At 36.3% G+C, this 60,948-nt stretch overlaps 4 protein-coding genes across 4 annotated transcripts; 3 read left to right on the forward strand and 1 right to left on the reverse strand.

The window, feature by feature from the left end:
• The first annotated feature begins 22,555 nt into the window (after positions 1-22,555).
• LOC136215022 (uncharacterized) lies at positions 22,556-23,640 on the forward strand. The gene has a single exon (XM_066002910.1). The coding sequence runs from the start codon at positions 22,692-22,694 to the stop codon at positions 23,475-23,477; it is 786 nt and encodes a 261-aa protein (XP_065858982.1). The 5' UTR covers positions 22,556-22,691; the 3' UTR covers positions 23,478-23,640.
• A 3,741-nt stretch (positions 23,641-27,381) lies between these two features.
• On the forward strand, positions 27,382-38,288 carry LOC136210939 (serine/threonine-protein kinase BLUS1-like). The gene is made up of 21 exons (XM_066002411.1): positions 27,382-27,705; positions 30,372-30,626; positions 30,745-30,869; positions 31,000-31,044; positions 31,809-31,890; positions 32,017-32,085; positions 32,258-32,428; positions 32,516-32,581; positions 33,348-33,416; positions 33,527-33,598; positions 33,723-34,069; positions 34,730-34,863; positions 34,988-35,082; positions 35,153-35,191; positions 35,273-35,329; positions 35,644-35,745; positions 35,876-35,927; positions 36,010-36,071; positions 37,314-37,378; positions 37,451-37,502; positions 37,620-38,288. Exons 1-21 carry the CDS (start codon positions 27,532-27,534, stop codon positions 37,683-37,685), a joined length of 2,199 nt encoding a protein of 732 aa, XP_065858483.1. The 5' UTR covers positions 27,382-27,531; the 3' UTR covers positions 37,686-38,288.
• A 14,984-nt stretch (positions 38,289-53,272) lies between these two features.
• Positions 53,273-55,583, forward strand: LOC136210940 (4-hydroxyphenylpyruvate dioxygenase). Its single transcript, XM_066002412.1, has 2 exons — positions 53,273-54,467; positions 54,786-55,583. Exons 1-2 carry the CDS (start codon positions 53,320-53,322, stop codon positions 54,961-54,963), a joined length of 1,326 nt encoding a protein of 441 aa, XP_065858484.1. The 5' UTR covers positions 53,273-53,319; the 3' UTR covers positions 54,964-55,583.
• Positions 55,584-56,981: 1,398 nt separating this feature from the next.
• LOC136210941 (probable 6-phosphogluconolactonase 4, chloroplastic) lies at positions 56,982-60,564 on the reverse strand. The gene is made up of 3 exons (XM_066002414.1): positions 60,155-60,564; positions 59,936-60,071; positions 56,982-57,596 (listed from the first exon to the last, which is right to left on the reverse strand). The coding sequence occupies exons 1-3, from the start codon at positions 60,517-60,519 to the stop codon at positions 57,132-57,134; spliced, it is 966 nt and encodes a 321-aa protein (XP_065858486.1). The 5' UTR covers positions 60,520-60,564; the 3' UTR covers positions 56,982-57,131.
• Between the last annotated feature and the right edge of the window lie 384 nt (positions 60,565-60,948).

Below are 60,948 nucleotides of genomic sequence, written 5' to 3' on the forward strand. Positions count from 1 at the left end.
TGCGAATTCTAAATCACCTCGCCATTTTAGATTCTTATCGCCCATTTCTGCCTCTAACACCACCTTCCCACTTGTTTGGGAGGATTGACCCCCAAAACCAGTTACATCCATGAAGGTGTGTTCCACCCGCTCGTCGTTGATTCCCAACTTGTTGAATGCTGTCCGGGTAATGACATTGCAAGAACTGCCTGTGTCGATAAGGACCCGTTTGACGTCCCATCCTTCAATGGCCATCGTGATCACCAGGGCATCCGCATATGGCTCTGTGATTCTCGCAAATGAGTAATTGAGGGCATCCCCCCTATGTGTATTGCTCTTTCGCCATTCACGGCGAGTTCTTTTTGTTGGAGGCTCGTAGATTCCGCCTGCTATCACGTTTATCACCCCTTTCTTCTGCTTCTTTTCTGGCCGTGTTTCTCCCTCATGCGGGAGCGTTGTTTTCTCATCAGCTGTATCTTTTCTTACAAATTGACTCAGCTTGCCTCTCTCGATCAGTTTTTCTATTTCCTTCTTCAGTTCGTAGCAATCATCTGTGTCATGGCCATTCAACCTGTGGAACCTGCAATATTTGTTAGGATGTCGCCCCAAACTGGTTCGACCTTTTACCTCGGGGAACCGCACATCCTTCTTCAGGGGGCTCTTTTCGATCCAAAGTAACACCTCCTGGCGAGTCGTGTTTAGTGGCGTGTGATATCCTCCACCTTGAAAGGGACGATCGCCTCTTCGAACAAGATTACTTTTGGACTGGGTCTGACGCCGACTGTCCGAAGTGGTTCTAGCGGCATCTCTTTCTCGCCGAGTTTGGGCCCTATGTTCCCTGTTGACATCATCCACTTCCATGAATTCCTTTGCTATCTTCATGAGCTCGGCTACAGTGCGTGGTTTGTTACGGATGATTTCTTCCCGCATGCTCCAATCTGTGGTTCCATCCGCCATGATGTTGCGAATACTCACGATATCTGGGTTCTGCAATCGCACCAGGATATCGTTAAAGGCGACAACAAATTCCCTTAGGGAATTATAGTTCCTCTGTTTGATCTCCTTCAGCTGCCTATCTGTCACATCTGCTGCTTTACAGCCCACGAACTTCGCACAGAAATCCCGACTATATTGTTGCCAATTGTGAATAGATTCTGCCGGTAAAGATCGAAACCAATCAGATGCCGCACCGCCCAAAGTTGTCGAGAATAACCTGCAAATTATGCTTTCGCTTGCCCCTGCAACATCCATTAACTCTCTGTAGTTCCTGACATGAGCCTCAGGGTCAGAATTTGGATCCCCATAGTATTTTGGTATGGCAGGCGCCTTGATTCTATGATCTGGAATGAATTCCCGCAACGAAGGGGCAAAAGGTGAATCGCTCTGGATTCTGCTCTCGGCCTAGGCGAGTACCCCATTCGCTCCATCATGCTTCGTAATTGATCTTCTAAGTTAATATCGGGTATTCGCCGGACTTCTTCCATCCGCTGCTGGTGAATTCTGGGTGGCATCCATCCGCCCATCGGTGTTGAGACGTGTGCCTGTTGGGGGACTAACCGCTGTCCCGTTATAGGATCAAAGTTCCATGTGTGCTCTCGCCCAAGAGTCATCAACTCCGAATGTCTGTGAGGAAAAGGTTCCACTTGCTGTAGCGGAAGAGTGCCTTGCACTCCTGGCAACGGTTGGGATGGCTGCCAGGTCGGATGTATCATCGTAATGAGATCTGGGTGCGAGTAGTTGTTCGGGTGGCTGTGTGGGTTTGTGCGACTACTCTGGCCCACTTGATTTGGCGCCTGAGATGGCTGCGGGAGGGGCGACATGACAGGGATAGTCGGTGATTGTGTTGAGATAACCACAGGTTCTTGAGGAGCAGCCGCCACGGCGGTATTGTGTTCGGCGAGGGCCGTTAGTAAATTAATCATTCGATCTCCAGCCGCCTGGCTCATGTTCGAAGCCAAGACTTGTCCAGCCATCTGTACGAAATCACTATTGGACATTTCCATCTCAGTTTGCACTTGGACCTCCAATAACGGACTCAATTGTCCCGAAGGACCCGATGAGCTAGGCACCACAGGCTGTGTACTTGCAGGTTGCGAATTCGCAATCCGTGGTCCCCTGGAGTTCATACTGGTTGATCTAGTGGTAACGTCGGTCGTTCGTGATGGTTCTGACATGTTCTTCATGTACCTTTAACCAAATGTTGGTAAAAAAGGTCCACCTTCACCGCACCAATGATAACTTGCTGGATCCGCTTTGATATCCTTTGCCGGAGTTACCTGCAAAACAAAACCGGAGACAGGATCTCCGGGAAAACTCTCCGACGATCAAGTCAGTTTTTGTAAGGATGAGTCTATAATTTAGCAATAGCTTTGTGGGAAAAAATGTGAACGTACCTCCCCCCTTATTCTTAAGGCCTTTTATAGGTGTTTTTTGGGTAACCGCCGAGGGCGGTTACTCCTTAGTGGGCCACGTTCTGAGGGCGGTTACCCCTTTTTAGGCCATGTCCCTTTCATGGCTTTCATGGCAACGAACGTGGTTTTGAGTGGGAGTCCTGACGCTCCGTCTAGGAATTCGGGGCGGTTTACTCGCTGCGCCCGCTTCCTTCATTCGGGTCCCGTCCAATCTTAGCCCATGGGGCTTTAATATGGGCTGGGCTTGCGAAATGAATGTAACCCGTTTTGGGCTTCGCGGGTTATCAATATTATTTAGAGTTTAGGATTTATGAATTGGAATTTAAATTTTTTAAATTAGGATGTAGAAGCATATTTTATTTGTTATATATAAAAATAATAACATATTCAGTATTAAGTTTGATAATCTGATATAGTAGTAATTTTATAATTAATTATGATATTCATGTAGGAGGTCCAAAGTATCCATTTTAAAGTATCTGGATAGTCCCTTAACTTTTATATAATTTTTTGAATTCTGATTGAATCTCTAACCCTTAACTCTTTATCCTTTTTCGGTTCTTTAAACAGTCCAATTTCGATAACCATGCATTTTATCATTGTCAAATTTATTAGTTATAAATGTATAAATAGATTAATAATGTTGAAACACCTTTCCACATGATTTTGATTTGACAAAATTATTTAAGTTAATCCCATGATTAAGACAATTAAATTTAAGATCTTTAATTTAATTGTATTAATGTGTTTGTTTAATGTTGAATATATTTATAAATGAGAACAGAAATAAAAAGTTAGATAGAACAAAATCAGCATGAGACACAACACAAGTTGAGTAAAAATATAACTTAGCCTTATAGAAGAAAAGTCATCTTCAGAACAAATGCTTGAAGACGAAGCTGACCGAAGACACTAAGTAGAATGTTACTTAGTCTCCGATAAAGATAAAGAGCAAAGGCAACATCAATAAAGTCAAGCTGAGTGTTCGTTAGGTCAGCTCGAATAATCCGTTTACTAAAAGACAAGATCCGGCAAAGACCTGCGCCAAATCAGAAGCCTTAGAATTACGCCCAGAGTCATTTTCAAGATACATGGGTCGACTGGCTTTTGGCTAAAAGACGAAACAGGCGCTAGAAGACGAACCTAGAGGAAGAAGAAAAGTCTGACGCCTGCTATTTTCAGACGACGGGATTGACCTGCAAATTTGTATGCTGACCAGTGAATGACGCAAGAAGACCGTTTGAATTCAACGGATAGATCTGAATTCAAATGATTGATGCATCAGATTTCACTATAAAAGGACAAGTTCATTACTTGGATCCTTGGCCGAAATATAGAAAGAAAAAAGCATACATACAAGCACATACAAACAAGAAAAGCTCCTTTGGTTTCATTATCCGGAACCACAAAGGCTCAGTGCTGATGTCGGGTGGAGGTCCGCTAGGCTCATCAATTTCGGTTCTGCACTCGAAATTACAGGCAATTCTATCTGGTCTACAATATTCTAGAATTTTAAACATCCAATCTCTCATCTTGGCAACTGATTCGGCTGAAGCGGCAAAGCTTATTGAAGATATGATGAGGACATCTTGTCCCTGGCCGTGGGGCGTGAGAGAGGACACGTGGAGCGTGAATCCAGGGCCGAGAGAAAGGAGGAAACCACGCGAGAAGGGGGTCACGCGGGCAGTCCACGTGGGGCGTGTTGTCCAGCACGCGGGGCGTGGATCGAACCTTCAAAGTGAACTAGTTCCAAGAGCTCATGTACATGGGGCGTGCCTCCTAATACGCGGGGCGTGCCTCCTCATACGCGGGGCGTGTCTCCTCAGACGCGGGGCGTGCAAGACCACTTTCAGAGCATTCAAACTCAGAGACGCTTTCACGCGGGGCGTAGTACGTGACACGCGGGGCGTGTTTCAACTGAAGAATACTTCCTCCCCAAGTTCTCCATACTTGGGATCACTCCCTATTTACAACTCTACCGCTCCTTATTTACAAGCATGCCACCCCTTTACCATTAACCCTACTTTACCCTTTATATTTGTATTGTAATTAGTATATAGTTTACCCTTTTTATAATTTGGCAATTAGGTTTTTGAGATGCTATAAATTCATCTCTTTCTCTTTGTAATAGGTTAACTTTTTATCAATCAACTAAAATTCTTCTTCAAGAAGCTTTTGTTAAGGTTTTCACCTTCAACAATGGGGGATTTTATATTCGTATGGATTTAGTCCATAAATTAGGATCCACTCCTTCTAGTTTAGCTAGATAAGTTGTTAGCCTTTGTGAGTTTACGGTTTAAAACTCTCAGATAGAATTAATCTGTATCATTTGGTATCAGAGATGATCGTTTTCCTTGAACAGAGACTTCTTTCGACTATGGTTCAACCACGTTTATCCCAAAGGTATGAAGATCCTTTCATCAAAGGGTTGGAAAGGATCGCAGCCGTCTTGAGGAGGCAACAAGCGAGTTGCAAGGAGGAGTTTCGGGTGATACACGAGATAGCAAGGAAGTTTGAGGCCTCTTTAGAGAGTCACAAGCTAGGAGACCGAAATGATCCCAAACCCGCGGTGGAAGTTCCTCATAATGATCCATCATCACCCTTTTCTCCATCACATATTGTAAAGGTAACTCCCAAACTTTCAATTTCTAATGTTGAAGTTATGGGTAGTCCTATTGTTAGGAAGGAATTGGACGTTGGTGAAGTTGTTTGTGATAACAAGGTGGATTTAAATTCTTCTTGTGATTCTATCGATAATGAAATTGTGGAGGAGGATTTAGATTCATTTGTGGATGAGGAGGAATGGATGTTTGTAGGTGATGATGTTGGGGAAACCCATGTTGCAAGGGATGCTCCCCATGTGTTTGATAAAATACCCCTTAGGCATAATCTTGTTTGTATGGTTGAGGAAAGTGGGGGTATTATCCTTGAGGAAGGGGAGAGTGACCTTGGGCCTATTAAGCTCCTTGAGGTTCATAAAGAAGTTAGTCTATGTGCGGAGGTTGATGGCTATGGGGATGGGAGAGATGTTGGTGGTTCTACCATGTTGGGTGGTAGTATGTCTTTTGAGTCAAGCGGCTTAGCACGTGGGATAGTCGGCTTGAGCTATAGAGAGAAGCACGTGGAAACGATAGGTCATGGGAAAAGACGGATTGTGGATGAAGGTGGAATTGAATTTGAATACAACCATAAAGAAGAGGAGTTAGTAGAGGAGATTGATGAAGAAGAGAACCAATCCGAGAATGAGCTAGTAAGACATGGGGAATGTGATTATTGTGAAGGCGAATTCGAGGATGGGGTTGAAGAGAGAGAGCACGCTTCCGAAGATGAAATATGTGATAATGGTGAACTTTGTCATAGTGCACATGAGCTTGATTATGATGAAGATGGTAGAGTTTACCATGAGGAGGATGAATGTCAACGGATTGAGTGGAACCAATATGGGACCGCGCATGAGGAAGACGAAGATGGGGTCTACTATGATGAAAGTGGGTGTCGGTGTGTTGAGTGGGATCGACACGGGGCTCCGTATGAAGATGATGAGTGTGGATTCTATTGTGATGATGAGTTGGAGGATGTTGACCGGTCTTATAACGAAGATATTTATGAGCATGATGGAGGTAGGGTCCATTATGGCGATGGGTTGAGAAATGAAGAGTGGAGCCGAAATAAAGATGGTTGTGATGATGAAGAAAATCGGTTCCAAGATGAGGATGAGTCGAGAAGTGTTGAGTATGAAGGCACCTATGAAGTTGATGATGATGACAATGAGCACAATGTGTATTTGGTGACTAGGGTGCCAATGCCTAGTGAAGAGGAGCCTAGCCAACATCATCGATTATTTAGAACTCGATGCTTAGTTCGTGGGAAGAAGTGTGAGATGGTGATCGACGGAGGAAGCCAAGTGAATATCATTAGTCGGTCCGCCACGAGCAAGTTTGGGTTGGTTCCCGAGCCACATCCTAGACCTTACCGCCTTGGTTGGGTCAACGAGGTGGAGAAGCTTCAAGTTAGTCATTGGTGTAAGGTTCCTTTCACTATTGGAGCTTATGGGGATGAAGCTATGTGTGATGTTGTAAAGATGGGTGCTTGTGATGTGCTACTTGGTAGGCCATGACAATTTGATTGTGATGCCTCACATGCGGGAAGAAGCAACACCTACACCATACGCAAAGGTGGAATCTGATACGTCCTTATACCTTTGAAGAGTTCTCCTAGTAAGAAAATGGAGACCACTTTGGGAGATTGTCCAACTCGAGAGTTGAACGTGAATGGGTGCATTGGTGGAACGGTTGAGACCTTGAATCACATTGACTTGGGTTCCATGGTTCAGCTAGCTAGCCACTCTCCTAGTGAAGTCAAATCCCAAGAGGAGAATGAGGTTGAGAAGGGGAGTAGCAAAGTTGGAAGTGAGGAAGTAGAGCCGATGCTCAAGGGTGACAAGAACGTGTCTAACGAGCCACCTATAGGGCTTCCTAAAGGGCTGCCACCTTTGAGAAGGCTACCACGAGACATAACATGGGATCCGGGAGATAGTGCACCTAGCTCTACCTATGGTGAGTTGAGCCCTAGAGAGGAAGAGGAAGGTTGCTCTATGAAGCCTATTGATAGCACCGAGATGCCTAGCACATGCTACATGCAAAATAATCGAGTCACTCATTGGGTAAAATCTAAACTTACTCTTTTGTTTTTTGTTGAAGTATTTGTGTTGGAAGCTTGGTTGTGTATGTTGAGGGAGGATCTTTCCTATGATGAGCCTATGAGAGATGATCTTATTTTGGGAAGTGTGAGCTTCATATTGAGGGAGCCCATGAGAAGTGATCTTGTTGTGAGGAATGTGGACTCTATGTTGAGTGAGAGCCTTCACTATGATCAGCCTATGAGAGGCAAGCTTGTTGTGAAGAATATGAGCTTTATATTGAGGGAGGACCTTCCCTATGATGGAACCATGAAGGGTGATTTTGTTGTGGGCTTTGATGATTGTTCATTAAAGGGGAATGGCTTCCCGGGGAACATAGAAAGGATGGAAGGAGATCAAGACTTGGTAAACTCGGAACTCATTATTTTGCGCTTTATTGCTATGTATATGTGGGGGTATATGTGGTGCTTGTTGAAGAAGCATCAACCCTATGTGGAGTCAATGAGAAGCGATATTGTGATGACGAGAGTGGGGTTTGTGAAGTCTTTGATGAATGGGGAGAGCCGCCCGAGAGATGTTGAGAAGGTAGAAGAAATTCAAGACTTGGGGATTAAGGGCTAAGTTAGTAATGTGGCAAGTCTTGAAGTTCCGGGATTGTTAACCCAAGGTGAGGATGGAGCTAATCTACATGTTCTTGAGTTCGCTTTGAAGTGGGTTGACAAGTGTCGCCGGGATATTCCGTTTGATGTGGGCCATGGGCAAGAAGATATTGAGCATGGTAGCCGGGTTAGTGGCATGGATGAAAGCGGAGGTCGGGCCTATTCAAGTCAAAATCGTATTTGGGTTGTGAAGAGTACTCTAGGGATCACTCCACTTTGGGTTGATATAAGGTGTCGGGACTTGTTATGTGAGGTTGGCTATATGCGAGTGGAGGTTGAGCCTAGCATCCGGGTTAATGGCGTGAGGTTCATTGAGATCTGGGCATATTCGACTCAAGATCATGTTGGGGTTTTGAGAATACTTATGAGATTGATTCTAGTTGGGTTGAAATGTGTCGTCGGGATATTCCATTCGAAGTAGGCCATGGGTGGAAGAAGGTTGTGTTGATTCCTCAAGTACGTGATGGGGAGATCAAGAGGATCCATGGGTGTTCCGTGCAACCAGATGAGGAGCGTTGGAAGATCATCCAAACAGTTATGGGGAAGATACCACGTGACATTGTATGGGATCCGGGAGGTCGTATGCTATGTCTTCCTCATAGTTGCTTGAGCTTAAAGAAAACGGATGAAGGGTATGTTGTGATGCCTCTAGGAAGAAAGGAGATTCTTAGCACACGCACATTAGGAATGAACTGAGCCTCTCACTTGGTAAATTCGGAACTTGTTATTTTGTTCTTGATTGAGGTGCATGTGTTGGGATATATGTTATGTTTATTGAGGGGACATCAATCCTATGAGGAGTCAATGAGGAGTGATGTGATGATGAATAGAGTGAGCTCCAAAGAGTATTTGGTGAACGGGAATGGTCGTCTGGGTGATGTGGAGAGGATGGAAGAAACTCAAGAATGGCGGGAAAGTAGCCAAGTTAGTGGAGAGGCAACTCGAGACGCCGCGAGATTGTTAACCCAAGACAAAGGAGGGATCAATACAAGTGCTCTTGGGATCACTACGAAGTGGGATGGCAAGTGTCGTCGGGACATCCCCTTTGATGTCGGCTATGAGCGGATTGAAGTTGCGATTAGTGTCCATGTTCGTGAAGTGGAGAAAGAGGAGATCCGGGGTTGGTCGGTTAGACATATCGTGGGAGTGTGGAGGAGCTTCCAAGACATTGGGATGGATTGGTTTGATCAACTTCGTCGAGATATTCCGTTCGATGTCGGTCAGATATTGAGGCGAGTCTTATGGGGGATGAGCACTGAGGGCAAGACACGAATTGAGGTGTGGAAAGAGTGCATAACGAGAGGAAGAAGCCGACAATATATGGAGTGGCTAACCCCTACCGAGCACACGTCTTATTTTATAGTTGAGTTGGGGTCCAACTCTTTTGAAGAAGAGGAGAATGATGAGGACATCTTGTCCCTGGCCGCGGGGCGTGAGAGAGGACACGCGGAGCGTGAATCCGAGGCCGAGAGAAAGGAGGAAACCACGCGAGACGCGGGGCGTGTTGTCCAGCACACGGGGCGTGGATCGAACCTTCAAAGAGAACCAGTTCCAGGAGCTCATGTACACGGGGCGTGCCTCCTAATACGCGGGGCGTGCCTCCTCATACGCGGGGCGTGTCTCCTCAGACGCGGGGCGTGCAAGACCACTTTCGGAGCATTCAAACTCAGAGACGCTTTCACGCGGGGCGTAGTACGTGACACGCGGGGCGTGTTTCAGTTGAAGAATACTTCCTCCCCAAGTTCTCCATACTTGGGATCACTCCCTATTTACAACTCTACCACTCCTTATTTACAAGCATGCCACCCCTTTACCATTAACCCTACTTTACCCTTTATATTTGTATTGTAATTAGTAGATAGTTTACCTTTTTTATAATTTGGCAATTAGGTTTTTGAGATGCTATAAATTCATCTCTTTCTCTTTGTAATAGGTTAACTTTTTATCAATCAACTAAAATTCTTCTTCAAGAAGCGTTTGTTAAGGTTTTCACCTTCAACAATGGCGGATTTTATATTCCTATGGATTTAGTCCATAAATTAGGATTCACTCCTTCTAGTTTAGCTAGATAAGTTGTTAGCCTTTGTGAGTTTACGGTTTAAAACTCTCAAATAGAATTAATCTGTATCAAGATAAATTTACCGGGCCTAATTGGTTGGGTGCTTTGGTTGGAAGAATTCTAGAATTCAGCAGCAGCTTGGTACAGTTCAAGGTAGTCCATGAACACAGAACAACCAATACACCAGCACATAAGCTTGTTGCTTGGGGATTAACCATTGCCCACCCAAAAATCTTTGTAGAAGAGGTTCCCCTTTTTTTATCTGCTTGTATCCAAACTGATATGTGTAATCCTTAAGTTTCTGATATAAGCATTTTCCTTCATAAAAAAAAAAAAAACAAGAAAAGCAATACTTACACCCAAATCTCATTTATGTGTAAAAGTTTAGATTGAATTTGTAGTGTTCTTCATCTAGAAAGAACAAATTTTTATCAATTGTAAAGATTGAGAGAGTGGTGCTGAGTATTCGGTTTTAGTACTCAGCGGTAGAGAAATCTGGGTGTTCGGTTATAGCACTCAGTGGGATTGAGTAGACGAATAGAGAACGGTACTCTTGCATACTCAATTGCTTTGTAAACGGTTTGTGCTCTACCTTTAAAGAGTTCAATAGTGGATTGAAAAAGCCCGGAAGGATTCTGGGGACTGCACGTAGGCGGTGAGGCCGAACCAGGATAAGTCTGTTGAGTAATTTCTAACCCTTTCTCTCAATATATATATGTATATGTTGCTTGCTTAAATTACTCAGGATATAAATTGTATAAGCTGACACTGAGTAATCAGAGTGCTGAGTTGGAAAGCTGACCTCCAAGTATTAATTCTCAACTCATAAGTAAAACGGTTCTAGTCAGCCTCTGACTAAAGCTGTCTTACATCTCGCTTGACCTTGCTGATCAAAACTGAGTAAAGTAATTTAAAGAATTAAATTAAATCAGCATAATTAAGCGAAAAAGTTACATTAGTTCCTAACCTCTCATTGGAACTAATTACACGGGACCAATAAATAAAACATCATTCATTTGTCTAAAATATATTTTTATAATTGGAAATAATATTTTACCATTTCTTTATAGTCATTATGCAAATAAAAAATTATTTTTCAACGGTTGAAAATGTAAATTTTAAAAGCAGATGAAATTAATAATATTCTTATTAGCAAAGTTTCTTATTAGCAAAGTTTCTTATTAAAACTTGATTTTTTTAAGGGAAAATTACAAAACTAGGTCAAATGGGATGCCCATTTACATATTAAACCCATTTACTCAACCTACTACATATCTAGACTGATTTTGTGTGACTTTCCCATAATACCCTCAATATTTACGCGCGTCTCGCCCTCTCCCGTCTGACTTCGCAAATTCCATATTATGCGAAGCCTGCGAAGCTAATGTTCATAATAATTGATGAATTTAGTTCGCATATGCGAAGCCTGCGAAGCTAGAGTTTGATTTATTTGATGAATTTAATTCGCATATGCGAAGTCTGGATATGTTTTGTAGCTAATTCGTGAAGTGGTATATAACAAAAAATGGCAAACAACAAAGCATTCCAACATTAAAATCATAACATTATCAAAATTTACAATAAGATTGCCACAATAAACTCATAACAAATCATCTCATAATACATAGGCTACTATTCACTAAGATTGCCACAATAAACTCCTAACAAATCACTTCATTATACATAGTCTTTTATTCACCACAGAGGGATGGAAGTCCAGGCGTTTTCGAATGGATGTCTCTCATGGCACCCTAACACACCGGCTTCCAGGAATGAATATTACGTATTCAACCACCTTCAGAAAAATTTAATCGTGTTAGTCAGAAAAAAGGAAGATTTGACTTCGTGAAACGACGATTCGCTAAGTATGCGAACATAAATGTGCAAGGAATGTGACGCTCTGACTTCGCGAAACAATGATTTCGCGGAGTCTGCGAGGAGAAATGTGACGCTCTGGCTTCGCAAAACGCAGAATTCGCGGAGTCTGCGAGAGAAATTTATCGAATTACCTCGCAAACTTCGCGTAATCAGCGTTTCGCGAAGTGAAATCGATAAATTTCTCCTCGAAGACCTCGCGATAACCGCATATGCTAAGTGGATTTATGGGGAAAAACGCAGAAAAAACAGCATATACTTACATTTTTTGATGAACCCAATATGATAAACTGGGAAAAACGATGAAAATAACGTAGATTCACCATTTTTTCGAACGAGCAGGAAATGGAAGATGAAGAACCATGACTTCGTTTTCTAGGATTAGAAAGTTGCAGAATCAAGAGATGAAGAGAGGAAGAAAAGAAATTCATTGTGATTTGGAGAAATGAACCAGATTTCGTGGAATTTAAAGGAAGATATGAAGATCAAAAGTCTTGGAATCATTAATGGAGGAGCTGCCGCCGTTTCGCGCAACCAAGGAGAAGAGGGGAGAGAACGTTCACGTAAGGAAGAAAGTGGGAAGGTTAGGGGTATTATGGAAAAGTCACACAAAATCAGTGTAGTAGGTTGAGTAAATGGGTTTAATATATAAATGCCCATTTGACCTAGTTTTGTAATTTTTCCTTTTTCTAATCATCAATAGCGTAGTTTATGTTGAAACAAAAGATCACATATCTAAGAAAATGAGTATTTATTTTTTAAAGACAACATTACAAGACTTTTTATTTTTTTTATTAAGTCATTGATTTTTTATTTGGGTATATTAAATTTTTAATTATCTATTTTTATTGCATTAACCTATTGCTTACGAAATTAGTTAGTTTCGAACATTTAATTCATTTAAAAAACTCTATTAATTTTATATATGTTTGATAACACAAATGAAACTTCTGACCGGACCACGTCCCTGTGAGGCGCCGTTGGGATCGGCCGGGGACACTCCGATGCTAAAGTCAGTAACAAATATGGCGAATAAACTAAATGGACAAAGCTTAGCGAAAAGTAAGTATGAGTGAGTGTACCTTGATAGCCTAGACGTAGGCTATTTATAGTAGATAGATTTGTAACTCCTAGGTAACTAGAGAGTCTCCATTAATGCTCATTTAATGGCGGTTACAAATTACTCTTAACCTGGCGGGTTAAGACTGATAACCCGCGAAGCCCAAAACGGGTTACATTCATTTCGCAAGCCCAGCCCATATTAAAGCCCCATGGGCTAAGATTGGACGGGACCCGAATGAAGGAAGCGGGCGCAGCGAGTAAACCGCCCTGAATTCCTAGACGGAGCGTCAGGACTCCCACTCAAAACCACGTTCGTTGCCATGAAAGCCATGAAAGGGACATGGCCTAAAAAGGGGTAACCGCCCTCAGAACGTGGCCCACTAAGGAGTAACCGCCCTCGGCGGTTACCCAAAAAACACCTATAAAAGGCCTTAAGAATAAGGGGGGAGGTACGTTCACATTTTTTCCCACAAAGCTATTGCTAAATTATAGACTCATCCTTACAAAAACTGACTTGATCGTCGGAGAGTTTTCCCGGAGATCCTGTCTCCGGTTTTGTTTTGCAGGTAACTCGGGCAAAGGATATCAAAGCGGATCCAGCAAGTTATCAAAGACTATTAATGATTCATTTAATGATCATTATGGCTGAGTTGACGGTTAGCCGTTACTTAAGTAAGTGGAGAGATTCGCCTTAGAGATCCGCCAGCGGATCTCTTAGAGCTAACCCAGGGGGATCCGCCGGGCGGTTTCCTATACCACGTGGCATATTTGAGGCGATTATCTCTTTTGGTCCTCGCGATAATATCCCGATGTTATCAGAAGCCCCCCCAAAATGCCTTTAAAGTCCTTTAGGGCTTTTAGACTTCTGCGCGCCATCACACGCTTCCGCATTAATGAGTACTCTGTTCGAGGTTCTTTGATGGTTGACACGTGTAATCACACTGCCCTAGGAGCGTTTTAAAAATCCGTCTTCCTTCTCCGGAGTTCTCTTTCTCCCTTGCTTTCCATTTTCTTCTGCTTTTCGGAGCTTTTTCTCAAAAACCTCAAGCTTCTGCATTTCCATGTAAGTGTTCTTTACATCATTTTTTGAATGTTTAGAAGTTCATCTTCGTCTTCGGGGTCAACTTCAGAACTTTTTAATTTGCCATCTTCTCCTCGTATTGAAGTAGATTTTAGTTGGTCCTCGTCTTCGTCTTCGTTGGAGGATTCCCAATTTCTCGCCGGAGAAATTAATTCCGGTTTAGCTGAGTTCAATAACTCGGCGCAGAGCCATTATCGGACTCGTTCCTCTGGAAATCCTTCTTTTCCTTCTAGTTTCGCTCCGGTCGGTGCCCGTAACCGGTTTCTGGGTTCAATGGCTTCTTCTTCTGTTCCTATTAGGAAGAAGACACCTCGAGCAGAATCCACTTCATCTCGCATGAGTGCCGCTGATTTGGCGAACCTATCAGATCGCTTTCCGTGGATTAAAAACTACGAAACCCAACTCCCCGCTTCACATCAACGCCCTTCCAATCCGCCGACAGGCTTTTTTACTGTTTTTTGTAGTCATGTTGAGAGAGGGTTTCGCCTTCCTCTTCCCAAGATGTTGGCGGATATCCTCTCGTACTTTGACATTGCTGTCAGCCAACTACATCCTAATGGTTGGCTTGATATGGCCTTGGATTGTTATCTGGCGTCGAATTTAGGCGTAACGTATAATGGCCGTATCTTCAGAGCCTTTCACAAACCTTCTAAGAGGAAGTCAGAGTCCTATCTTACATTCGCCAAATTTGGTGTCTATTCGCCTTTCTACCATAAAATGTCTAACGTGCACAGCTGGGATGAGAGTTTCTTCTATGTGAAGATAAAGGAGGACGAGCCATTGGACTTTCCTTTAGTCTGGAACTCTCGTCCACTACACATGGCGGGAGACATGCGAATCTTAACGCTTGGTGATGAGGCTGTGGCGGATCTCATGAAGCAAATTAAGGCGGATGCCTGGACTTATGAGGATGCCTTAGCCTTCATGATGAGTGACGTTCCTTTGATCCGCCGAGTGGAGGATCAACTTGTTTACTCGAAAATAACTCAATTTGATCAAGGTACCTTATTTATTTTTGGAGCTTTAATTTATTTTGATATCTTCTTTTGGCAGGGCTGCATCTAAGGCAAATCGTGCTCTTGCAGAGACGCGCAGGCAATTTCGAGAAGAGGAAGCCCGCAAGAAAAATCAAGAGGCTATCCCTCAAACTGATACGGGTAAACGCCCTATGGAGACGACTGCTGACCCGCCACTAAAGAAGAGGCGGCCCAATACCGTTGGGAGTACCAAGATAATGGCGGATGCCATTAAATCTGCCAAGACTAATGAAAAAACGGTTCAGGTAATGCATCTCTTAATTCTTTTGCCTGCTTGTCAGATTTTGAAGTGTCGTATGGTCTTTCTTACTTATGCAGACGGCGAAGCCCAGTACTGGCGAATCTTGGTCCGCCAAGTTGGCTGGACGAACTTTCGAGGATGAATCGCTTTTGAATAACCTGGACGAAGCTCTAGGACAAGTAGGAGAAGTACAAAGGGGCTATGACCAAATCCCCAGATCGATCCACGTCCAAAAAGGGAAATCGGAGCTTCTTTCAGTAAGTTTTTTGGAAGAGTGTGATGATTTCTTTGTTTCTGCTTTTTGGCTAACTTGTTTTGCTTTTCTCAGCTGTACGCCCGCCTACGTACCTTGGAGAACGGGCTGCTTCAGGATAGGGTTACTGTTGAGAAGCTGGAGAAAGAGTTGGCAAATGCCAATTCTTCTTTTACCGTTGCCAATGCCAACCTTTCTTCTGCTAACGCGAACTTGGCCTCTGCCACAGCTGCTTTGATTCTCCGAGACGAGGAGATACAGAAGTTAAAGGCGAAGATAGCCTCCGATGCTAAAAATCATGAAGATGCTCTCGGGGAGGCGGAATACACGGCAGGCGAACAAGCATTCTTTTATGGAGAGATGCTTATGGCGTATTTCTCCTTAGCTCATCCCGGAATCGATTTCACAGATCCTGAGTTCGCCGTTCCTGAGCCGGAGGATGTGGCGAGGTTCAAGAAGATGCCTGATGCCAAGGGGTATCTCCGCGATTATGTAAGAAGATGGATGAAAGGAACCTTGCCTGAGGCTAAGCCTTCTACCATAGCTATGGAGGATGATCCTCAGGAGATACCGTCTAAGGCTGATTCAGAACCAAAAGGGGATAAGGAGGTATCTCTTGGTGGCGAATCTACAACTGTGGAGAAAAAGGATCCTCCGATGTGCCCTGCGGGTGAGGGAGGCGTAAAAGGGGATGCCCCTGCTATCATTTAGTTTTTGTTTGTATTGTAAAAACCAGTATGATTCCAAACATTGCTATTTAATTCACTTTTACACTTTGTGCCCGATAGTGTTTTGAATGCGAATATGTTCAGGATTTTTGTTTGAAGTAGGTGGCCAGCCATACTTCACCGTATGAACCTTTGTGAAGGTTTGAAGCTGTTCTATTCCTCCTTAGAGGAAGTAAAGCTGCCCAGGGGTTCATTTTGCCACCTATCTTTGAGGTGAAACGATCCGCCCGTAGGACTTGTAAGTCCTTCTTAGGGAAGGACAAGAGAGTGTAAAGACCTTGCGTCCAAGGATCGTTTTAACTCTATTGGTGACCATGATCTGCCAAGTGGCGGATCTATTGTGATTGTGAGGAGCGTTGGATGCCTCCTTTTTATAATTGGAATATTGATATTGCAGTAGTGAATCATAAAAAAGAAAATGGATAATTAAACCAACAATCTTTATTAATGGAAGAAACACCTTATTACAGGAGATAGGTCTTTGCAAATGAGCCTCATTAAAACCTTTAACAAGAAAAACCTCGTGGGAAAAAGCTTGTTAAAGAAAAAAGAGTACTCAAGACCATAGGTGCATTTCATTCTCTGACCAAGTGTTTATGTCGGCTCAAGAGATTCGCCATGTGTGGTAATGTATTGTCCTCCGCATCATCCTTATACACTGCTATTGTAGTGCATTCCTCTTCTGTTTCCTTTTTAGATTGAGGGCGAATCATTAACGAAGCCGAATAAGTTTCTTGAGCCACTTTTTGACAACCTCTAACCATCACTCCTCCCTTGACCGTAGGAATGTAAAGTGTTAGATGGCGAATAGAGATAAGGGCCGCAACTTCGGAGATAAATAGTCGTCCGAGAATAATATTGTAAGCCAATTGTCTATCTAGGACTGAGAACTCCAGATCTCCTTTCCAAACTTGATCATCCCCAGCGAGTTCACACTCCAAAATAACTTGGCCTTTCGTCTGAATGGTATGACCAGTGACTCCCAGAATATCGACCATAGTTGGTTCCACTTGGACATGATCAACTTTAAGTTTGATGAATGCTTCTTGAGTGATGACGTTACATGAACTTCCCGTATCAATCATCACCCGTCTAATTTCCCAGCCTTCAACCATCATTGTGACGACCAGTGCATCCGCATGGGGTGCAATCTCCAGACCTGCATCTGAAAAAGGGCGATTTAACGATATCCTATCAAGGTTGATCATTTTTGCCTCTTTTGATGCTGGCTGATAACCAGGTCCGCCAGCTATGACATTAATAGTGCCCTTTCCTTTCTTCTTTGAATCCTCCTTGGATCTATCATCGTCTTTTCCTTCCGTTTGGATGAACCGATCCAATTTACCTCTTTCAATGAGTCGTTCAATTTCTCGAGCTAACTCCCAGCAAGCATCCGTATCATGGCCATTTTTCCTGTGATATTTGCAATAATTTTTAGGATCCTTGCCTTTATTGGTATACTCCCCCCCTTTTGGCTCGGGGTATGAAATGCTCCGTTTGTGCTGGCTGTTCTCGATCCACATAAGAACCTCGCTTTTAGAAGCATTAAGAGGTGTGAAGGAGGTGACAAATGTTGATTTGTTCCTGGAATCTCTTCATTTGTTTCGAGGAGAATCTTGACGTTTGTCTCTGTCCCGATCTCGGTCTCGGGAGCGGGATTCGCCTCGATCCTTCTTTGGCGATGATGGTGAGCCTCGGCGAATATCATCTACCTCTATAAAATCTTTGCAACCTTCCATTAATTCCGCCATGCTGGTTGGTTTCTTGCGGATGAGGTCTTCTTGCAAACTTTTACAAGTAGTGTTTCTCACAAAGCATTCCACAGCTACGGAGATATCTACGTCAACGATCTGTATACACAATTGATTAAAAGTGTCTACATAGTCTCGGAGGGATTCATTCGCCTTTTGTTTTAACTCAAAAAGCTTTCCGGATTTCACCACTGCAGGAATGCAACCGGCGAACTTAGCACAAAATTCCCTGCTCAATTGATCGAAGCTGTTTATTGAGCCTGGAGGTAGGGATTGAAACCACAAATAAGCCGGGCCTCCTAACGTGGTGACAAACATTTTGCAAAGCACAGGTTCGGTGGCTCGATTGAGTCTGGCCATGATTCTGTATTTTCGAACATGAGCTTCCGGGTTGTCTTTACCTGTATAAATTGCCAGATTAGGGATTTTAAACGCTCTTTCAGTTTCCTCTGCTTCAATCCAAGCCGCAAAAGGCGAATCCCTGTTGGCGAATGGATTATGCCTAGCATTTTCTTCATTCATTTGAAGCACTAGGGCTCTGACTCTGTCATCAAAATTCTCTGGCTCCACCTTGGGACGATCTCTTCGTGGCGATCTGCTCGGAGAAGATGAAGAACTCGATTCGGACGATGAATCTGATGGCGAATATCCTCCTCGTCCGCCTCCCCTTCCTCCTCCATTGCCTCCTCCCCCACTTCCTTTGTTTGGAGGATTCAGCTCGTTTCCTCCTTGTTGACCTCCCATCAGAGTGTGTCCAATAGTTCCCGAGGATGGATGGGGTGGCGGTCCTCCTAAATGAGACGTTTTTTCCGGTCTCTTACCCTTTTTACGACCAGTAGTTGGAGGAGATCTGCCACGGCGTGAAGATTTTGTTCGCCGGGGCGAAGGAGATCTTCGCTGCTTATCTTTGTTCTTTCTGTGCTTTTTGCGAATGGGCTCTTTAAATCCCCCAAGGGACGAATTCGTCCGTGGTCGTCTCGGTACATTCGGCCCATCAAGATTAAACCTTGGAACTTCTGATCCGCCAGGGGGGACCACGTCATTCCTACGACTTCCTTCGCCAGGAAACAGCTCCCTCATAACTGGTCATGATCCACTTGGCGCCGTGGTAGTTACCGTAGAGTCAACATTATGAGCTTGAAGGAATGAAGAGCTACGAGCCCCTGGTCCTAGACCAAAGTTTAACGGAGGTAGAGACGAGACCACTGACGTAGAAACCGTACTACTATAAGGAATAGTTGTGAACGCTCGAAGGCGGTCTCCAATTTCAATCCCATATCGCACCTCGATATCCAGAACACACATATCAAGGAAGGATGCTGGGGGCATATTTCCATCGATATTCATTGTGGGAGCGGTCGTACCCGTGTGCCCAGCACTGGATGGTGTGATTACTGGCGACTCGATCCCTGAGGAGGGATTTAGTATTTCATCATTCATGATGTTTCAATGTGACCGAAAATCCTTTATTGGGTCAAGGATTCCACGATCACCGCACCAATTGATAACACAAATGAAACTTCTGACCGGACCACGTCCCTGTGAGGCGCCGTTGGGATCGACCGGGGACACTCCGATGCTAAAGTCAGTAACAAATATGACGAATAAACTGAATGGACAAAGCTTAGCGAAAAGTAAGTATGAGTGAGTGTACCTTGATAGCATAGACATAGGCTATTTATAGTAGATAGATTTGTAACTCCTATGTAACTAGAGAGTCTCCATTAATGCTCATTTAATGGCGGTTACAAATTACGCTTAACCTGGCGGGTTAAGACTATTAATGATTCATTTAATGATCATTATGGCTGAGTTGACGGTTAGCCGTTACTTAAGTAAGTGGAGAGATTCGCCTTAGAGATCCGCCAGCGGATCTCTTAGAGCTAACCCAGGGGGATCCGCCGGGCGGTTTCCTATGCCACGTGGCATATTTGAGGCGATTATCTCTTTTGGTCCTCGCGATAATATCCCGATGTTATCAATGTTTTTTTTTTTTTTTTGAAGACTGGCAATCAGAGGAGGCAGAGGGCGGACATCCCAATAAGGTTGGCACCTCCACTCGTAAGCCTGTACCCTATGCCAAAATTATTATAAATGGAAAGAGAAGAGGGTACAAGAACAAAAGAAAGGAGTCTGACTAGGTGAAGCGGTAATTAGCTCGCCCACCTAGATTACAAAAATAAGATGAAGTGCAAAACATAGGAATGCTATCCCACCAAACCATACCAGTAGCTGTTCGACCAAAGTTGGCGAGAGAGTCCGCTACTTGGTTTCCCTCTCTAAAGATGTGCGTGATGACAACAGACATTAGATCAAGTTGGCTGAGGCATTTGTTCCAAGCCTGTCGCAGAGCCCACGGCACCTGCTGATCACGTGATTTGAGCTGCCGAACCACATATAACGAGTCGCTTTCTACCCACAAGTTGAACCATCCTCTTTCAAAGGCGATGTTGATCGCAGAAATGGCTGCAGATAATTCCGCAGCGAAAGCTATTGAATGATCAGTCGGATAAGCGAAAGCTCCCATAAACATGCCATGTTGTGATCTGTATACTCCACCGCAACCCGCCGATCTTCCCGTGACTGAGGCGTCAGTATTCACTTTTATCCAACCTACCGGTGGCGGCTGCCAGTAAACAGGTATGACCCGAGGAGCACGATGCAAGCGCTGAGACAACCCAAGCTGGTTTATTATCTGTATTTCAACAGTGGAGTTCCACATTGCCCCAACATCCATTCTTCCTGACTCACTGATAAGGTTCCATATTCGGCGCAGAGTTAGCGAGATGCACGGTGTAGCTTCGTCAAAAATTATTTGGTTCCTGGTGAACCATAAAACCCAAATCACATTTACTATTGCAGCTGACCATAAGGCTGTTATCTGGGGGCTGAATTTCTGCTTTAGTGCTTCTAATATTAACCATTTGACCGAAGACGTCGTGTCAATGCTTCGTCCAAAAAGAGAGCCAATTGCCAGCCATACCTGTTTAGAGAATGGGCAAGAAACGAATAGATGGTCCGCGCTCTCCTCAGCTGCGGCGCAGAAGCTACAACGAGACACTATAATGCAACCGCGTCTTCTTAGTCGGTCATGAGTAGGTAGACCCCCCAAGAATTCTTTCCAGCAAGTAGCTGAATGCGAAGGAGCGATGTATGTCCGCCATATAAACCGACACCAAGCTTTTGGCGTGTGATCAGTGTTCATCCAGGCATAGAACAGTTTGGCAGAGAATAGCCCAGTAATGCAGGGGCGCCAGACGCAGATATCCTCTTCTTCGCCTCCTTGTTGAACCTCCAAGATCAGTGTTACAATCTCTTGTGAGAGCGGAGGCAAGTCGTGCCAACCAGTGTCATTGAGGAAGTCCCCAATTAAATCATGGTGATTATTACAGGTTCGTCTGTCCATTTCGACCTGCTCAGCAATCGACGGTTTTATCCAGTCTCCGTTCCAAAAACTCAGCCGAGATCGAATAAAATTATATTTTTTTTGAAATAAAATTTTACAATTTTCCTATACTATTGCACATATTAAAAACTGATTTTAACTATTTCCAAATGATGAAAAGTACAAATTTCAATTGTAGGTGTAATACAAAATACTACTAACCGAATTTTATATTTTTAATAATTAGAGGTTTAATATAACAAAAAAAATCAGGGGTTTAATATAACAAAAAAAAATCAAAAGTTTAAAGTATCTAAATACATAGTTTTTATATTAAGTATCAAGTTTTTCATGTCAATCGGAGGACCTCCAATTTACATTTGGATATGTATATTGTAACCCCACGTAATAATTAAAATAGTGAGATTTTTTATAATATACGTGAGTTCATATTACACATGTGAAAATATATATAGAAGATCTTCCATTTGATATGAAGAATCGGATGCTTCTAATAATTTGCCCTAAATACGTGACAAGGAACTTAATAATAATAATAATAATAATAATAATAATAAAAGATATCAGGGCTCATACTAGACCTGACAATTATCGTGTTCGAGTCGTGTTCGTGTCGTGTCATTTCGGGTTCGTGTCATAAAAGAGTAAACCCAAACCCAACCCAAAAACTTTCGTGTCAAAGTCGTGTTAACCTGTTCGGGTTAGTGTCGATTTCGTATCGTGTTTTTGAGTTACATGTAATTTTGTTATGCATATATATTAATAATAACTCTTAAAAATATAAAAAGATATGGTACTGTTTTTAAACGTTTTATATCATTTTTAGATTAGTATGTTAACAATAATTATCGAAAAGTTCGATAATATCATGTTAGAGGGTCATGTAATGTGTTTATAACAATTTAGGAAATTCAAATCAATATTTGCAATTAATAATTATAATTTTATTATCTTTATTAATAAAGTGACATAAAAACACGAGAGAATATAACAATAATTTTCAATATCCGTGTCAGTTTCGTGTTTTCGGATTGACACGAAAATGACACGAAAATTAACATGTCATATCGTATCGTGTCATAAAACTCTAACACTAAAAAGCATGTTGTGTTCGTGTCGTATGTCGCTTTGCCGGGTCTAACTCATACAATTTATTTTTGCCTTTTTTTATTTTTAATAATGAGTATTTTTTTTTTATGTATTTTTGTTTTTCTAATAGTAACGGCATGCAAAACCAGCCAAATCTGAATGCCTAGTTTCAAAGCACGCGGCAACTTTCCTATGAAACGTGTGGCTACCTCGCTCCCCAAAACCAAGACGTTGTCGTTTTATCCACGTCAGCAACAAAAAACTGCGTGCTCTTTCCCCTAGAATTCGAAGCACCACTACTTCCCAGCCGCCCACTTCCCTCTCCATATTATTAAGTTCCAACTCCTCAACAAGTTCCAAACTCATTCATTATTTACTCCTCATCCTCACCGGTAGCCGGAGATCCTAAACCAAAGTAAAAATGTGCCGGAGTTCACATTTTCAAAATTCGCGTCCTCAGAGCCGAAATACCTTAATGATCAAAGCGTTCTTTGTCCGCTTCTCTAGTTTGCAGCCGCGCAAATCCTTACCTGATTCCCTCACTCTTCTCTTCCTTCCTCGCATTAACGGAGCCGAGCTTCTCATCGACGGTTCTAAAGTCCGTCCTGATTCTTCCGCGTTCGTGACGCTCCATCGAGTCGTTAACGTGAAGACGAAAGCGGGGGAGGCGATTTTCGGATCGAGATCACGCGTTTCAGCAGCCGGCGGGATCCGATTCGAAGTTTTCACGAGAGATGATAAGATACTGGAGGGGATTTTCAGGAAGGACGGCGAAGAGGAATGGAGATTAGAGTGTGAGTGCGGGGTAGAGAGTGAGAAGGACGGTGGTGCTGTGGCGGTGGCGGAGGTTTGTGTAGCGGTGGAGGGACAGGGAAAAGGACATACGGCGTTAAGTGGGAGAGTGGAGATGGCGTCGAAGAAAAAGAAAACTAGGAAAGGAAGATTAGAGGTGATTCCGGAGGAGAATGAGGAAGCGGCGGAGGAGGAGGAGGAGGAGGAGGACTGTTGTGGCTGTGAATACGGGAATATAGGTTCCGACGGAGGAGATTCCGGCGAAGTTTGTGGGCCGGGTTGTGATATGATGGATATGGATATGGAAGGTGTGAGATGGGCCGTTGATTTGGGTGTTTGGGTGATGTGTTTTGGTGTGGGGTATTTGGTTTCTAAAGCTTCAGCTAGAAGCTTGAGACGACTCAGACTGTTCTAAAGGAGACTTTTGTTTTGTGGAATTTTCCAATTTTGACCCTTCCATGGTTTAATTCTTTGATTCGTTCCTCAAAGTTGAACTACTGTATATTTTCAAAAAAGTATAAGGATGTAAAGAGTTTTTCTAATGAGATCTTACCAAAATCAAAATCAATCTTTAATTATCTCGGAATTAATCATGCCCTACATTGACTAACAATTGAATTAATGATGCCCTAAATTGACTAACAACAATCATCAATTAACAATTAACAATTGAACTATACCTTTAAAAAATCGAACTATACATTTAAAAAACAATTGAACTAAATATCCAAGAATGCATTAAATATTTTAATAGTTTAAGGTGTATGTTTGATTCTACTTGATAATTGGTATACCTCTAACCCCATTTCTAATGGGGATGTTTGAAAAGGAGAGTGCTTGGAATGTCAAGGCCGTTTAGAGTGTTGGGATTGGATGGGATTGGTTTAGAGTGTCAGGACATCGACTATTTCGGGCTTCTTTGTGAAATGAATCGTTGTCCCGAAATGAATCGTTGGCCGCACACGGTGTTTGCATTTAGTACGAGATCGCTTAACAATCGAAGAGTGGAACACTACTACTTGAACTGTAATTGTTAACCCCTCTACTCTTTCTACGCTATCAGAGGATCTCTTGCTGGAGAAAAGGAATCTTATAGATCGGCTACATCTCTGTTCTCGAATATACCTTGGTATTGGTACGTTCTTATTGTTCTACTCCAGGGCTTCCAGAGAAAGGATTCACTGCAGAGGTTCATATTAAGTAAATAGACGGGCTAAAATCGGTGCTCAAGTCGTCTAGTATAGAATGAGTGTAGTAAGCCAAAGCGGTTTCTTTCGCCCATCACGTTCTTAGAGAAATGTATCTTCATCTGGACCTACTATTGGTTCAACCGTTTCAAGGTTGAACCATCTTGAATGGAACGAACGGTCTAAGAGCTTGGAAGTGGGGTAAGCTCGGCCAAGATACAGATCGATAACAAAAGTTTGATCTTTTGGCTTCCATTGGAGTAATAAGAGTTGTTTATGATAATGTTATGACTTTTTGGCACTCTGAGCACTTTTAATTTAGGTTTAATTTTTTCTGAATTTATCCAAAAAGTTTGATTGTTCATCTGAATTTTTAAAGTGTTCCGATAGCTCTCTGAACTTGCATAAAATGTTCAGTTAGTTTCCTGAATTTGCGTAAAATGTAATCAATTGGTCACTCGGTTGCAAAAAAAAAAATTAAGTTAAATGTGGAAAATGTAGTTCACGTGTTTTAGAATATTATTACATAATTCAATAATAGAGTAAAAATTAAGTTATTACTTGCTCAACCATAAACATTGTATTCTCTAATATTACAACCCCAATACTCTGATCTTAATTGTTTTAATTTTTTTAAGACGCGTATAATATATTTTCCGCATTTAAATTTTTTTTTTGCAAGTGATTGATCAATTGATTATATTTTATGCAAGTTGAAGGGACTAACTGAATATTTTATGCAAGTTCAGAGAGCTGTCGAAACACTTTGAAAGTTTAGTGGGCCAATTAAACTTTTTAGGTAAGTTCAGAGAGCAAGTGATATATTAAACCTTTAATTTATCTATTTATTTATGATTTCTATTAATAAGAGTTGTTTATGGCAATGTTATCATTTTTGGAATCCCTACTTTTAATTTATCTATTTATGATTTAATTGTTTACTAGGTGTATACAATATTTATAACTAAAATAAATTATACATAAAATAATGAATTGTGAGAGTATAATGACAACTTTTGAATCTGTTTGGTATTGGATAATTTTTTTTTAAAAAAATTGCTAAAATGATGTGGATAAGAAAAAAATAAAATAATATATTTTAGAATAATGTGTTTTTTTTAAATTTTTTTTAAGAAAATAATGTATTAGGTTTTGTAAACTTTTGAAATTGTTTATATCGGAGATGTTTTAAGGAGATTGTGGGTTTGGATTCATTCTCTTAAAAAATATTGATCACTAGCTTTATTATTAACTATTTGCTAATAATTATTATTAATTGTTTACTATTATATATTATAATTAGTGTTTGTTACATGTTACATTTAATGTTTGTTAAAATTATAATTTAGTTATTTAATATATAAAATGTTAATACAAACATATTTTATATTAATAAATAAATTATATAAAAAATGAATAAACAAAATTTACAAAAAATAAATTATTTTTCATATTTTATAAAAATTAAAAGGATAATTTTTTAAAAATTTAAATAAATATAAACAATTTTTTAGTAAAAAATTCAAGGACCTATTTTTTCTATAAAAAAAACTAAAAGGGTCGTTTTATAAATTTAATCAAATGTTTTCTATTGTTTTCAGTATGACATTCACGTCACACATATCATATATGTGCGTTTCTAATCTAATAATGCTTTGAATGTATCTCTGTGCATGAGAGAGTCTTTTTCCTAGTAATTAATTAAAAGTTTATTAAAACCTTTTATTTGTAAACTAGTGAAATTTTCATTTTTTTTTTCTAGATAGGATGAGGAAGGTTAATTTCCTTTTATCCTCTTAAAAATCATTTTAAGTGAGTATCGATTTCTCATTCATCATATTGTTATCAAAAAATTTCTCATTCATCATATACTATTAAAAAGATCTCATGACATAACATAGAATGCATTAACGTATTTCAAGTTATTCTGAATTGTATTTATCCGTTATATATTTAAGTTTCAAGTTAATAATTTTTTTTTGTTTATACATAATTTATAAAAATAATTTTAAAATAATTATATTATTTTATATATAAATATTATTTTATTTATTTATTACATCATTCAATCTCGTTCAATTAGATAATCTAATTTAATTTATGAGCGGATTCTTATAAGATTGATCTGATTTTTCTTCTAGATATTAATTACTTATTTAGAAAAAAACTACAAAAAGAATCAATCTAGCAATATTTACTTTAACACAACTGCCAAAATTAGGGTAAAATCCTTGACGACAATGTTATAAATTCCATTATATTGTTTGAATTTGGCAATGCTAGTTGATAAATAATTTTATAAAATAAAGAAACATGTAGTAATGTTTTTATCTAGTAAAAAGTTATTAAAAAGAACTACAAAATACCCCTCCCCGGTTAAAGAGGTCCAGTTAGTTGGTTGGAGGAAGCCCAGGGAAGGGGTTGTCAAGTTGAATACGGATGACTCCTGCCTTAGTAATGGCAGAATTGCTGCTGGTGGAGTTCTTCGGGATGCTGGTGGCGCCTGGCTGGCTGGGTTTACCCATAACTTAGGTACGGACTCCTCCTTTACTGCAGAGCTCTGGGGGATCTTGTCTGACATTAAACTCGCCATTCGCATGGGTGTTAAAAGACTTTCGGTGGAGTCTGACAATTTGGAGGCTATCAACAGGATTTCGGATAGACAGGCTGTTTGTCTTAAGAGTCAGAATCTTATTAAAGCCATCTTGAGGCTTCGTCCTGCCTTCGATTCTCTTACCTTCTCCCATATTTATAGGGAGCAAAACCGCGTGGCGGATCGCTTGGCAGCTGCTGGGTATGGGGGGATGTTAGGTGTTTCTACCCTTTCTGTTCCTCCTTCTTTTCTGTTACCTTCTCTTCTTGAGGATAGGATTGGGGTCAGTCTTCCTAGACTGATCCCGGGTTAGGTTTTTGTTTGTTTGTTTTTTTTTCTTCCCTTCTTACCAAAAAAAAAAACAACAACTACAAAATAAATCAGCCCATTAACTTATCAAGGACCAAAAACTGACCATCCACGTGTAATGACCGGGTATCCTAATCACTCAGCAGCCTACTTTCACCGTGCCACGTCAGCTTCCAATGTATAAAATTTCGATTCTTTTCCTTTTCCTATTTAAACTCACAGCGGTCAACGGATGAAAAGAAAACCCTGGAAAGTTTTTTTTATCCAAACAGAAGAGGTTCTGAACACTCCATAATTTCAATCCATATACTGCTTTCTCGATTGCTTGAAAGCAGTTTTCCGGTGGTGCTCGGTGGTTTTCAGGGCGGTTTTGAAGGGGTATGGGGAGGATGAAGGGTAGTCAGAAGACTTTCTCCTTGAATTCCAATGACTACAAGCTCCTAGAAGAGGTTGGTTATGGCGCTAGTGCAACTGTGTTTAGAGCGATCTATCTTCCGTCCAACGAGATGGTCGCCGTTAAGTGCTTGGATCTCGATCGATGCAATAGCAATCTGGTCAGTTTGACTAATCTTTTACTATTTTTGACGAACTGTTTTGCAATTCTATTTAGGTTTAATTTGATTAGCTACCTTTGTTTTGAGTTGAGATCGCGTTCAAGTTTTGATTGCATAAGGGACTTCGATTCCATTTGATTTTAGTGTTTAGTATACAACTCTCTAGTTGGATTTGACTGCTACGAGTTCGTCTTATTTGTGCACTGAATTGGCGTTTGTCAATGTCTGAATTGCGTGCTTTTAGCTTAAGGTTAGCTAATGAAGCGTCAACTAGTACTGGTAGGCTGATTTCGTCTCAGTTACGATTCTGGACTTATTACTAGAACCACTGGCCTATAGATGCAAATTATAAGCCTAAACCTAATGGATTCAGAACTGTAAATTTCAATAAATATAGAATTACATTGATATAAGTTATGGCGTGGGACAATTATACAGAATAAGTTTTTTTTTTTTTTTTTTGGTGCGCGTGTGACTAAATTATATCATAGAGAACAAGTTTTGCACATTTTCTTTTTGAATGAAAAGTTTTATACGTGTAATCTATACATAGTAGACTTGACAACAATATTCTGGCCTCATTTTTGTTTTTTTGGAACTTCAAACTTTGATCTGGATTCATTACTGTTTTCCATAAAAATTACTGATTTCAATAAAGTAAAAGCTCCAATATCATGTTTAAGAATTGTTAATTTCATCCTGGATCTTGAATTCTAGTCATACATTAATCATAGGAACTTATTTGTCCACATATTTGAAGCTTAGGATTAGGAAAGAACTATAGGAACACAATTCAAACTTCAGTTATGAGCTTGAGATTGGCCTGAGCTTTTATTTGTGAATATCAATAATTTCAATGCAGATTGCATGTCTACCTAAGATGAATCTTCACATTTTCCATAGTTTTAAAGAAATTCAAGTTAGAATATTGCAACCTATGGATTTGTGAGTATGATACCTGCGCCAATAACATTTGAGCCTTAGTTAGCTGCCAGTCTCTACCCCGAATGACAGAGAGAAGGATTTGAAAATGGAATGGAAACTTATTGAATGGATAAACAAGGATTAAACTATCTGTACAAACATAATAGTGCATATACCCTCAGTGGTTAAGGGCGCACCTGACGCAAGGCACAGAGGTTAGCGCCTCTACAGGTGTGAAGCGGGCGATGTCAGCCAGGCGTGTGCCTTAGAGTGCCTCACGCCTTGACTCTAGGTGCGCCTAGGCGCATTTGTAGGGGTTTGAGGGTTTTTAGGGTTTTTTCAGTTTCTAATCACAGCCATAGGAAATCTTTAGGATTAAGGGCTCAGATTAAATTAGAAAAAGAAAGAAAAAGATGACGATGATGATGAGATTGATAAATATGATGATGGAGGAGATGATAGTGATGATGGTGACTTTGATGATTAATAGGTACTATAAAGACTAAAGAGTTTACTACTCTTGCTTGAGGAAAAGTAGTTATTATTCTGTTAGTTAATAACTTAGTGTTTAGTTGAATTTGAACTCTGGTCTTTATTTTAAATTTAAATTTTATTATGAATTATAATTCTGTCTGAGTAGTTAGAATTTATCTCCTGCATTTTATGATTAAAATTGTTGTTATTTGACTATTTATGTCATTTTGGAAATGTTAAGTGCTGTTATTTATAATTTTATGTGTTATTTTGTTTTGGTGCGCCTTGTGTCGCTCGGGCGCGCTCCTGAGCCTTGCGCCTAGGTTCCAGGACCACCCCCTTGCGCCTTTCACAACTATTGTTAAGGGACTTAACTTCATTAATGGCATGGAAATGACTAAAAAAAAAATGAAGGGAAGTCTTATATGCATATTGGCAACTTTTTTCTTGCAGTTCCACCCCTTTATCTGATGTCATACTCGTGCTTTTTCATGTTCATCTTTAATTTTTACATGGTAGCTAAGAGTAACATGTTAAAATCTTACATGATAGATACCACTATCTTTTGCTGTTAAGGGATCAAGTAAAAGTGCATTTTGCCTATGTTTGGGGATCTGCGTCTTTGTGAAAGTTGGCTCTCTTTTCCAAGACCTGTTTCAGTTAGCAAAACCGTGGAGACCATCCCCTAGAAACTGCTCTTTTTTTATTATGTAAAAAAAGAGTAGAGGCAGAGGGAGGAACGTGTCTAAAGATTTGGATAAAGAGAATGATACTTTCAGTTTTTTTTTTTTGGCCACGTAGACCAGGATTTGAGAAGCAGAGTCCGGAAAAAAAAGAGATGGATTAATATAACCTTCTTTACCATAGAAGAAACTGACAAATATATGCTTGTATAACCTTGCTTTAAAATTGTGTGAAAGGTCGTAAAATCTATTTTTAGATTTTCAAACAAGATACTTCCTCTTTTCTTCTGTTTAAGTTTGAGTAAGTTTATATAAATGATGCTATTTTTTTTTTCATTTAAGTTTGAGGGCGAGCCTTGGCGCAACGGTAAACGTTGTTGTCGTGTGACCAAGAGGTCACGGGTTCGAGTCTTAGGAGCGGCCTCTGGCCAAATAAATTGACAGGGGAAGGCTTGCCCCCAGTACACCCTTGTGGTGGGACCCCTCCCCGGACCCTCGCTCAGCGGGGACGCGTAGTGCGGCCGGGCCGCCCTTTTTTTTTATATGTATAATTCTTGCATATGCTCAATTTTTTTTTCTTGACAGGATGATATACGAAGGGAAGCTCAAACCATGAGTTTGATAGATCATCCAAACGTGATTAGGGCATATTGTTCATTTGTTGTTGACCGAAATCTATGGGTAGTGATGCCGTTTATGGACGAGGGTTCTTGTTTGCATCTCATGAAGATTGCATATCCAGATGGGTTTGAAGAGGCTGCTATTGGTTCCATTCTTAAAGAAACTCTAAAGGCTTTAGAGTACCTACATCGGCAAGGCCATATTCATCGGGATGTTAAGGTCTCTTGGGCATTAACTTTGTGATTTATATTTTTTAATGGCTTAGTTTCGTTTGGCTATTGTAAGCTCTATGTTACCTGGCGGCCATTAACTTTATTTGTTCTAATTCTGATTCTAGGCTGGAAATATACTACTGAACAGCAATGGGATTGTAAAGCTTGCTGACTTCGGTGTTTCAGCTTGCATGTTTGATGCAGGTGACAGACAACGTTCTAGAAATACGTTTGTGGGGACTCCATGTTGGTATGTCTTGATATTCATCCAACAATATTTTCTTATTATGCAGTTGTATTTTTTAGGTAGGATTTTTCTCATTCTATCAAAAATGAAAAGAAAAAAGTTCTGATCCATGTATATTATTATCTAATTGCAGGATGGCACCAGAGGTTTTACAGCCAGGAAGTGGATATAATTCCAAGTGAGCTTTATCATCTAAACCTACTTTGTGAATTAAGAGTTTCTCAAAATGTATTTGTTTATTAGGTTTCGAATGTATGCTCCTCGATTGAGAATGTGGAAGGGTAGTTTGTTAGTTTTGATCCTTTGATCCTTGGTGGTGTGTGGTACACTTGTGTGGTTTTGCTTATCCTTGCCTCATTATCTATTTTGATATGGGTGTCAGAAGTTTTGCATCTGGATACTTGTCAGTGTATGAGGGCGAGCCTTGGCGCAACGGTAAACGTTGTTGTCGTGTGACCGAGAAGTCACGGGTTCGAGTCTTAGGAGCGGCCTCTTGCCAAAAAATTGGCAGGGGAAGGCTTGCCCCCGGTACACCCTTGTGGTGGGACCCCTCCCCGGACCCTCGCTTAGTGGGGACGCATAATGCACGGGGCCACCCTTTATACTTGTCAGTGTATCAAATTTGCTGCATTACATCTTTATTTCATGCAGCTGACTAGTAGTATAAATCATTTACTGTTTCTACTTATTTTCTTGACGCTATTATGCTTATACAAGGTTCAATAAGTTCTACATGCCACTATCTGCTTCTGTTTATCCTCTTCCATGAATGGAGTTGAAATATTTGCAAACTATTGTCATATTCTAACGTTTTTTTGATTGTTTTACTGCCTGATAAATGAAATAAGTATAATTTATATATATTCTTTTTTATTAATGGAATTATGAATCAAATTTGAGTTATTGCTTGATTGTCTCTTTGTATACTATATTCTTTTGTAGGGCTGATATTTGGTCTTTTGGAATAACTGCATTGGAGTTGGCACATGGTCATGCTCCTTTCTCAAAGTACCCTCCAATGAAGGTATTTTTTATTTATTAGGAACATAAAAAAATATTTTATAATATACGGCTTGAACTTTGAGGAATTTTCATTTAACTAGTTCTTATTAAGTATTTGATGTTTGCCGTGTTCTCTTATATCTTGCAGGTTCTTTTGATGACCATACAGAATGCCCCTCCTGGACTTGATTATGACCGTGATAAAAAGTTCTCAAAGGTACTGGAATTCTTTCTAGCTAGATTGTTATATTTTTTATTTAGTCGTCACCTTTGTTAATGAATAAAGTAAGTTGGGGCACTGTCTATGGTAATTCTTTTTCAATTGACAATGGCAATGTTTCCCTCATATTTATTAAGATTCTTATTAAAGGATTTCCAGTTGTCATCAGTCTTTTAAAGAAATGGTTGCAATGTGCCTGGTAAAAGATCAAACAAAGAGGCCAACAGCCGAGAAGTTATTGAAGCACTCATTTTTCAAGCATGCAAAGCCTCCAGAGCTTTCCGTGAAGAAGTTATTTACAGACTTGCCCCCACTTTGGAGTCGGGTGAAAGCCCTTCAGGTTTGTAGTCATTGTGCTATGAGGCCTTCTCTCTTGATATCTCTCTCTCAATGTGGTTACTTAATGGGCTTTGCTATAATGCTGCAGCTTAAGGATGCTGCACAGCTAGCTCTAAAGAGAATGCCTTCAGCAGAACAAGAAGCTTTGTCACAGGTCAGAATCACCTGACTAGATCATGAAAGTTTGGCATTGATTTGATTAACCTTTGGACTTGATGTCTGATATTTTATTTTTTGCTGTTATTCACTGTTTATAAAATAATTTTATCGGGTTAGTCTTCAAAACTAACCCATAATATTTGTGCTATTCTTTGACCATCATTAGTGAGAATATTATATCTATTAATCCTTGTGAAAAGATACTGTTATCTCGTACTCTTGATTACTGTGTCATTTTCCTTGTGCAACTTTGAACCAGAATGTTTCATCCAAACATTTGTGCTCTGTACTAGAAGTGATTTGATAAGAGGAAATACTTGTTTCAGAATCTAATTGTGTATCTTCTAAATATGAAGGCCTTCAAAATAAAATGAAGATGTAGAGTGAATTGATGGAAAGAAGCCATATCATTTTCATTTCACCAGATAGGAAATCGCTACCTTTATGATCCCGTATAGATTCCCGTACTTCCTTTGTGATATCACACTTCTTAACTTGTACATGCCACTCAAAGGCTCTAATGTGTTCCACTGTTCTTTTGCCAATAATAACAGTATTGGTCAATTACATTTGTTAAATCTTGTCATTCAATTGCTAAGTGTATCTTATCTGCTTTCTGTTTCAAGCACTAAGTAGCGAATACATAAACTAGGACTGGTGGCATTGACGATCAAATTCTTTTGAATTTTGTCTTCATTCTGCCTATTATTATATCAAAACATTCTGATTTTTGTGGTAACGGTTCGTCTTACTATTATCAGAGCGAGTACCAGCGAGGAGTTAGTGCTTGGAACTTTGATATTGAAGATTTAAAAGCTCAAGCTTCGCTAGTAAGTGAACTATTATGATGATGTAATTATTTCAAGACAGTACTCCTTACTAGCAGTTCTTGTTGTTTATTCAATTCTGTTAAAGCTAGTTCTTCTCATTATATTTTCAGGTGAGAGATGATGATGATATGCCTGAGACAAGGGAAGAAGATGAAAGCATGAAACAATTTGGCAGTGATAAGGTTATCAATTTGTGTTTAGTTGTTCAAGACAATTTTGCAATCCTTGCATAATATATTGTTCCTGCAGATTCTCCCTTGTACATTTTGGACCCTTCAGTGATATGATCTTGTTTATTGGTGGCAGTTTACGTTTGATGCTCAACCCAATTCTGTGAAATTAAACTCAAATAGTGAGATACAGCAAGTTGAGTACAACTCACAAAAAGGTTTAGATGATCTGTCAGAGAATGACAACTTGAACAAAAAGGGAAAGTTTCTGGAAAAAATTGAGTCAGTAGAAGCTGGCTCTATGGATAAAACAAACCGGAACAGAAGTGGAGTAAACAATGATGAAAAAGCATCAACCTCAGAAAAGGACATATCACAAGCCATGGCTAAACTAATGAAGAGCCGGCAAACTCAGAGTGGGCCGCTTACGCCTGGTGCTGTGCTTGGCCATTCATTGTCAGATAGGGGCCGTTTTCTAGAGAGGTTTGTATACCCTAATCTTAGTTTTGCTGTATAATAAGTCCATTTGTGAGAAAATTGTCTCTATTAAACTTCATGGTATAAACTGAAATGTGATTGTGAGAAAATTGTTTCCATAACAAAACTTCATGGGTTCCATTACTATTTACCATAATCTGATGGGTTGAGATATGAGCTTGACTCCAGCTTAACTTTGATTGTAAAGCATGTAATGTATGTATTAATTTTTCACGTGCACATGTTGCTTTTAGTTATTGTTGAGGTAACATGGGAAATCCATGCTGTTTACTTGTGAATTATTGATTCTGGTATTTCTACCTTCACTATCATTTTCTTTTGTCATATCCAAAAAGGGTTCTAAGCTGGACAAGGTGGTAATGCTGTACTGTAGCTTTGTAGAAATGAACAATTGATTTAACATGTGGTTAGTTGCAGCCGTCTTTTGGAATGTCAGTGAGAAGAGGATTCTTTTATTTTGGAACAATAGGGAGTTCAATCTTCTGCTTCTGTTAATTCTGACTTGTTTTTCATTACTGTGTATGTTTTTTTTTTCCTGAACATTTCTGTTGAAATTATAAAGCCGGTACTCTTAGCCTATATTTGGACCTTATTCGCTTTATATTCCATTCTTCTGAAAGCTTATTTATATTCATGAATTATTAGGTCTGAGAATGACAATCAGCCGACAGAGAAAATCACTCGTGAAGTTCGAAAAGCTCCGAGCTTTAGTGGTCCGCTGATGCTTCCAAACCGAGCTTCAGCAAACAGTTTATCTGCTCCTATAAAGCCTTCAGGAGGTAATAAATTTATCCAGTGCCATAGTTATTCTTTATTCCATGTGAGTGTAATGCTAATACTAACAAAATATTGTCAAATTGTTTCTTTTGCAATGGTTCTTATTTTGATCACCTCCTACTATAGGATATAGAGACTCTTTAGATGACAAGTCGAAGGCTAATCTGGTGCAAATCAAGGGGCGGTTTTCTGTGACATCAGAAAATTTAGATCTTGTTAAGGTAAAGCCCAATTCTTATAAAAAAAAAATTCCTATACTTTGGTTGTCACTAACTAAAGAATGTTCCTTAGGATATTCCAATAAGTTCAGTTCAACGCCGATCTTCACAGGTAGATTGCCTGTCTTTGTGGATTATAGTTAGTACCTCTGTATGTTTTCTATTTCTGATTTGGTGCTCTTGTAATTTTCAGTCGCCATTAAGAAAGTCTGCCAGTGTTGGTGAATGGATGTTCGACTCCAAGCAAATGGTTGGTAGATTGAACCCTTGTTCCTCTACATTCTCTAATTCTAGGTTCTGAATATATCTTCACCCCATTCTCTACAAATTGAAGTGTGGAAGTACATGGATGATTTTTCAAACAACAGAATATAGTGGTTAATCGTGTGGTTGTTTGTAATTGCTGAATGTGCAATAGATGTGAGAATTATGATGCATGTGCTTCTAGAATTTTGTCTCCTTTCTCCCAACTCCCATGGAAGTTTAAGTATCTGTTACCTTCGTCATTGCATTAGCAACCCCAATTTAGTTACTTAAGAAATATTTTGTCTGCTGCTTTTACAGTCAACAAGTCAGTCGCCGAAAGATATGAGCAATAGCAGTGTACCTCCATCCCTCCTTTTGCCTCACTTACAGTCTCTTTTTCAGCAGACATCAGTTCAACAGGTGAATTTAGATTGACGTATTTGAGGCAGTTACAATTTTAATTTTTTTCCATGCAAAATTTGATTACCTTAGACTATGTACATGCTAAAGCCAGGTGTTGTTGTTATTTGGAAATTGCATTTATTGACAGGAAATTATTGTGAATTTGCTGAATAGCTTACAACCAGCTGAAGCAGTAGATGGTATGTGAAAATTGATATTTGGTGTATTTGATGTTATTATTATATTGTGGGTAGTTACTCACAATTTATTGAAATGTTTTAGGGGCCCTCACTCCAAACGGAAAGCTGCCACCTCTGCCTCGCGGCTTGGATAATAATGGAAATGTAAGCATTTTTTTTCTTTGGTATACCAAGCTTCCTTCCTCCCCTGCCAATTCTCTCTCCCCTATTGTGTGTGTGGGGAGAGAGAGAGAGAGAGAGATAGGTGTTTGTTGGTCGTATTTGATGTAAGGGTGAACATTCGTTTTAGTGCGTTGTGTTGGTATCGTGTCAATTATCGGATTAGTGTTAAATGAGTCGAACTCTAATCCAACTCAAAAAATTTCATGTCATACTTCTGTTAACCCAACCGGGTTAATGCCGTTTTTGTGTCATGTTCGTGGGTTACGTGTAATTTTGCTACCTCTGTTAATGGTGCCATTTAAAAGTATAGGGGGATAGTATATTACTTCTAAATATTTATGTCATTTGTGGAGTGACATGTTAACTCGAAAGACCCCTGATCTTTCATTTTTTGGTTTATTAATCCCTTGATCTTTTATGCATTAAGCCCCTGATCTTTTTTTTTCACACTAGGCTCCAAATGACCAAAAATGTCAGCTTTGAATATAAAATTCGGTTAACAAAGTGTTGTTCATTTCACATGCATTCACAGTTTCTGAGAAAACCATATTTCAAATATAGGTGAAATGAATAACGTATTTTTAACTGAATTAAATGTTAACAACTAACTAATTTGGCAAGTAAGTGCTTAACGAGACCAAAAATAAATGACATGGGGCTTAATATATCCAAATAAATGAAAGATCAGAGTCCTCAACAAACCCCTATTCTATTTATATCAGATTGGGTTCGTATAATGTATAATGTGTTTAGATGTGTAATTTTACTATTTCTATCAAGGATACATAAAAATATGGTAGGTTCAAAGCGTGTTCGCCGGTGACAATTGTAATTTTATTACTTCTATTAAGGGACATTTATTAAAACATAGGAGGATATAAGTGTCATTATCGAATTAGCAGGTCAACTCTAACCCAACCTTAAAATTTGGGTGTCTTGTGAACTCAAAAATGACTCATTACATGTTCAATAGAACACTCACCCACTAAATTCATATTGGATTCGTGTAATGTTCTCGGATCGCAGACACAATTACTATCTCTAATTTGATGTATGAAAAAATTGTTAAGTATCCTTATTGTATTAAAACCAGTTGCTTTTCTCATTAATCTTCTACAAATATTATAGTGTCTCTTATTGCTTATGAAACAGATTTAAAACCAGTTGCTTTTGTGCATTAATGTTCTACAAATATTATTGCGTCTCTTACTGCTTATGCAACAGGTTGAAGCTATAAATTCTGAGAGGGAACGGCTACTGTTGACGAAAATATCGGAACTACAATCTAGGTTGATATTTTGATGCATCGTTTTTTTAGCTCTCCTCGTGACACCTCGTCTAATTCTCATCTCATTTTTCAGGATGATAGATTTAACCGATGAACTAAATGCCGAAAGACTGAAACATGTACAGGTAAGAACTGATTTTCCTGCCTCTTGTGTGTTTGCATTGTTTATAACCATGGTTTTGGAACATATATTACCAGTTGTGCACGGATAAACTAATTGTCGATTTCACCATTGGCTACAGATGCAACAGCAGCTAAAATCCGTATCAGGTCTGGAAGAAAATGGTGATGGGGAATTGGATGCTTGAAAGCAAGTATTATTATTGCCTGTAAAGTGAAACATCTTCTAGATTCAGGGAAGAGCTGTATATTTACACAGAAGCGTCTGTCCATCCTTCTCCCGTCGCTGAAAGGTTATCATCTTCAGCCGTTGAAGAATCAACGGAAGGTACGATGGGAACTGTGTTTCTGGATTGCATCTGCAACTGTTCGATACGTATTTCCCAGATGAGGATTTGATTCACCTTAATGGCAACACATACGCATCTTTGTTGTTCCGTTGATCTCGACCGAAAAGCTGAGTCGATCTCCCGTAATTGCTGTATGGATTAGCACCCAAAAGACAGGTTTTTCCTCTCAGCACTGTGAAGTAGAGTAAGTAGAATGCGTTTTTGAATGTTGATACCAATATAAATATTTTATTTTTATCAATCTTTATTCAAGTGTATTATTCTGTTTATAGTGACCTGATCATGTATATGCTCTTCTTAGAACCAATTGCAGTTTTTTCTCTTTTCCATATTTATTGATGGACTAGAAATTCTAATTGATAAGCATGCAAAGTAATTTTGCAGCTGTTTATTTTTTAGAACAATAATGATAATAAATAATAATAAATGTTTGTTTAGTCAGCTGTTTTCTTTGATAGATATTAGCTTCTCTTTTTTTTTTTTTTTTTTTTTTTTTTGAAATATAGCTATGAACAGCTTTTGATTCTAGCTAAATAATTTATATTTACGGTTTGGAGTAACGTAAAAAATGAGTTACAAAAAGTAGAATCAAACAGATCTACAAAAGTATGTGTTGTGTGTGTGCAATTTCCTATTTTGGTTTTGCGTGATTTGGCTTGATACATTAGGGCCTTTTTGTATTGATCAGATTATTCTATTGATTCTTTGAACTTGGGAGATGTTTTATTTACAATTATTGACCCCATACGTTTAGTTAAAATGACCTGTTGGTATAATAGGTATAATAATCTCTTTGGATCGGAAGTTGAACTAGATGATGGGTTCAACCTCTTGATTTAAGTTTGAAGTCATAAATAATATTTATAATATATTATTTAAACTTTAAATTTGTTGTTTATTTTTGGCATAACATTCATATTGGTCCTTAAACTAGAGTTTAAAAATCGATTAGGTCCTTAAACTACTAAAATCATCAATTAAGCTCTTAATTTATTTAGAAATCAACAATTTACACCCTATGTTCTAATGATCTTAAGAAATAATAATAATCTAATTCTAATTCAACAATTAAATACATAATTAACATATATATTTTTTTTTATGATTTCTACCTTTTCATTTCATCTTGGATTTTATTTCGTATTTTTCATTGGCAAAAGTCGGAGTATCTACTTTCTTAATAAAGTTTCTAACTTCATTTTGTTGTTCAAATTCTTTTTGATCTTGGGTCCTTTTTGGGACCTGAGATGTATATATTTTATATCCTATATAAATATTAATTATGTGTTTAATTGTTATATTAGAATTAGATTATATATTAATTTTTAATATCATTAGATAAGAGGGTGAGAATTGTTGATTTCTATATAGGTTAGGGATTTGAATAGTGATTTTAGTAGTTTGAAGAGCTAATTGATTTTCAAAGTATAGTTTAGGAGCTATATGTCTTTATTTTTATTAGGTGCTATATGTCTTTATTTTTATTAGATATTTGATATAATTTATGTATTAACTAGTTGTTGACCTGTGCGACGCACGGATTCATCTTAATATATAGATATTAACAAAAATATAATTTAATAATTACAATTAATGATATAAAGGTGCTATATAAATTAAATATTATTTTATTTTCACATTCAATTTAAATAATCTTTTTATAGATAAATATAATAATATAATAATATAATTAAAATTAATTTATTATATATTATATTTTTTATCAGTAAAAAATAATGAAGTGACATCACTTCATCGTTACTGTTTTATATTATATATATAGATATGTAGAGAATTAGAGAGATTTTAGGGACACATTTAAATTATGTAGAACTTATATATATATATATATATATATATATATATATGCAGAGAATTAAAGAGATTTTAAAGATTAATTTAAATTCTGTAGGACTCTTAGATATAGTACGGATAAAATAATTTTTTTATAAATAAATATAATAATATAACTAAAGTTAATATATTATATATTATATTATATTTTTTATCAGTTAAAAAAAAAAGTGACACCTCAGCTCCATCGTTACTGTTTTATATTATATATAGATAGCATCTCCAACAACCTCTTAAATTAGCTCTTAAGTTAAAATTTAAGGAGGGAGAATAAAAAATCAGCTTCAACAGTCTCTTAGTGGCTTCTCAAATCACTAAGATTCTCCATCATCTCTATTAATAGAGAACCTCTCCTCTTAGTGCTTTTTAATTCATTTTTATTGATAATTTATTATTGAGGAGTCTCTCTCCTTACACTATTGGTAAATATAACAACAATTAATAATTGTAATGCTAAAATAATAAATAAGGAGTGAGTATAAAGAGTATTGTTGGAGATAAAATGTTTTAGTCACTCTTAAATCACTAATAGTCAATTATTTATATTATTTTTAAAGAGTACTAAGAGTCTTGGAGATGTTCTAATATAATTTGTTATCTATTCATAGTAAAACGTAAATATCAAATGCAAAGAGTATAATTATTTAGGGATTGGGTGGATAATGGATTCAATTTATTGCTGCCTACTCGATCTCCCATGCCAATCCGATAGCTGTCGTTGTAGGAGCCTTGATAAGATCTTAGGTGCCTAGTGTCTTTGAGTAGCGAGCCTATGAGTGGAAATAAATTCAAACCTAAGCCACCCACAAGTCTGTAGGTTTTGTTCACTTTTTTTTATTGGATTTCCTTCGTGATTTAGGTGCAGGGATCCTCTAGAGTTAAAAAGCCTCTAGAGTTTGTGGAGTTGTAATCTCAACCACTAATTGTAAAATTAATGGATGAGATTTGATTGATCAATAAATGACTAATTAAATATTAAAATTTATCAATTAAATCTCATTCATTCATTTTGCAATTAGTGGTTGAGATTACAACTCCACCAACTCTAGAGGCTTTTCAATATCAATTAAATCTCATTCATTCATTTTGCAATTAATGGTTGAGATGATTACAACTCCACCAACTCTAGAGGATCCCTAGGCGTGATTTAGAGGCTTTAAGAAATAAATCTAGAGGCTTTAAGTTGAACCGAAGTAAGACAGAATATTTAGAGTGTAAATTTAGCAACGATAAGGGTAGGGAGACGGAGACAATCACCATAGACGGGATAATTGTTCGGGCCTCGGAGTACTTCCGGTATTTAGGATCTATTATCCAAATGGATGGAGAAGTAGATGGAGATGTTGCTCATAGGATTAAATCTGGTTGGGCGAAATAACAGATTGAAGGGAAAATTCTACCGCACGGCAATCAGACTAGCATTGGTATATGGTACGGAGTGTTGGGCAGTGAAACACTGTCACATTCATAAGATGTCGGTGGCAGAGATACGTATGTTGAGATGGATGTGTGGTCATGCGAGAAAGGATAGGGTGAGTAATGAAATAATTAGGACAAAAGTAGGGGTTACATCTATTGAGAATAAAATGAGGGAAAACCGACTAAGATGGTTTGGCCATGTAAGACGAAGAGCGCTTGATGCGCCGGTTAGGAGGACTGAAGAATGGCAAAGGGATGTAGTGGTGAGGGGTAGGTGTAGGTGTAGACCTAAGCAAACTTGGAGGAGGGTGATCGAGAGTGATATGAGTTTATTACGGATTGAGGAGAATATAGTAGTGGATAGGACAAAGTGGTGGGAGAGAATTTGTGTCACTGACACGACTTGATTGCACGGTTTCATATGATGGTTCATGTTAGCCGACCCCGAATCATTTCGGGACTAAAACTTTGTTGTTGTTATTGTTATTTTCGTTCGTGAGCAACTTACTAGCTACTAACTTAGGCTCTGTTCTTTATTACTGAAAAAAACTGAACTGAACTGAACTGAATGCTACTGAACTGAACTGAACTGAACTGAATGATACTGAATACTGAATTGAACTGAATTTAACTGAATGCTACTGAACTTAACTGAATGATACCGAACTTAACCGAATTTAATCGAACGTAACAATAATGATGATATTAGACTTTAAAATAATTTAATGATAATATTGGACATTAATAAGCTTATAATAATAATAATAATAATAATAATAATAATAATAATAATAATAATAATAATGATAATGATAATAATAATATTTCTACCAAAAAAATAATATCAATAATAAATAAACATATTATTAAAGATTAAACTAAATTAAATATCAAATAAAATCTAGGCTCGATAAAATCCTATGACATTAAATAAAAATGAGTCTAATTTAAATTAAAAATATAAATTACATACAAACACAAATTTATATATAATTTAAAGCCTATGGAATTAAATACAAATTTTTATATGAATACACACTCTTAACTTTTTATTACAATTAAGTATTAAGGTACAAAAATACCTTTAACGTTTTGGGTCCGGGGTTATTTTACTCCTAACGTCTAAATATGAATTTTCATATGAATACAAAATCTTGACTCAATTTATCAATGTTAAGGGTAAAATTGCTATTGGCTTCTAATATTAGGGATAAAATTGCACTATTTGAGATATTAAGGTAGTTGAGCCAGTTAATTTTTTAGAGCATTGTAATGTAAACGTATTAATATAATATTTATTTACTTTTCGCAAAATTTGCAAATAAGTTCCACCAAATAATTATAATTATAATAAATAATGATAATATATATAATGTCAAAGCATAAATTATATATAAATATAATTATAATGAAATAGATAAATTAATATATAATAAATTATAATAATTATAATAAATTGCTGAAATTATAAATAAATAATGATAATAATAATAAATTATATATAAATAATAATAATATATAATAATTATAATAAATAATGATAAATTATTGAATACTGAAACTGAATACTGAAACTGAATGCTGAACTGAACTGAACTGAACTGATTACTATTGAACTGAACTGAACTGAACTGATTGTTACTGAAATTAAGTAATAAAGAACATAAAGAACATGACCTTACTAGCTTTACTCTGTTTGACTTTCTGGTCTAGGCCACCTCAGAAAGTATTAATATGGACTCCACGTATAAAAGAGTACGAATGTAATAAAGAAAAATCCACATCTCACCCTATATGATTCGAATTCATAACCTCTTTAATCATACGTATGTTATCAATTACTAAGCTATTTTTTTTTTATCATATTTAACCGTTATCTATTTTTGACAAAAGTAATAGTTAAGATTTCAAAATTTCAGTGCCAAATTATGGAAGTTTTTAATAAGTCTGATAAAATTAAATTGTTATACTCATGGAAGTTCTTATGTGACAAATTCTCTAGTTTTAATGGCCACAATTTTCTATTTTTTCTTTTTAAATGCAAAAGACAAAATAGAAGGATTAAATAATTCTCTGTCTATCTTTCTTCTCTTCTTTTAGAGGACAGAGTTGGAGTTAGACTCTGTTCTTTATTACTGAAAAAAACTGAACTGAACTGAACTGAACTGAATGCTACTGAACTGAACTGAACTGAACTGAATGATACTGAATACTGAACTGAACTGAATTTAACTGAATGCTACTGAACTTAACTGAATGATACCGAACTTAACCGAATTTAATCGAATGTAACAATAATGATGATATTAGACTTTAAAATAATTTAATGATAATATTGAACATTAATAAGCTAATAATAATAATAATAATAATAATAATAATAATAATATTTCTACCAAAAAAAAATAATATCAATAATAAATAAACATATTATTAAAGATTAAACTAAATTAAATATCAAATAAAATCTAGGCTCGATAAAATCCTATGACATTAAATAAAAATGAGTCTAATTTAAATTAAAAATATAAATTACATACAAACACAAATTTATATATAATTTAAAGCCTATGAAATTAAATACAAATTTTTATATGAATACACACTCTTAACTTTTTATTACAATTAAGTATTAAGGTACAAAAATACCTTTAACGTTTTGGGTCCGGGGTTATTTTACTCCTAACGTCTAAATATGAATTTTCATATGAATACAAAATCTTGACTCAATTTATCAATGTTAAGGGTAAAATTGCTATTGGCTTCTAATATTAGGGATAAAATTGCACTATTTGAGATATTAAGGTAGTTGAGCCAGTTAATTTTTTAGAGCATTGTAATGTAAACGTATTAATATAATTAGACTCATTTTTATTTAATGTCATAGGATTTTATCGAGCCTAGATTTTATTTGATATTTAATTTAGTTTAATCTTTAATAATATGTTTATTTATTATTGATATTATTTTTTTTGGTAGAAATATTATTATTATTATTATTATTATTATTATTATAAGCTTATTAATGTCCAATATTATCATTAAATTATTTTAAAGTCTAATATCATCATTATTGTTACGTTCGATTAAATTCGGTTAAATTCGGTATCATTCAGTTAAGTTCAGTAGCATTCAGTTAAATTCAGTTCAGTTCAGTATTCAGTATCATTCAGTTCAGTTCAGTTCAGTTCAGTAGCATTCAGTTCAGTTTAGTTCAGTTCAGTTTTTTTCAGTAATAAAGAACAGAGTCTTAGCTTTCTTAGGTTAATCCCAGGCTAGCCTTTTATTTCGTTGTTTGTTTTTCTTTTCCTGTTTCTAGCAAAAAAAAAAGTTTTTTTCTTCTTCTCAATTTTCCTATTTTTACGATTTTTTCTTTTTTTTCTTACTTTTCTCGTTTTTCTGTTTTCACGCTTTTTCTTTCTTTCACGTCTTTTTTCAATTTTCAATGCTTTCATACCTTTTTTGTTTTTTTTAATGTTTTTCGAGTTTTGATCGTTTGTCATATTTTTTTGCTTTTTCTGGTTTTGTTTTTCAAATTCGGTATATTAAAAAAAGGGTTTGGTTTGCATTCAAATAAATTAACTAAATTATTTAATTTTGCTAAAATAATAGGTGATGTGATACAATATGAACCGAGTTTGATGAGACCTTTTGATGCCTAAATAAGATAGAAAAAGGATCTAGGGGGCCGAAGATCGATGACCCGTTCCGATGTCTAAGTCAATGAAGGGAAAGATTACTAAGTAGAACTTGTGGTTCCTTGAATCACGGTGCCAGATACATGTAGGAATGTGCGTGATCTTGAGGTCTTATTTACTGGTCCATGTGGCTCTAGCGGTTACTGTTGAGGAGAGAATGTTTCATTGGTCTAAGTGCAAGATTAATTGTATGGTATCAGATGCCCCCTCCCCTATCTGAAGTCTCTAGACTGAATTGCTTTAAAGTTTCGTGCTGATAGATGACCTAAGGTCAAAACCTTTTAGAGTTTCGCATGTATAAGGCCAAAGGTAGCATTCAAATGAGGATGAGCTTCGTCTTATGATTCGATGATGTTACCATTCAGTTGAAAATCTCTATCTGATTTGGTCGATTTTTTACTGACGTATTTTTGAATACTTTTTTGTCTTAATCGGGAAGTAGGTGGAAATATGTCATAGTAGCGTTAATTATTAACAAGCCACATGAAACTGAAAACATGATGTTGCCCTTATTGTATTTATTACTGGCATTTTGAGTTTCTAACTGGTTCTCCTTCAGCTTGTTGTTTCTTGTCAATGAATGCCACTAATTTCTATTGTTTTTCGACCTTTGGGTTTCTGTGGGATAATATAATGATTAAAAAATCTATTACTAATTGGATCATCTTATCATCTTCCCATGTAAACTTATAAAAGAAGGAGAATACACTTCAAAAGACTTTTCTGCTTTTTCTCGCTTACCTTTGCCAATTTCTCTAGAAATTGAAACAATAAGTTTTCTTTTCCTTATCTCGTTTTTTTCTTTGTTGTACGGAAAGTTTGAGACAAAAAATTCTAAAAAATCCACTCATCTTGAAAATCCCGTGTGTTTGATCCCCTTCTTCAATATAAAGAATACAGTTATGCCCTTTGAAAATCAAAGTCCATCAAAGTGGTTTGGGTTGATGGTTGACCCCGCCATTTCAGAAGGTGTCTATGTCAATTGTTTTCCTTTCCAAACCACGTGGCGAGAAGATCTCTATAACCCCATAAAAATATCCATGAAAAAATATTCAAAATATGATGAAAAAATAATAATTTTTTTTTATCGCTAAACTAAAGAGGTGTTTGATTACTCATTTTTTTCCTTTTTTTTGTCTTTTCACTTTAAAATGTAGAGTTTTAGGTGTTTGATTAGACATATCTTGTTTGCATTTTATAGTTGAGAAGTAGCTTTTTACTAAAGCATGAAATCCATGTTTTTTGAAAAAACAATTTTTTTCAAAAAACAAACAACAAACAGCAAATAACAACAGGTAAACCAAACGGTTCTAAAACTCTATTAACTATTTTATATATAGAAAAAAATTCTTATCAACTATAGACTGAAAGAAGAAATATGTAGGCTTAACATATATAATGAACCCTTATAATTGGCATACAAGTGTTTAATCCCAAATTTTCAAAACCATCTAAAATTTATTTAAAATGATTTTTTTTCCCCAGCATTTCTATTTGCTCAAAACCAGGGCGTCTCCAGTATTTTAGAGGCCCTAAGCGTATTATGCATTTTTTTTCTATATCTAAATCTAATATTATTTTAAAAATAATAAACAATTCAAGTCATATAATAATAACATAAAGCTAAGAAATTATTATTCTTCTTACTTTCGCATATGTAAAATCAAGTTTTCTTTTATATATTTAAAATCAAATTTCTTCTCACCAGTCATGCGAGAAGCAAGCAGACGACAAAGTATTAATTTCTGGAAATTAATCTTGGACGGCTGAACTCGAACCTAATCACAAGATTCTATGGAAAGAAAGAGAAGAATTTAACTTCGAGATTAAAAATTGGCCGAGTCGTGTATTTATTATGAATTGCAAGCTTAAATCACTATTTGGACATTGATTGATCCAACGAATCTTGTCATTTGACGCTTGATCTATTCAAAATTTTATCATTTGGCCACTGAACTATCCCAATTGATGAAATTTCAATCCAATTTGGATGGAAACTTAATAGAATTATTGACATACGATGATATTTTGATAACTAGATTTGATAAATTTTAGTTTAGAGATTTGTTTTCTTGTTTAATCTCATTAATCATTTGGGTAAATCAATTTTAAAACATATGGCATGTCAAAGCCATATATCAAAATATCACCACATATCATAAGGAAACAATTTTATCAATGCTTCATCAAAATTAAGTAGAATTTCATCAATTTGAATAGTTTATGGTCCAAATGTGACCAAATAATAAATTCGTGGCCAAATATTAAAATTTTAAATAAATCAGAGTCTATATAACATTTTATACCAAATTACAAATTGTAATTTATATGTGCATTTGGTCTTGTAATTAAAAAAATAAAAAATGAACCAATAAATGTTGATCCCAGGAATAACCAAAATTGAGTGAAATTTCATCAATTTAAATAGTTTAAGGTCTAAATGTGATCAAATAATAAATTAGTGGCCAAATATTAAAATTTTAAATAAATCAGAGTCTAAATAACATTTTGCACCAAATTACAAATTGTAATTTATAAAAAAAATAAAAAATTTAAAAATAACTACAATAACAAAGTAATAATTTATACATTCGTGTTGTCAAAGAAAGAAAGAAAAAATAAGAGAAAATATAGACAAAAAAATGTTAACTCAGAGAATTGAACTCTCACTATTATAAACATCTTCACCATGTCTTTACCATTCAATCTAGCAATATTTTTCATTATATATTTAAATCTATATACCTTTTAACCATAATTTTTTCAATAATTATCAAATTTAAAAAATTCTGATCGGAGGCTCCGTAAGTCGGAGGCCCTAAGCGGCTTCCCCTTGGAACCGGCCCTGCTCAAAACCACGTTTCTATTACCTTAATTTATTTAAAACAACTTTTTGTTCTACCTCAACTTGCTTATGCAATACCACCATAAAGAAAAAAATAAGAGTTAGTTATGAAAGTTTTAACCAAATTGAAAGAACAGAAAGGTATGTAAAATCGTTAGACATTTCAGTTCAAATTTGAGTACTTGAATATATATTAAGTTAAATGTGCAAGAAAGAAATATTAATGTGAAATATTTATACATGTCTTTATAATTTATATAAATATTACATTTTAAGAGTCTCCATAATCAAATAGAGTCGAACCAAACTAGAAAGAATAATAACAAATTAGGAATTAATTTTTTTTTCTTATTTATTTATTTATATATTAGTATAGCATTTTCTTTTCCAAATGAAATCTCTCGGTAGACTGTTACTTGAATCCATGCCATTTAGAGGAATCATGTTACTTGAATCCATGCCATTTAGAGGAATCAAAAAGCTTATCGAATTCACTAATAGTTTAAAAATAGAGGATGGTAGATATATATAATCGTATTAAAATATATGAAAGTTTTAGATGAAGGATATTATGACAGTAGATGAAGATCTTAGTTGGCTATTAGGGATCTTCTTCACTACTATCATAATATCCTTCATCTAAAACTTTCATATATTTTTATATGATTATACATATCTAGGGTCCATACAGCTCCATTCATATATGTCTAAATAAAAAATTAAAACAATTAACATTTGTACACATGTTAAAAATTGTGCAGATAACAAGAATTAACAAATCAATTAACTTTTCATTTAAAAATTGTTAAATGTCACATATGTAAATATGTAGGTAGCAAATGTTTCCAAATCATACCAAATGAATCTATATCTATACTATATATAATTACGGAAGCAGAGAGAAATGAGAAGAAGTGTTTTAGAAGTCTTTTTGATGAGTTGTCAACGTAGTAAAAAATCAGATTAAAAATATTTAATTAATTAAAAATAAATATTTAATTAATTAAAAAATCAGATTACTATATATTATATATAATTACGGAAGCAGAGAGAAATGCGAAGAAGTGTTTTAGAAGTCTTTTTGATGAGTTGTCAACGTAGTAAAAAATCAGATTAAAAACATTTAATTAATTAAAAATAAATATTTAATTAATTAAAAAATCAAATTACTAGCCTATTAATTAAAATAATAAAAGAAAGCAAGAGTTACGAGAAGATGAAAAAACACAAAGCAAAGGAAATCCAAAAGTCACAAATAAACTTCTATATAAAGCATGATAGATAATATTCCACCATTATATTCATTGGCCACGATAGATAGTATTATATTTCTGAAGGTAAATATTCGATTTTTTTCATATGTTGGAGTTATTTTGTTCTCAATTATGTTGTTGTTTTATTTTTATTAAACAATAGTGGTTATAGCTTCATCTTTCATATTCATTTCTGTTGTTACCCAGGTTCTATACCTCTCGCTATCTTATCCATGTTTTCTTTTTTATTTGTGTTTTTTTTCCAAACTGATAGCTTCAATTGAAGAAATCCGACAGAAATATAGGATGCATAAACAACTAAAACCGAAAAACACAAAAGTGTCAAAAATTACAAGAAATTCTTATGTTTCTCAAGGTAATTATTCGATTTTTTTTCACATGTTGTAGTTATTTTTGTTCTTAATTGTGTTGTTGTTTTCTTTTTATTAAACAATAGTTGTTATAGTTTCATTTTTCAGAGATGAAATTCCATTTCTGTCGTTACCCAGGTTCAATACCTCTCGCTACCTTATCCATGTTTTCTTTTTTATTTGTCTTTTTTTTCAAAATGACTAAAATAAGGATTTTGTAAATTTGTATTCTTTTTTAGTATATGTTGCTAGGTGATATCGTTTCAATTGCTAACTCTTAACTAAAATTTAGATTTTCGGCTTTATATGAACTCAATTTTTGGCTTTCTCAATTGTGCTGTTGTTTTATTTTTATTAAACAATTGTTGTTATAGTATCATCTTTCAGAGATGAAATTCCATTTCTGTCGTTATCCAGATTCCATACCTCTCGCTACCTTATCCATGTTTTCTTTTTTATTTATTTATTTTTCAAAATGACTAAAATAAAGATTTTGTATATTTGCATTCTTTTTTAGTATATGTTCCTAGGTGTTATCGTTTTGATTGTTAACTCTAACTAAAATTCAGATTTTCGGCTTTTTATAAACTCAATTTTTAGGTTTAATTGAAGTTAGATTAATTTTTCTAATTCGGAACATGTTGAAATCCACTCATTTTTTTAGTTTGAGTTTAGCTAATTGATATGGATTGTATTTTTTTATTTTTATGCATTTTGGTACAGATAGATATAAAGTTTCACACGATAGTTGTTCATTGAAGTTTGAGACATATTAAATAAAATATTAAAGAGATATTGGAATATTATACTTACAATGAAGTTTATTTCATATAAATTATGTTATATTATTATTATTATCAAGAAGTTATTTTTTCCCAATTTTTTAGATAAGGAGATTGTAAGCGTCTAATACGCTTGATAAGATGTTTATTCTTGAAGAATGTGGATTATGCTAGATACGAATTCAAAATTAAGGTAAATAAAAATAAATTTTGATTCTCAAAATCCTAAAAATGTACATTAATTATGGATATTGAGATAATTGCTTTTGCAACATTGGCTTATATAATTTTTAACTATTATATTATGGTTCGTACAAAATTGTTAGTATTTCAAGAGTTTTTAACAGAAGAAAATGAAATATGATCATAGGACAAATTATTAAAAAATATTAATTAAGAAAATATTATTATTTGAATCTCTTCAAATTCTCAAATGTTGAGCATAATGATTCTAATTAATATAATTAATTTCACATATTAATTATGCAACGTTTGTTTTTTGTACTGAGTGGTTACAATTGCGATTTAATTCTATTTAACTAAAATTAATTTATGGACTTAATACTTCATTAAGAAAAAATAAAATTTTTAATTAATGGGCAAAAAATATTTTCACTCTCCTCTTTATACGCTTATGTCTCGACATTCTCTCTTATTTTCAAAAAAATAAAAAAAACCGAGAGGAAGATGATTCTCTCCTAATTATCTTTTTCGTCCCTTCATTTTGTTTTTCAATTCTTTTGTTTGTTTTTCTTACTTGCAAAATTCAAGAATATATAATTATTAGAAAATATTAATGAATTCAAATAAGTGAAATCTGCGAGTATGGCTGATATTCTATATAGTGAAAGAATGAAAAACAAATTGATCGAATGTCTTGATGAAATATTTTCGAGATGAAAATAGGAGAAATCATCATCTTAAACTGATTCAATTAGATATGTTGGATTATTGTAGCAGAATGAATAATTGAATTCGAATACTTGGTGATCATGAAATTCCATCAACCAAAATAATTATCATCAAGATGAATTTGTGACTAATTCTTACGAATTTTATTTTTTTATATGTAATATATTGAATTGATAAAGTTTCTTCATATGCAACATTAGAAAAGTATTGAGTGTAATAGTTTATAGAATAATATATTGATGTTGCTTCCATTTTAACATACATTATAATTCTTTTGTATCGTAGATATAATATTTAATTTTAATTATAGTTTAATTCAATTTTTGTTTAACCTATATTGTAATTCTTATGTATCGTAAATATAATATTTAATTTTAATTATAGTTTAATTCAATTTTTGGTTTTTTATTATATTCTAATATATTTCTTAATTAATCTGCTATTTTATTATTATTGTTTCACAGAATATTTGGAATATGAAAATGTATTAAAATTTCTAAAAAGTACAAATCATTGAATTTTGTAAAAATAAATAAATCATTCATCTTTAGTTAAAATTCTATAAAAAAAGTAGTCAATTATTTTTAAAATTAATTTAATTTGAATTATCGTTAAAAAATATATATTAATTTCAAATATACATAATATAAATTTTTTTTATAGCATGATATAAAATTATTTAAAAGTAAATATGTCAATTTATTTATTTATCTAAATTATATAAAAGTTTCATACCCCGTGCATCGCACGGGTTTTCGACTAGTAAATAATAAGATTTTAGATCCTACACGGACCAATATGTCATTATTCTAATTATAAATCATTCTAGATTTAAAAAGAAGTTAAAACAACCTAATTGAAAAATCAAATTGAACGAATTTTTTTTTTTTTTTTTTTTTTTTGTACATTAAGTAGAAATCTTCTAGAGAAGAAAAAAAACTCCCAGATAATCATCTCTAAACAACATTTGGATATCAAAGGGCATCCGATAAAGAACCATAAAGCTAATGGGGAACTCAAAAGATAGAAACTAGAAAATCATCACATTAGTTCTTTTACCAGTAGATATGAACCATGCAAGTAGCAATAACAACGGGTTGGGTACCTACGAGTAGTGTCAATCTCAAGCCTTTATCCTTTTATTTTTTAATTATCCATATCCGTTTCAATATCCTAATAGATATACTTTTTGCATTTCATACACATCCCATGTAATTTACGAGTACCTACGGGTACCTTTACCCGTTAAGAATTAATATATAAAATAAAAAAAATATTACAAATTTAACAAAGTATAAATTTACTAAATCATCAATCTAAAAATTGAACCTTAATCAATAAGAATAAAGTAATTTAGCAGTATCACTCAATAGTTGAAGAACAAAAAGTTGAGATCTCTCATTTTACATCTAAAAAATAATAATATATAAAAAAAGTTAACGGATCTCCCTTGGAATATTCCCATAACCATTCCATTACCTTAACGAACAATGGTTTTGATTCCATACCCGTTACATACCTTTTATATAGAGTACGAATAGTCCAAATAGAATTGACTAGTACCAGATATCTACAGATATAGTACCCATTACTATCCCTACACGCAAACCTTCTCAAAACACTCCAACAAGAGTTGGATATTACAAATAAGGGACCAAGAATGGAGTTTGCTACAATTATCTTTGTCAGCCGCTTAGTTGATAAGGACAAACCCGAATTCAGTTCTTACCCAATACTTCACATACCATTCATATTATAGCAACTAATTTTTTTCCCTTTTTCCTTTTTGGGAAATTATATTTGTTTTTTTTTTTTTGAAGCATATATTTGTTCTTAATATAAGGTTTTTTTAAATCTTAATATAAATTCTTTTGTTTCATGTAACTACATGGGTTATTCTTACTTTGTTTTTTATAAAGTAAAATTTACTTTGTTTTAATCACCATTAGATGAACTAAATACACCATCAGATGATGAAAACATAAAATAAGTCTTATTTTATAAAAAATAAAGTAACCATAAAAAATACCTTAGTAAATAATAATTTTATTTATTTTTTAAAAGAAATTTCTTTTAAAAAAATACAGATATAAATTATTTATTGGGTTTTTTCAGTAAATAAACATTTGATATTGTTCCTTAAAGAAAAAAAAAACATTTGATATTGTTACATGTAATTATCCAATTAATTATCTAAAATAAAACAAAAACAAAAATTGTTCAACAGAGAAAGAAGAACACGTCACGCTTTGTTTGGTTCATTATCCATTTTTTTTAATTTAAATTCACATCTTTTCTTTCCTCTCCGTTCACCAATACCAGAAAAAGAAAAGAAAAAATGGGAAAAGAAAATGAAACTCTTGCATCAGAAGAAGCTTTCAAGCTCGTCGGGTTTTCCAACTTCGTCAGAATCAATCCCCGGTCTGATCGTTTTACGGTCAAACGTTTTCACCACGTTGAATACTGGTGCTCCGATGCTACCAACACTGCTCGCCGTTTTTCATGGGGCCTTGGCATGCCTCTTGTCGCCAAATCGGATCTCTCCACCGGTAACGTTACTCATGCTTCCTATCTTCTCCGTTCCGGTGACCTCAATTTCCTCTTCACAGCTCCTTACTCTCCTTCGATAGCTGCCATGGAAAATCTATCCGATACTGCTACTGCATCGATTCCTACCTTCTCTCGCGAAGTTTTTCTCAATTTCTCCGCCAAGCACGGCCTTGCCGTCCGAGCTATAGCAATAGAAGTAGAAGACGCTGCAATCGCTTTCAATACTAGTGTCGTTCATGGCGCCATTCCGGTTGCCGGACCTGTATTACTTGATAATCGTGCTTGTGTTGCGGAGGTTCACTTGTACGGCGACGTCGTTTTGAGGTATGTCAGTTACTTGAGCCCAAATCCTGATATTACTGCTGATAGTTGCTTGTTTCTGCCGAAATTTGAGCCGGTAGATGAGGCGTTGTCGTTCCCGTTGGATTACGGTATTCGACGGCTAGATCATGCGGTTGGAAATGTGCCGGAATTAGCTCCGGCGATTTCGTATGTGAAACAGTTCATCGGTTTCCATGAGTTTGCAGAGTTCACAGCGGAGGATGTGGGGACGATGGATAGTGGATTAAACTCAGCGGTGTTAGCTAATAATGAAGAAACGGTGTTGCTACCGATGAATGAACCGGTGTTTGGCACAAAGAGGAAAAGTCAGATACAGACATACTTGGAGCACAACGAAGGGGCTGGAGTACAGCATTTGGCGCTTGCGAGTTCAGATATATTCAACACTTTGAGAGAGATGAGAAAGAGGAGTGCGATTGGAGGATTTGAGTTTATGCCATCTCCTCCCCCAACATATTACAAAAAATTGAAGAACAGAGCAGGAGATGTTTTGAGTGATGAACAGATTAAGGAATGTGAAGAATTAGGGATTTTGGTTGATAGAGATGATCAAGGGACCTTGCTTCAGATTTTCACTAAACCTTTGGGCGATAGGTATTTCTTCCTTCCTTCCCTTACCATACCTGTTTTCCTCTGAAAATTCTTGGTTCTCTTGCACTTCAATGCCAATCTGTAAATTTTGTTGTTCATGTTTGACTACTCTTCATTATCATTTCAATTTATCTAACTATGTTAGTTGAGCTATGAATAGGAGATTCAAATGCAGCACACTATACTATTCAAATCTTTATCTATGAAGTCCAACCAAAAGATCCTAAAATTAACTTGAAACTTTATGATTCATGAAGTTACCTGGTTTTGGTAGCAATATGTTGATTCATTCAGCTTGAATGGTTGTGTTCTTTTTTGCAGGCCAACCATATTCATAGAGATAATTCAGAGAGTGGGGTGTATGCTCAAGGATGAAACAGGGAGAGAATATCAGAAGGGTGGATGCGGAGGTTTTGGGAAAGGCAACTTCTCAGAATTATTCAAAAGCATTGAGGAATATGAGAAAACATTGGAAGTGAAACGAACTCCAGGAGCATAAGCACATTCCTCTGTTTATGAGGGTAAAAACGCACAGTAATTGAAGTTTAAGGTCTGTTTCATCAAAGTTAATAAACTTCATTTTCTTTAAACAAAATCACTATAAAGTCATTCCGGCTAGTTTATGTACAACTTGTTAGAATTTTAACACACTTGGGCTAGCTTACGTACAACTTAGTTTATGTACAACATTGTTAGAATTTTAACGTAATTATATGACACAGGTCAAATATGTGGCAGTCATGTGTACTATAATGACGCGTCCCAAGGTAAAAAAAATATCGGAAATGACGCTTAATTGGTATTTAGTCAATTGTCTCCCATGTGAAGTCAATATATTCTAGTGAGTTTTTATGTCCAAATTAACCGGAATGACTTTATTTATTAAAATTAAATATAAAGTTTATTCAAAGAAAGAAAGTTTGTTAAAAAGATCCCAAGTAAGGAAGATAATATTGCATAATAAAAAGGGTTGAAAGCTTTGATAAAAAAAGAACAAGAAAGGATTGAAAGCTTGGCTGTTGCTTATGGAACCTACCAAATTGGAATGTTGGAATTATTACTAACTGAAATCATTGTAAACTATATACTTCAATGACAAATATAGTATGTTTTTCTTTATTTGGAATCTAAAGATCTCTGACAATACAATTTATAAAAATAAAATGATCTGCCTAACACAACTATATGATTATATTACATTCCTTGAATGCAACATTTTAAATAAAATCCAAATTTCATTATTCAATGTATTTTGAGACTACTAATTATTTATTTTTTCATTTTATTTACTCAAAGAATAAGTGTTTGGAACCTATTTAGTCCACTGTTTACCAGTATAAATTAGATTCATGTTTGTAAATAAGCAATTTTGAATTTTTCTTAAAAACAACTATGATTTAATCTTAGTAATTTTATCCTAAATTTAGCTGCGTAATCCTATTAAAAGAAACAAAAACAAATATAACGGAATTAAAAGAAACAAAAACAAATTTAACTGAATGGAAGAAGTATATAATGACATGAAAAATGTATAATAGATTGGTACTGAAAGTACTAGGTTTTTTTATGCCAGTATAGCATTTTATACCTTGACAAACTCCAAGAAGTCGATAAATAGAACAGTTCAATACCTAAAGCTTACAAGGTGCATCGTTGTCCAAAAACCACTTGAATAGAACTTTGATCCTTTCCCATGCCTTTATATTATATTATAGGTTTAATAGGCATCCAACCTTAAACTTGTAATTTTTTTTCACCTGCCCCTCTCAACTTAGGGGACAATCTCTCAACCCCTTCAACTCTTCAAAAACATCACATACAGCCCCTACCCACCCCTATGTCCGGTCAAAATATTGATCCGTGTAGAAAACGCGCTTGACTGTTGACCACACCAATGTCACGTGTCATTTTTATAACAATCACTTGGATACATTTCACCTCGATGACCACTACCGCCTACCTCAGCACCTCGATAAGACTGTGACGACAAACAGCGACAACACCTCGCATGAATATGGAAAAATTTAATAAAAAAATGACACGTGGTATTGGTGTGGTCAACAGTCAAGCGTGTTTTCTACACGGGTCAATATTTTGACCGAACATAGTGGTGTAAGGGGTTGTATGTGATGTTTTTGGAGAGTTGAGGGGGTTGAGAGGTTGTCCCCTAAGTTGAGGGGGCCAGGTGAAAAAAAATTATAAGTTTAGGGGTTGAGTGCCTATTAAGCCTATATTATATATAACCATGTGAAATATACAAATCGCACGAGCCGAATTATTACACAACAACCCAGTTTAACACTAGCATTTATGCCTTGGCAAACTCAAGAAGTCTATAAATAGAAACGTTTCAATACCTAAAGCTTAGAAGCTACATCTTTGTCCAAAAACCACTTGAACTCCCCCTTTAGCAAAAACCATTTTCAACTGGCACAAAACGGATTATTGCACAACCCATTTTAACACTAGCATTTATTCCTTGCCAAAAAAAAAAGACATATTTCGATACCTAAAGCATAGACCAAAAACCACTTGAACTCCCCTTTAGCAGAAACCATTTCAACAGGCAAAAGTTTTGAACTTTGATCATGTATACACGTATTATTACACAACTCTTTAACACTAGCATTTATTCCTTGGCAAACTTAAATAGAAACGTTTCGATACCTAAAGCTTAGAAGCTGCATCTTTGTCCAAAAACCACTTGAATTCCCCTTCAGCAGAAACCATCTCAACAGGCAAAAGGTTCGAACTTTGATCCTTTCCCAATGCTTTTCCTACTACATCAGCTTTTCCTGCACCGCACACGACAAGAGCTATATATGCAGATGAGTTAATGACAGGGAAAGTGAAAGTAATTCTCTCTGGAGGTGGTTTTGGAGAGTCTTTAATGAAGGTAACCCATTTTTCTTTTTCATTGACTAGTGGATGTCCAGGGAACAGAGATGCCACGTGTCCATCTGGGCCCATTCCTAGAAGCATCAGATCGAATTTTGGAAACCCAGTAACTGATGATGTCTCCAACACTTTCATAGTAACTAAGTGTTTAAGACAGGTTTCATAGTCATCTGCTGCACCTTCTGCCGACAGAGCATCGTTGATGGCATAGACATTGCCTGGAGGAATTGGCACCTGCCATAAATTCAAGAACATAATCAATTAGTACCGTTCGGTTTTCCTTTTCGTAGCAAACAAAAGAAAGACAGTTTGTAAAATTGTCCGACTTGACACTTGGTTGGAAGAAAGTCAAAGATTTTCAGCGTTACATCATCTTACGAAGAGTTTTTGTTAGTTGGCATGACTTAATGCAAAATTAAGTTATTTTATTGGAACAAAATGAAGTTATTTTATTGGAACAAAATGAAGATAACTAAGTACAAATATTTGATCCCATAAATTCATGATACTCTATATTGTAAAGTTTGCTTATGCAATTGGCAGCAAAATCAGAAGCACAAACGCATACTGATGTGATCTGGGATGGTCTCCAATCTAAATTTCCAAACCAGTGGATCATTTACATATGAACTTGTTGATTGCGAATTTGTACTTTGGTGAAAAATATTGGAGTTCATGCCATCGCATACAAAGTAGGAAATGTTTGTGCACTGCTCTTAGAGTTGTACAACCCACAAAATCTAAAACCTCAAAAGGATTCAGAAACAAAAAATTCTACTCTCAATGCCCTATACCAATAATAAGATAAGCAACTATCAACTAAAGTCTAATGTAGGAAATGAGGTATCAATGTCCGTAGAAAAATACACACATCACCAAGCAGGCAAAGCTCTCCTCTCAAGAGAATTATTGATGTACTGTGCTCTCAAAGGTTAACACCAAGAAAACTAAAACCAGGAAGTCAAATATCATATTATATTATTGGCTTAATACTTCCCCAGCCCCCTTAACTTGTCCAAATTGGTCATTTTACCCCCTCAACTCATCGAATGTCCTATTTACCCCTTTAACTCCATAAAAGTGGTATTTCTCACCCCCTCAACTTGTCCATTTATCCCCCAACTCATAGAATGTTCTATTTACCCTCTTAACTCCATAAAAGTGGTATTTTTCACCCCTTACAATCCGTTATAGAAGCCTAAATTGATAACTTTTTTTAAACGTTAAACCTATATTTATGCTATTTTGTAAGTGGAACCTAAATTGATACTTCCCCAAAAATCATAGGCCTATTTTGGTACATTCTCCCTACATATAATGTATTTAACTTGTTTATATTAATGTTCTTGTTATTTGTATTTTTTATTCGTTCTTTCTCTTTTCAACTTTTTTGACTACTATAAAGGGATAAGAAATACCATTTTTATGGAGTTAAGAAAGTAAATGGGATCATAAGTGGTGAGAAATACCACTTTCATAGAGTTAAGGGGGTAAATAAGATATTCAATGAGTTGAGAAGGGGTAAACTGACAAATTTAGACAAGTTAATGGGGTGAGAAATACCATTTTTATGGAGTTAAGGAGGTAAATAGGACATTCGATGAGTTGGAGGGGTAAAATGACCAATTTGGACAAGTTAAGGGGGCTGGAGAAGCATTAAGCCTATATTATTTTAGTATGAGCATTGTCCGATAGTCCTTTTGATGTGCTAGTCCACCCCAATAGTAGCACTATGAAAACATAGAGGGAGACCGGAGAGGATTGAAGCGCAAAGTCTTCAAGTAAATGACACTAAGGGGCTGTACATAGGTTCTAGGGGACCAGGACTTATCTATCCAAGTTCTGGTTCTAGCTTTTCTAATTGGAAGAACCCTATCTTGCTCCTTCCTTTCACCTTAGTAGTGAAATTTACTAGATCTGATTTAACTGAATATGGGACTTGAATATGCTCTTGCTCCTGGTGGATATGCTGACAAAGGGGAAAGTCGAGCCCCCTATAAACGTAAACCACTGCTACCTATGCTGCTTTGTTCGTATGGATACGATGGATCTCGTGTATAAAGCCCCTGGATCTAGGCTTGGAACACCAATCAGAAAACAATTAAAAATAAATGCCCAAGTGAGTTCACTAAAAAATACTTGCATAGATATAGAATCCAAGTCTTCCTCATAGTCCTAATCTGCAGTTTTGCTTACTGCATAGTTTCTAACGATCTTTTTATCATGTCAACATCGTTTCCTGGCTATGTTGGTTTTAGCACCAAAATCTATTCCGGTTCAGTAACTAGGTTCTGGTTCAAGGATTTAAAAATTGAAATTGGTTCAATGGTGATTGATTAGCATATACACTAAAAATAGAACATAACAAACAACAGCTAAGCAACCTATAGGAAGCACTTAACATCTCCATTAGATCATCAATTAGAATACAAGATCAAAAAGTAAATCAAACAATTGGAGAGTCCAGATATTCAAAAACAGAAAATCCTATTCTAGCAAGATGAACATCCCCATGGGAATGCAATCATGATTCAATCCAAAACAATAGAGCACTAAACAAAAAGAAAATATACCTTACTGAGAAAACCGTCAAACGCCAATTTGTAGTTACTGTCAACATGATCCTTAGGCACCACCCTCTCATCCACCCACAGAACATGCCATCTCGACCATTCTATTGAATCAATGTAAGGAGATTCCAGTAATTTCCTGTAATTCGACAATTCAAACATTACAGAAGTTCCCAACATACTCATCCCTTTCAATTCCAGGAACAGAAAAGACATAAAAACCTGAGGGATTTGATGAGAGAACCACCAGAGACAACAACAGTGAAAGAGCCTCTTTCTTTAGCAAATTTAGATGATAGATCAGCTGTGTATTTGGCGAGAGAAATCGCCAGATCTTCTTCCTTGTCGAAGACCTCCACAATCTTCTTCTTATCAGTTGCCGCCGCAGTCGTCATTCCAGACGCCATAGTTTTGAAATCGAATCTACTATAACTTCCAATCCGCACTCCGGCAGCCGTGTAATTTGAACTATTCAGGTTGAACTTTAACCGATTTGAGGCAACTGGAGAGTAAATTTTGGGCGATGTTCGCAGAGAAGACGAAAGAGTACGCAGAGAAACGGAGAAAGAGAGAGAAGAAGATGCCATGAGAAAGGAAAGGGAAATGTGGGCTAATTGAAGACCGTTGGATCGTTTGACAAAGTTTGGTGGTCAAGGATCTAATTTGTTATGAAAATAGCTTTTAGCCCCAATTTGTTTTTTAAACTAATTTATTAATCCTTATATTTTTTTAACTTACCTACTGTTTTAATTAGGGCTGTAATGGAGCCGAGTCAAGCTGAACTAAGTTTTGACCTGATCAAACTCGGTTCACTATAAAATTAACGTACTCGAGCCCGAGCCGAGCTTTGGCTTGCTCAAGCTCGGTTCATCTCATTAGAAAATAAACGAGCTCGAACCGAGCTTCGAGCTTGTTTCGAGTCCAAAATCCTCTTTGAACTTGGTTCATTAAGAAAATTATCTAACCATGAATTATTTGAGAGTAAATCGTTAATTATATTTATAAAATTTGCTCGC

The sequence above is a fragment of the Euphorbia lathyris genome, chromosome 1 (assembly GCF_963576675.1).
Source record: "Euphorbia lathyris chromosome 1, ddEupLath1.1, whole genome shotgun sequence".
NCBI lineage: Eukaryota > Viridiplantae > Streptophyta > Magnoliopsida > Malpighiales > Euphorbiaceae > Euphorbia > Euphorbia lathyris.

What these genes read in the sequence shown, in the direction of transcription:
- LOC136215022 (XM_066002910.1), top strand. Translation starts at nt 22,692, where the DNA reads ATGTGCCGGAGTTCACATTTTCAAAATTCGCGTCCTCAGAGCCGAAAT.
- LOC136210941 (XM_066002414.1), bottom strand. Translation starts at nt 60,519, where the DNA reads ATGGCATCTTCTTCTCTCTCTTTCTCCGTTTCTCTGCGTACTCTTTCG. An exon ending in TCTCTCATCAAATCCCTCAG is followed by an intron (nt 60,072 to 60,154) that starts GTTTTTATGTCT and finishes GTCGAATTACAG; the next exon opens with GAAATTACTGGAATCTCCTT. An exon ending in TTGACGGTTTTCTCAGTAAG is followed by an intron (nt 57,597 to 59,935) that starts GTATATTTTCTT and finishes AATTTATGGCAG; the next exon opens with GTGCCAATTCCTCCAGGCAA.
- LOC136210940 (XM_066002412.1), top strand. Translation starts at nt 53,320, where the DNA reads ATGGGAAAAGAAAATGAAACTCTTGCATCAGAAGAAGCTTTCAAGCTC. An exon ending in ACTAAACCTTTGGGCGATAG is followed by an intron (nt 54,468 to 54,785) that starts GTATTTCTTCCT and finishes TCTTTTTTGCAG; the next exon opens with GCCAACCATATTCATAGAGA.
- LOC136210939 (XM_066002411.1), top strand. Translation starts at nt 27,532, where the DNA reads ATGGGGAGGATGAAGGGTAGTCAGAAGACTTTCTCCTTGAATTCCAAT. An exon ending in TTCAACGCCGATCTTCACAG is followed by an intron (nt 35,192 to 35,272) that starts GTAGATTGCCTG and finishes TGTAATTTTCAG; the next exon opens with TCGCCATTAAGAAAGTCTGC. An exon ending in TGTTCGACTCCAAGCAAATG is followed by an intron (nt 35,330 to 35,643) that starts GTTGGTAGATTG and finishes CTGCTTTTACAG; the next exon opens with TCAACAAGTCAGTCGCCGAA.